This window comes from Eretmochelys imbricata, chromosome 2, assembly GCF_965152235.1.
Source record: "Eretmochelys imbricata isolate rEreImb1 chromosome 2, rEreImb1.hap1, whole genome shotgun sequence".
Classification (NCBI taxonomy): Eukaryota; Metazoa; Chordata; order Testudines; family Cheloniidae; genus Eretmochelys; species Eretmochelys imbricata.
The window spans coordinates 148,837,474-148,909,562 of record NC_135573.1 but is presented as its reverse complement, the minus strand read 5'-3'; the positions used below and the strand labels follow the sequence as shown (position 1 = coordinate 148,909,562).

Sequence of the window (72,089 nt, the reverse complement as noted above, 5' to 3'; positions counted from 1 at the left end):
TATTAGGATCCCCTCAATAACTTTTGAGCTCTTTTGGTTTTGGTTATTTTCGCTATCCAAAGTGACTATGAACACTTTGCTGTGGTAAGTCAGCACTTGATTTTAAATTTGAGTTCTGTTCATTGATTGTGATTGGTCAGATACGGTTCTGTTCCCTGAGGGGGTGAGCACAACTTATTCATATGCAATAACTTCCTTAACTCTATATTAGTTACCTTTTTCCATAACTGGTGTTCTTCGAGATGTGTTGCTCATGTCTATTCCACAGTAGGTGTGCATGCTCGCCGTGTGCACCAGTGCCGGAAATTTTTCCCCTAGCAGTACCCGTAGGGAGAGCACAGCTGCATCCCTTGAAGTGGTGCCTCCATGGCACAGTATAAGGGGAGCTGCATGCCCTCGGTTCCTTCTTGCTGGACAACTCCAACAGAGGGGCAGGATGTGGAATAGACATGAGCACATCTCGAAGAACACCAGTTATGGAAAAAGGTAACTGTCTTTTCTTCTTCACGTGATTGCTTATGCGTATTCCACAGTAGGTGATTCCAAGCTATATCTGTTGGAGGTGGGAAGGAGTTCACAGATTCCTGGGACGGAGTACAGCCCTACTAAACCCTGCGTCGTCTCTGGTTTGAGAGACAATCGCATAGTGCGAGGTGAACGTGTGAACACAGGACCAGGCAGCGGCCCTACAGATGTCCTGAATTGGGACGTGGGCCACGAAGGCAGCTGACAAGGCCTGTACTCGCGTTGAGTGTGCCTTCACGATCGGTGGCGGAGGAACTCCTGCCAGATCGTAACAGGTGCAGATGCACGAGGTGATCCAGAGAGAGAGGCGCTGGGTGGAGATCAACCGCCCCTTCATGTACTCAGCCGAAGCAATAAACAGTTGCGAAGACTGAACAGCTTAGTCCATTGCAGATAGAAAGCTAGTGCCCTATGCACATATGGAGGACGAGTTCCTCATTGGATGCATGAGGCTTGGGGAAGAGGACAGGCAGGAAGATGTCCTGGCCCATGTGAAAGGCAGAGACCACATTAGGGAGGAACGCGGGGTGTGGGCAGAGCTGGACCTTATCCTTGTGAAAAACCATGTATGGGGGTCCAGAGGTCAGAGCCCTGAGCTCCGATACTTGTCTGGTTGATGTGATGGCCACCAGGAAGACCACCTTCCGTGAAAGATGAGACCAGGAGCATGTGGCCAGAGGTTCAAAGGGGGGGTCCCGTGAGACGGGACAACACAAATTCAGATCCCACTGTGGGATATGGGACCTAGCATATGGGAAAAGATGGTCCAATCCCTTGAGGAACCGTCCGGTCAAAGTATGGGAGAACACCGTACAATCCTGCACCGGCAGATGGAAGGCCGATATGGCCGCCAGGTGCATCTTGACCGAGAAGGGGGCCAGGCCCTGGGTCCTTAGGTGGAGGAGGTAATCCAGGATAAGCTAAATCAGGGTGGCCACTGGGAAAACACCCTGCTCAACAGCCCACCTGGAGAACCTGGACCACTTTGCTAATTAGGCTCAGCGTGTAGACGGCCGCCGACTTTCCAGAAGGACATATTGGACCCCTTCTGAACATGCCCGCTCCTCCCCACCTAGCCATTGAGCAGCCACACCATGAGGCGGAGAGCCTCTAAGTTGGGGTGGAGGAGATGGCCTCGGTTCTGGAAGAGCAAGTCTGTGCGGAGAGGCAACGGCCGCGGCGGGGCCACCACTAGGCTCATGAAGGTCCTGTACCAATGCTGCCAAGGCCAAGCTGGGGTGATTAAAATGACCTGTGCCTTGTCTAACTTCACCTTCTCTTGCTGATCAGGGAGAATGGAGAGAAAGCATAGAGAAGCTGGCCTGACCATGGCAGGAGGAAGGCATCTGAGATAGCATCCCGTCCCAAACCCACCCTGGAGCAGAACCCGGGGCAACGCCTATTCTGCCTCATCGAGAACAGGTCCACCTGGGGAATTCCCCACGCTCAGAAGGTCTGGTGAGCCACCTCCAAGTGGAGAGACCACTCATGCTGGGAGGAGAAATCCCTGCTCAAACAATCGGCCCACGTGTTGCGGGCTCCCAGCAGGTGGAAGGCCCTCAGGGAGATGTCATGGGCTATACAGAAGTCCCACAGCCTGAGGGCTTCTTGGCAGAGGGCCAAGGACCGGGTCCCGCCTTGCCTGTTGATCAAGGCCGTAAAACATCAATGTAAAGCAAGGAAGCAAGTAAAGATGAGGATGTAAAACATCGAGGCCGTGAGGACCCTGATTATCTTGCCCTGTAAGCATGAGCAGAAAGCCACACATGCCAGGCGTACCAACTTGAGCTCCCTGACATTCATATGAAGGGACAACTCCATGGTCGACCACAGCCTTTGGGTCTGAATTGTCCCCATTTGGGCCCCCCAACCCAGGTCCAAAGCGTCTCACACTAGCTATAGTGATGAGGCTAAGTCCCGGAAGGGGACCCCTTGGAGCATGTTGCCTGGGGAGGCCCACCACCGTAGGGAGGCGATCACCGGGTCGGGGACAGAGAGGACTTTGTCCATACTGTCCCAGGCCAGGGAAAACTGTGAGGCCAATCAAAGTTGGAGGGGCCTCATCCAGAGTCTGGCGTAGCATACTATGTACGTGCACGCCAACATGTGACCCAGGAGCTGTAGACATGCCATGGCCATTGTCACAGGAAATTTCAAGACCGAGCCGATTAGCCCTTTCAGGGTCTCGAACCTGCCCGGAAGGAGGCTGTAGCAGTCGAGGCATCCAGGAACTCTATGCGCTGGACTGGAATTAATGTTGACGTGGCCTTGTTTACCAACAGATCCAAGTTGGCGCAAGTGGACAGAAGGAGTGCCACGTGGTCCTGCATCTTGACCAGCCAGTCATCCAGGTAGGGGAAGATCTGGGCCCCCTGGCGCCTGAGGTAGGTCGCCATCACTGACATACACTTCGTGAACACCCTGGGGGCAGTGGATAGGCCAAACGGGAAGAACTTGAACCGACAGTGGTTCTGCCCTACTAGGAACCAGAGGAAGCGCCTGTGCCCCTCGAATATATGAATATGCATCCTCCAGGTCCAGGGCCGCGTACCAATCCCCGGGGTCTAAAGAGGGTATGATAGAGGCCAGGGAGACCATGCGGAACTTGAGCTTGACCATGAACTCGTTCGGGTCCCGCAGATCCAGGATAGGCCTGAGACCCCCTTTCGCCTTGGGGATAAGGAAATAATGGGAGTAAAACCCCTTGCCCTTGAACTCCCCGGGCACCATTTCCACAGCTCCCAGACTGAGGAGCCAACCCACCCTATGCTCTAACAGGTCCACATGTGATGGGTCCCCCAGACCAGCGAGGGATGGGGGGCAGTTGGGCGGGGGTGAGACAAACTGCAGCGTGTTGAGGACCCATTGGTCCGAGGTTAGTAGTGACCATTTCAAGAGGAAAGCACACAAGCGATTGTGGAAGGGAAGTCCACTCGGGAGTTGCCTGGGTACCTCCCGGTGCCCCATCAAAAACACCTTTTTCCCGCCTGCTTGCTCTTAGCAGGCCCAGGTTGAGGGGCAGGACGCGACGCCATTGAGGGCGCCCCTTCCGGTCCTTAAACCTGTTATAGGCAGGCTTATATCTAGGCTGAGAAGCTTAGGCAGGGGCCTGCTGTGGCTTGAACTTGGCTTTGGCCAGCAGTACATAAAGGCCCAGGGTCTGCAAGGTTATGCGGGAATCCTTCATGCCCGGAATGATTGTGTCCCATTGATTGTCCTCACTCCATCAGGTTTCTGTGATGCCTATTATATCAATATCCTCCTTTAACATGAGGCACTCTAGTTCACCCATCTTATTATTTAGACTTAGCATTTATGTACAAGCCATTTAAAAACTTATCACTGTTTTATTTGTCTGCCCTTTTCTGATGTGTCAGATTCTTTGTGAATGTTTCTCGTCTGATCTGTCCCATAACTCTTCCATCCTCTCCTCCTGACTAAAACCTAGAGAATCTCTATCAATAGACTTTCCTCTAAGACAAATCTCTGTCCGACCCACGTGCGCCTCTGCAGCAATCGGCTTTCCCCCATCTTAGTTTAAAAACTGCTCTGTAAACTTTTTAATGTTAAGTGCCAGCAGTCTGGATCCACTTTGGTTTAGGTGGAACCCATCCTTCCTGTATAGGCTCCTCTTATCCCAAAAGTTTCCCCAGTTCCTAATAAATCTAAATCCCTATGAGACTAGAATTAAAGTTGTATGGTTATTCAATGGGGAAAGTAAAATTAATTCTGCATTTCCCAGGTTTCTCATGGTTTTTAAGCTTACTTTGGGGACTGATTCTCTGATCTTCAAGAAGGGCACAAGCAGCATGAGGAGCACTGTTGTGTAGCTACAACCTTGATATCCATGTACATTTTTTTTACTTGAATCTTTTTCATGCTTACATCATTTTTTCTCAGAACAAGAGAGATTAATTCTGTGGCCTCTGCAACCTTAATTCTGTGTATCTGCATTGCAATGCCAGAGAGTTCTTTCAAAAGTGTGTGACTTAGGAGCCTAAATACCATTTTCCTTAGACTTGGCCACTGAGAATTGTAGAGTCTCCGAGAAAGTCAATGGGATTTCGGCTTTCATGTCACACAGACACTTTTGAAAATGGGTCTTGAGCATCTAAGTCACTTAAATTTTAAAGGTATTTAGGCACCTAAAGGTGCAGATAGGTTCTGAGAAGCAGCTTTCAAAAGCACCTAGACATTCTGATACTCTGAGATACTATGGTGAACTACTGATTTCAGTATCTGGTGTGCACTCACCTTAAGACACCAAGGGCCTAATATTTGAAGTGTTGAGCACCCACAGATGCCATTGACTTCACTGGATGTGGTGAGCATTCACCACTTCTAAAAGTCAGGTTCTAGGTGTCACAAGACAAGCATCCATAAAATAAAGTCAGTGACCACCTCTGATTTCAATGCATTCCCAGCAGTACAAAGGAAGCCTGTCACAGAGCTTGGCACCAAACCCCAGTTCTCCTGAATTTTAGAAAACTGCCTTAAACACAGGACCATCCTTTCTCTTCCTGTAGACTCCTGCCTCATTTAATCCACAGAAATTGCACAATATGCAATTATTCATTAACCAGCAATAGAACACTGCATATAAAGATTTCTGGGTTCTCTTCTTGACTCTGGGAATAGCACGTGGTTTAGTAGAGAACTGACTGCCTGATGCTTGGGTGCTATTTTCTACTATGATTTACATAATATTCATCTGTAGGTCTCAAATGTTTTGTAAATGTGAGTAGATAGCAGTAGCCTCAGTCGGCAAACATAGTCAGACTGCCTCTCAAAAAGGATATATTACATCTAGGTGCTTGGCTAAGTGGATGAAACTTGGGTCTGCTATGTTAGAATTCAAAATAGAAATCGAGTCTCCGTCAGAAGTGTTCTTATGCAAACTTTTTGGGCCTGAGTTACTGAATGTGAGATAGGAATCTCAGAGCTGCCTCCATCTAGGGTAGGGATACGAAGTTTCATTCATTAATAGTTGTGAAATACAGAAGTATTAATGCCATTTAGTGAGAGGATGCATTGTCTCCTAGTTTCCAACCCACTGTTTCTTATCCTAGGCCAAATGGTGTATTGATGAAGAAAATCAGCAGTAGCTAGACAGTCATCTTACCTATGCCCTGAATTGCTGAAAGTCTGACACCTCCATCAGAACAAGGAGCATAGGCTCATCTATTAAATGACTTAGGAATTCAGTTTCCCCAGAAATGGACCTGCTATGAATGACAAGCAGGAAATGCTGGACTGGCAAGCCAGAGAAAACTAGTATGCAGGCAATCTGAAAGTGGCTTGCCAGAACTGCCATTCCAGAACAGAACCCCACAGCTACCGTAGCCTTGGGGGGATCCTAAATCTAATGGAATACTACTAGGTGCCCAGTGACTTGCATATCTGTATCCCTGAAGCTTGTGAATATCGAGACAACAAAAAGTCATTAGAATGTGTGAAGTAGAAGCATCCAACCAATTCTTAGAGATAAGTACTACCAGAATTCTATCAGAGAAATTCAGTCTTGGGCCCAGCTCTGCCATTGCACTTTTCAGACCTATTGTTTTTATTTGCACATGTCAAAGGAAGGTGAAAATTAGAGCTTATAATAGGAAAAGGGTTGCAACTTTGAAGTTGAGGTTGGGTGCTACCACCTCCATAATAATCAAGAGGAGAAAATGAAGATGCCGGTGGAACCTTAAAGCTGAATGAGGTAGATTATAGAGAGATGTAGCAGTTAAATAGGGAGTAGAAATTGCAAACCTTTTACTTGCTGCAGCTAAGATATTAGGCTAATGTAAGGTTTATTATCTGGGTATAGTGTTTAAATTATCTCTAATTACATTCACAAATTATTTCTGTATGTAGCTCAGTTGTGAAAAGTGATATCAGATTTCAGGCACTCTAATTGATTCTGAGTCAGGGTTGTAGTGGGAGGAGGGTGGTGTGATATCCTTTGTCAAACTGTATTCTACCCCAAATAAAATCACTGCAGGTGCATGCAAGTTTAAAATGCATTATCCATAAGTACTCTAAATCTGCAAGTTTGAAAGGTGCTGTCAGCACTCATTTATGCCCCTCAAGCACAGTCACTTAAATATTTGAGGAAAGCTAACACAAGGGACATACATGATTACAGCTGAAACAAGTTCATTTTTAAATTAGTGAATACTCAGATTTTGCAAAAAGAAAAGGCGTACCTGTGGCACCTTAGACTAACCAATTTATTTGAGCATAAGCTTTCGTGAGCTACAGCTCACTTCATCGGATGCATACTGTGGAAAGTGTAGAAGATCTTTTTATACACAAAGCATGAAAAAATACCTCCCCCCACCCAACTCTCCTGCTGGTAATAGTTTATCTAAAGTGATCACTCTCCTTACAATGTGTATGATAATCAAGTTGAGCCATTTCTAGCACAAATCCGGTTGGGGGAGGTATTTTTTCATGCTTTGTGTGTATAAAAAGATCTTCTACGCTTTCCACAGTATGCATCCAATGAAGTGAGCTGTAGCTCACGAAAGCTTATGCTCAAATAAATTGGTTAGTCTCTAAGGTGCCACAAGTACTCCTTTTCTTTTTGCGAATACAGACTAACACGGCTGTTACTCTGAAACCAGAGATTTTGCAGTATTTGCCCAGCTCACTTCACCAAAACTTCATTTTAGAGCTCTATTGACTAACGTCTTTCCTCCACATTTGTAATTTCTCTATTGATAAAAGGCCTTTCCCCCCTCAATTATATGAGAAAATACAGGTTTGACTTCTTATTGCACACAAGTTTTAACCATTCTAGCCACATATCTTGCTGCTTCAAAATCACTTTAAGTAGCCCATAAGAGGTCACTTTAATCTACGATAATAAAGTGAATTTTTAAAAGATGTAACTTCAGTAAAACCGGAGAACCACGAATAAAGAGTTGGTTTTTTTAAACACAGACATGCTGAGACATCAGAAGCCTTAGTCTTGCTCTTAAATTGGAAGTGTACTAGAAACAAATAATAAAATAGCCATCTAGAGCAGTGGTTCTCAAACTAGGGCCGCCGCTTGTTCAGGGAAAGCCCCCGGCGGTCCGGTTTGTTTACCTGCCGTGTCCGCAGGTTCAGCCAATCGTGGTTCCCACTGGCTGCAGTTCGCCGTTCCAGGCCAATAGTGGCTGCAGGAAGGGTGGATAGTATATCCCTCGGCCCATGCCGCTTCCCACAGCCCCTATTGGCCTGGAGCGGCGAACTGTGGCCAGTGGGAGCCACGGTCAGCTGAACCTGCGGACGCGGCAGATAAACAAACTGGCCCTCCAGGGGCTTTTCCTGAACAAGTGGTGGCCCTAGTTTGAGAACCACTGATCTAGAGGACATCAGTTTGAATACTGAGCAATATTTACTCAGGGTGATAAACTACACCCAATATATCACCATAACTACATAGTGTTTGAAGGGGGAGGAAAAAAGGCACTCATACAATTTTAGGGTTGGAAGAGACCTCAGGAGCTCATCTAGTCCAATCCCCTGCTCCAAGCAGGACCAATCCCAGCTAAATCATCCCATCCAGGACTTTGTCAAACCAGGCTTTAAAAGCCTCTAAGGATGGAAATTCCACCACCTCCCTAAGGTAACACATTCCAGTGCTTCACCACCCTCCTAGTGAAATAGTGTTTCCTGATATTCAACCCAGACCTCCCTCATTGCAACTTGAGACCATTGCTTCTTATTCTGTCAACAGCCACTTCCATCCTCTTTGGAACTCCCCTTCAGGTAGTTGAAAGTTGCTATCAAATCCCCCCTCACTCTTCTCTTCTGCAGACTAAATAACCCCCGTTCCCTCAGCCTCTCCTTGTAAGTCATGTGCCCCAGCATCCTAACCATTTTCGTTGCCCTTCGCTAGACTCCCTCCAATTTGTCTACATCCCTTCTGTAGTGGGGGAACCAAAACTGGACGCAATACTCCAGGTGTGGCCCCACCAATGCCAAATAGAGGGGAATAATCAATTCCCTCAATCTGCTGGCAATGCTCCTACTAATACAGCCCAATATGGCGTTGGCCTTCTTGGTAACAAGGGCACACTGCTGACTCATATCCAGCTTCTCATTCACTGTAATCCCCAGGTGCTTTTCTGCAGAACTGCTGCTGAGCCAGTCAGTCCCCAGCCTGTAGCGGTGCATGGGATTCTTCCTTCCGAAGTGCAGGACCGTGCACTGTCCTTATTGAACCTCATCAGATTTATTTTGGCCCAATCCTCCAATTTGTCTAGGTCACTCTGGAACCTATCCCTACCCTCCATCGTATCTACCTCTCCCCCCAGTTTAGTGTCACCTGCGAACTTGCTGAGGCTGCAATTCATCCCATCATCCAGATCATTAATAAAGAAGTTGAACAACACATATTAACAAAAAGAAAAGGAGTACTTGTGGCACCTTAGAGACTAACCAGTTTATTTGAGCATGCTCAAATAAACTGGTTAGTCTCTAAGGTGCCACAAGTACTCCTTTTCTTTTTGCGAATACAGACTAACACGGCTGTTACTCTGAAAACATATTAAGTGAACCTATAGCTGAAAGGAAGAGAGAACAGCTGTGTATATGAGATAACACTACAGGACACTTTCCACAAAGAAAACTGCTTCATAGAAGGTTATCCTGGCCCACATCCCCTTCCATTCTGGATTATGTTGATCATTCAGGAGATTAAACACCCTGTGGCAACAGCTCAATTGCTTACACAGAGAAGTGATATTGGGAAAGTACTTGATTTATTTTGCACCACCTTTGAATGCATTTTAGCAGTGCAGAGCAAGCACTACTCACCCAGCAATCTACAGGCCACTGTCAAGTGCTGCATAAACCCACAGTTTTAACACTGTGAGCCAGGGTGTCCATCCATACCAACAGGAAGAGGACACAACACAACTCACTTCGCGCATGACATACTCACTGTCATAATCTGTATCTAAAAGGTGTCGTATGCAAACTGGTAAGAGGCTTGCCTTTAATATTATTGCATGATGTATGCAGGGATGATGAATAAAGAATTATACATATGTGCTGGAAATGTTCCTAAAATGTTTGGCAGGCCCTCCCTAATTCTAGCCTGCTCTAGACAAAGGAATGTCATTTTCCAGGGTTGACTGTGTCTCTAAAGTAAATTAAGCAAGATGTGACCAAAGAGAATAAAAAGTACACTTACAAGTAAAGTAAACCAAAGCCAAAAGGTGAGTAAGTGGGGGAAGATGACCAGTTAATCTTGGCAAGGATTGGAGACTGCACCCTTGAGGAAGCCTTCCTACTGCTTGAAACAGTGTGAGTGAACTTTGAGAAGATATATGCAGAGGCAAAAAGCCATTTTGTCATCCATCACTGGATGGACACAAGGGGCCAGAGCTCTCACAAGCTGAGGTCACTGTATCCTTCAAGCAAAGGGAGCTGAAGTCTCTGGGAACTAATTATAGGGAAGAAATATGTCTAGACAAAGTAGCTTGCTGAAGTTAAGTTTTAGTCAATAGAAATCATATTATGTCTTGTTTTACTTAAAACCATACATTTTCTATTCTCTCATCTGTTCTTGGTTGTTAAACTTACTTTTGTTTTATTATGAAACCATCTCAGTACTACGTAAAATCCTCATCCAAATCAACAGGCTGGTATGTGCTCTGTCTCTTTGGAAGAAGCAAACTTTACAATTTCTGTGAGGGTGCAATGAGGACTGGACACAGCAGGGAAGATTGTTTTGGGGAGACTCAGGGCTGGAAAGACTATTGGTGTCCTGCTGCAAGGAGTAACCAAGCTGGGGGAAGCTAGGGGAAAGCCATTGTGCTGTGAGTAGGTGACTGGTGTTTGGGCTCTGAGCCAAAGCAGCACAGTCCAGAAACCCCAGGATTATAGGGGAGGTGCTGAAAACCCCTTGCTGGTCTAGGTGAACCATTTCCCCACCTCAAGTCTTAAATATTCACTGCACCAAGCTCTTCCATGGCGCCCAGAGCATAGTGAGATGTTCTGGTGCACGAGTAAGAATGGATATAAGATGATTAAGTACTTCTGAAAACTCAAGTCTTGTTTTGAGGACCTCTTCTAATGTCCCTGAGTGACTGACATAAAACAGTGCCTTATTCTAGGTTTTGGTTTTTTTGTTTTTTTTTTAAAACCCGCAGATTCTGGTCACCTGAAGAAATAAGACAATGAAGGGACAGGCTAGCTAACTGCACATGCCTGAAGGAACACTGCCAGCAGGCCTGTCCCCTACTGATACTTCCCTCTCTTCCATCACAAGGCATCTAAATGAGCCATGCAGGCTCTGCCAGAATCCACAAATAAAGGCGCAGACAAACATATGTTAAGTCACTCATCCTACTGCTAAAAAGTGTCACAGGTCAAGCTCTCAGGAAGCTGAACCACAACTGATCCAGTTTCAACAAGTGGCCATGTTTCTCCTCACATTCCCTCTGCATTTAGTTAAGTCAGTACAAACTGCTGCAAGGAGGCATTCATATTCACTTAAACTTGGTTATATTGGTTTAGTTTCCTCCATAACACTGGACTTTTTTCCTAAAGAATATGCTCTAGAAATTAGGCCACAGAACTTCACAGGTTTTAGTTGGGGACTGAAGGTGATGGCTAGTGGCATTCTGTTATTTTCTTTGTTGGGCCTGTCCTGTAGTAGGTAACTTCTGGGAACTCTTCTGGCTCTGTCAATCTGTTTCTTCACTTCCGCAGGTGGGTATTGTAGTTGTAAGAACACTTGATAGAGATCTTGTAGGTGTTTGTCTCTGTCTGAGGGGTTGGAGCAAATGCGGTTGTATCGTAGAGCTTGGCTGTAGACAATGGATCGCGTGGTGTGGTCTGGATGAAAGCTGGAGGCATGTAGGTAGGCATAGGGGTCAGTAGATTTCTGGTATAGGGTGGTGTTTATGTGACCATCGCTTATTAGCACTGTAGTGTCCAGGAAGTGGATCTCTTGTGTGGACTGGTCCAGGCTGAGGTTGATGGTGGGATGGAAATTGTTGAAATCATGGTGGAATTCCTCAAAGGCTTCTTTTCCATGGGTCCAGATGATGAAGATGTCATCAATGTAGCGCAAATAGAGTAGGGGCATTAGGCGTCCAGAATTTCCAGGTTTATGGATACAGACTAACACGGCTGCTACTCTGAAACCTGTCATTATGCAAGGCACTGAATTTAGCCGTACGGAGTGGAAATCTATCAACTTCATGAAAAAACTCGTATAGATACATACGGACATCATCTTCCTTTGCAAATGCAAACAGATGGACATCATACCAAAAGGACTGAAGGTAAAAAATCCATTACAATCGACATACCACACAGACTATGCTGAGAGCTCGTGCCACACACTCTCAAAGAAATTGCGGAACCACCTGATCAACATCCTCTATAGCAAACAGGAAAAGATTAAGAATGAGCTCTCAAAACTGGATACTCTCATAAAAAACCAACCTTCCAGACAAACTTCCCTGTGGCTGGACTTTACAAAAACTAGACAAGCCATTTACAACACACACTTTGCTTCTCTACAAAAGAAAAAGGACACTACACTATCTAAACTACTATATGCCACAAGGGGCCACAACAGTGGTTCCCTTAACCCACCCAACAAAACGTTCTTGTCTACTGCTGGAAATGGCCCACCTTGATTATCACTAAAAAAAGGTTCCCCCCGCCCCCACTCTCCTGCTGGTAATAGCTCACCTTACCTGATCACTCTTGTTACAGTGTGTATGGTAACACCCATTGTTTCATGTTCTCTGTGTATATAAATCTCCCCACTGTATTTTCCTCTGCATGCATCCGATGAAGTGAGCTGTAGCTCATGAAAGCTTATGCTCAAATAAATTGGTTAGTCTCTAAAGTGCCACAAGTACTCCTTTTCTTTCTACATTTGTAAGTTCAACTTTCATGATAAAGAGATTGAACTACAGTACTTGTATTAGGTGAATTGAAAAATACTATTATAAATTATATATAATTATAAAGTGAGCACTGTACACTTTTTATTCTGTGTTGTAATTGAAATCAATACATTAGAAAATGTAGAAAACATCCAAAAATAATTAAATGGTATTCTATTGTTGTTTAACAGTGCAATTAATCACGATTAACTTTTTAATCACTTGACAGCCCTAGAAGTTTGTCCAGGTTCCAGAGAAAATAAAGAAAAACACAACAATAATACTATTAATAGGTAAATAAAAAGATTTTGGGGTCTGTTAAAAAGCGTCTGGTGATCTAGCTTTGGTCTACAATCTACCCATGGTTTAGACTCTGCTGGTGCACACTAAAAGTTCTCTAGTGTGCCTTAACACAGTACTGTACACTACATTAAAGAACACTAGGGAAACTTTATTGTGCATCAGCAGAGTCTACATGGACCAATTAACGTGCAACATGTTAATGCTCTATAAAAATCACCCCCCAACCCTGCAAGGTACATTACCTCACCCTGTACAGAAGCCCTTAGTTTTTCAAATTTTAAGCTATGGAAACTCTATTCGTGCAAGATATTTTTTTAAACAAATAAAAAGGCTTTGAGCTTTTAAATTTCATTTATTGTTAATATTTTAACATTGAAATACTGACAGAATTCTGCAGGGCATGAAGGGATGATCTTTCAGTGGTGATGTTTCTGTTTAAACTGAAGTCCACAGTAACCACATGTTCCAGTTTTTGTATCTTTGTCCTGCAAAAAGAAGAGATCTCAATAAAAAATATAAGACTTGCCAAATATAATTTTATTTTACTATTGTAGATTTTAAAAATTGTACTTCACTAAATTACCTGCATATTTACCTATCTTTTTCCTAAAATGACTAACGTTCTGATTAAAATGTAGTTAACTTTACATATTTCAATTGTGGTATCTACACTGAAAATTGACTAGAAGTGGCATTGAAAGGGTCATGTTTGACTTCCATATCATGCCCAGTTTCCAAGTTATTTCTCTCCTCCTTTTAAAAATGGCAGCTCTATAAGCGCGAAGTGGGATCTGAAAATTAGTATAAGAACAGTAAAAACCAAACTGGACCCTCTGACACCTGTGCAACCCCACAAGTTGCAAAGTTACCTCAAAAAGTAACTTCACTGGGTTTGCACAGATGTCACTGATTGGAATTAACAAACATTATATGTTGATTATTCAAAATAGTAGAGAGTAATTCTCTTAAGACATGTCTACACTAGGAGTTCAGACAATTGAACAGTCCTATAGTGTAGCTGACAAAGAGAAGGAAAGTTCAGAGGCTGACTTCTGAGGGACATCCTAAAGGGGAACTCTGGAGGAAGAATAAGATTACTGTGAAAAGTCCAGGCAAATATAGCCAAGAGTTGTTAAGTAACAATTTAAAAAGCATTTGTAGAATCACAGAACTGGAAAGGACCTTGAGAGCTCATCTCAAAGTGCAGAAAATTTATTTGTTTGGTGTTTTAGATCCAAAGTACCATAGAATTAGTTTGTTTACTGAACTCAGACCATAGAACACAGAGTTTGACTGATTCTGCCAGCAAGACATTTTCATGCATTTCTCATCCTCAAACATAAGCTACCATAAGAGCTAAGCACTTGTCACTGGCATTCCAGCTGTTCTTCAACATCAGGTTCATTCAGGAGCAGTCTCCACTCATCTTTAACAGCCCCCACAAATGGCATAAATCCATTAGTGATTGTGCCACAAAAATAACTGACAAGCAAAGACTTCAGTTTGAGAAAAACATTCCAATCTTCTTTTATCCTAACTAGCAATTAAATAAAAGGGACTGAAGCATTTTGCCTTGGACATTTCCTCCAGATGGATTTAACTCTCAGATCCACTGTCAGATATTTCAAGTGAAGAAAAAAAGGAAAAATACAGAAACTAAAAGAATCTTCCACCATTAGAACCAAAGATCCAGATTACTACCCAAATACATATTTATAAAGGTGATTTGTTGCACTGAACTGAAACAAAAAGTGAGAAATTGTGAAAGTTAAGTCACAGAAGAAGAGACAACTTAATTCAGAACTGTGAATTAAAATATTTACACTTCTGTCCATTCAGCTCCACATCCATTTAACAAGTTTTCAGCATACTCACATTAGTTTTTTCAAAGCTACATAATGCGCTAGGAACTAAAATAGCAATTTAGCTGGTAAAAACATCTCAATCTTTCACACCAGATCTAAGAGATATGCCTTAGAGACTGTGGATTCCATTATTTTGTTTCATTTATAGAATCACAAACTTTTAAATTTTAGATATAATTGAGCCTTTCCATGTCTGAGTAATAAATATGCTTATAAAATGAATCACAGAATGTGTTTTCTTCATAAAATGTATGGGGTTTTTCCATATTGGGAAAAATCACAATGATGTTGACACCAAATAAAACCACCAATTTAAAAAAAAAAAAAGAAAAAGAAGGCATTCTTGATGGTTCTCTCAGCCAGAGGCCAAGAGGACATAGAGAATGACTATTTAAACTCAGATTGTGAACTCTTAATCAAGGACCATGTCTTGTGTGTGTGGCGAGCACCCAGCATGCTACCAGGTCATCAATAATCACATCCTACTTACACTTAGAGATGGTTCCTCTAAAATGATACGCTTTGGTAGGGCAGCATCCAGGAAACTGTCAGTACTTCTGAACAGCAAGATAGTGAGGGGAAGTTCATACTGCACACGCTCTCTTAGGATATATAACGGACTTTCATCCTCAAAATTGTTAAGCCAGCATTTTATACAAGCAGGAAACTAACAGAATTTTTTAAAAAAATTAAAGCATATCTAAGAAAACTCTTACTTGGAAAAATAGATCATCATGAATCTGCATAGATATTCAGAACAGAAATGTCTCAAAAAAAGTTCCTACTTTTTGTTTATAAGGCATTATTTATTCCTAGCTGATCTTTCCCTAGCTCACTTTCCACTATGCCTTTGCTTGGTCATGCCATTTCTTCCACTTCCTCGGATCTAATCTAAAACCTATTGATGTTAACAAAAAGAATCCTGTTGATTTCAATGGACTTGAGATGAGGGTCATGTTCAGTCATTTAAGACTGTAAAGTCTTCTGAGCAGAAAACCTTACCCTTATATGTTTAGAGTGCCATGCTCACCTATGTTATTATAGAAATAATAAGTGACAGTCACTTCCTCCTTTCCAACTCACTAAGCCAAAACATCAAAAGAGAGAGCGATTTTACCTACCATAAATAAATTAGTAAATAAAATATACTACATGTGATACAGGGAATAGCAAAAGAGGAGATTAAAAGTTCTGTTACCAAATTTATGTACACTTTAGGATGTCCCAGAGCTCCACCACCACCATCACATGATATCACTCGGCTTTCAACTTTATTCACAGGCTGCTCTGCTATTAAATCAATAGCAAAGGTCTCATTCACCTGCAATAACAGAACAAGAGAAAAGATTTTTCCTGAGGTTCACTGCACAAAGATACAACTCAGAAGATCACCATCTGAGTCCCTCAGAAACCAAATTCTGCATAGTAATTTTTAAAAGAAGCATTATTAAATATTGAACAGATAACAATAGGTATTGTTTAAGGGAACAAATCACATACTAAATATTAAGCAAAGCTTATCTAATTTCTACCAAACTATGGGTAAATTTCCTTCCTTTAGTAGAACAGCAGTTTAAACCTCTTCATGTTAGGCAAAACATTGGGATTTTTTAATATAGTGAACTCTGAAGTACACAGAAACTCCTTTAACAGAATATATCTGAAACAGAAATTTTGTATTTTATAAATAGCTCATAGACATTTAAAATAATAATTACCTCAACTTGAAGCAAACAGAGTTCAAAAATAACTTTAGATCTATTCAACTGCATTCAAATATGGTCTTGTCACAAACCTATCTGTCCAGGCTTTCCCAAATCCACTATGTACATAGTGGAGTCGCATCTTACGTGGGGGTTAGGTTCTAAAGTCAGCGCGTAAGGCGAAAATCGCATATAGTCAAAATTACCCTTGAAAATCCCTTAAATTGCCCATAAAGTACAGTATACTGTACATGGTTTTGTGTATAAAACCCTGTACAGTAATATATATAAATGTATAATGCATACAGTAATGTACAGTATATAATAAAGAGTACAGATGCAAAATATAATTTTACACTACTGTATTTTTAATTATAGGGGGTAATTACAGGGGGTCATCAGGGCTTGATGTTGATCCAGAGGACGGAGGTGACGGAGAGCAAGTCGTAGATGAAGTGGCTGGCTCTGGTTCAGCTTGAGAAGTTATTGCGTAGGCTCATCTCCTGCTGGTTGTTTTTCCTTGAAAAACATGGTGATCAGCAAATGTCGCTGTTGTCTCTTGAGCTGCTCAAACTTTTCTTGATACGGTCTCAAATTGTCTGTAATACTACATGTGATTTTGAGGCTCCGTTCCATAGAGGGATCGTATTCAGAAATTAAATCATTCAAGTGTTTTGCTGCTTGAAACACTTCAGCAAATTTTTGAAGATTCCAACTTGCTGGCTCTTCCTGTTCGTCGTCATCATCATCTTCGTCTTCTGTAGACAATTTTATCAGTTCCTCTAACTCTTCGTTAGTCCATGTTTCTCTATGGCCCTCAATTAATTCTTCAATTTCTTCCTCAAGGATGTCGACGAAGCAATCAACACCCACTTGCCTGGCCACCTGAACAATGTGTTTCACTTCTTTGTCAATGGTCGGGAAACCCTTAAAATCATTCACACATTCTTTCCATAGGTTTCGCCAACATGCATTGACTGTTTCAGGTTTGATTGACTCCATTGCCTGTTTATATAAGTGATGCAATCAGCAATGTTGAAGGACTTCCAACACTCCATCACATTAAGATTGGGATCAGCATCCATGAGAACGTAAGCCTCATGTACGTGGCCTTGAAACAGCGAATCACACCTTGGTCGAGAGGTTGGAGGCGGTATTGTGGGTGAGGAGAAAGACAACTTCAACATCGTTATGTGCAAACCGGAGTGCCGCAGGGTGCCTAGGAGCATTATTTACCCTAACCCTTTAAAAAAAACTTTAAAGTCAAGTCCTTTCTCTTCGAGTTACCGCTTGACCTCCGGAATGAAACACTTGTGGAACCAATCCAAAAATAATGCTGCCGTCACCCAAGCTTTTTTATTTGATTGCCAGAACATAGGCAGGAGATTTTTGTTCTTGCCTTTTAGGGCACAGGGCAGCCCTGTAGAGCAAGTCCAGCTTTATTAAATGCCCAGCCGCATTGCCACAAAACAACACAGTCACATGGTCTTTAGCTGCTTTGAAGCCAGGGACTGGTCTTTCTGATTTCGAAGTGTAAGTGCAGTTTGGCATTTTTTTTTTCAAAGAGCCCAGTCTCGTCAACATTAAAAACTTGTTCCGGAAGATAGCGCTTTTCTTCTATGATTTTCTTTAATTGTTCGGGGTAGGCTTTTGCTGCCTCTTCTTTGGCAGATGCAGCTTCACCTGTAGTTTGAATGTTTTTGAGGTTAAAGCGGTTCCTAAAACTGTTAAGCCAACCTTGGCTGGCTTTAATTCCTTCTCATCAGAAGGCTGTCCCTCTTCGGCGGGAGGTTTGAACAGTGCGTAGAGGCTAAGAGCCTTTTCTTGCAACATGTTGCCATTGATAGGCAGACGTTTACAGTTCATGTCTTCCCGCCATAAGTTTAATGCCTTTTCAGTCTTCACTAAAGTCTTAACATGCACTTGGCTCATCATCTTAGCAGTTATTGGAGCAGCTGATGCCACGGCTTGATGAATTTCTCTCTCTCTCTCTCTCTAATCTTGATGGCATGGATACAAGATTTGTTGTGGCCATATTTACGCACCATGTTGGACACCGACATAACATCTCTCAATAATCCAACACAGCCAGTTTTTCCTCCAGTGTTGGAACAGATCGCTGTTTCTTCGGTTGAGCACCAGATGAAGTAGTTGGCTTGCATTTACAGGCCACGTTGTATGAAAAATACGTACAGTATCTTTAAACACTAGACTCACACTCAGCGCGGCGAGATGCTCACACTATGAGAGGCACGTGGGAACTAAGACCAACTGAGGGAACAGCAGATTTAATTCTTCCATCCCATGCTCACTCCAGGGCATACGCTCATTGAGTGGAATGGTGGGCGGAATCACCCGCACTATTTACAGGTATCTTGTTTTTTTTTTATTTTATTTTTTTTTGCCAAGTGCAGATAGTTGAATTCACATAAGTTAAATGCGCGTATGATGCAACTCACCTGTACTCTTCAAAGACTCAGCCCACTTACCTTTGATTACACACACTTCTAACTAGGAGCGTGAACTCTGCTTTTATGCTAAGGAACAAATTCTGCCCTCAAATGTGAACACAACATTCACTAACTTTAATAAGTTCAAATGAGCAAATATAGAATTCAACACAATTAATTCATATTTTTATACACACAGTATCTCCTGAACAGCAAATAGGCTTTAACTTTGATCTCACAGACCAAATGGGAGAAAGTCTAGAAAAAATATCTGGAGAATATCTGTAAGTATTGAACACTAACTTTAACAGCTATTAAAGTACAGCTTATTGTATTCAATTAAAATACAAACATGTGGAGAAACACTTAAAGTTATTCTAGCAGTTTTAATTGATCCGTATTGTCAATGAAGAATATACACACCATTTTCCCTTTAGGGCTTGGACACACACTAAAATACCACTTTTCCCAAAAGAATAACTTTAGTTAATACATGCCTGTGTGACGCTGGCATCTACTTTACTAGAAAAGCTGGGTATTTTTTTAAAAAATCAGTTTTTTATACACAAGAGTATAAAATATTCTGCAATGTCAATCAAAAGAGGCAGTTTCTGCTATGTGCGTATCTTCGTAAGTTTTATACAAAACGTGCAATTTGATTGGTTTTGAAAAAGGCAGCTACTCATGGAGAATATAAGCATAAAGGTACGTATATTTATATTAGGTGAATCCTGAAGACCTACTTTACAGTTCTGGCATATGGCAACATATAACAGATTCCCTGCCCCCAAATTATGTCTTCCACCTAGGATTTAAATTCTTTAGCTACATTAATTTTCCAATCTTGCATTAATCAAATCAATTGTCCAGACTGAATTTTTGGTAGCTAAAGATGTTAATAATTTCCATTTTGAACCAAGTTTTAGCTATTTATCTACAAATACACATGTGCAAAAATTAGAGATTGTATTTCAAAATACGAAACTTTAAAATGATCAAATCACCATAAATACAGAATCTTTGCTGAGCCAGTGCCTCAGAATCTCATTGGCATTATGCATGTATTCACAAGTTGGGTGGAACTTCAGTTAATGTGGGAGAACTTAGGTAATTGTGAAAGTGTGCATGGAAGAAGTCCGCCTCCTTCCATATAATACGTGACAGGGAGCACAGAAGGAGATATGGCTCTGAAGTATAGCTGATGCAAAGGCAGGAATAGAACCCATCTCTCTCCCAAGATTTAGTCAATGCCCAAAAATTTCTTTTGCCAAGGGAACCTCTGCCTCATGCACTACACAACTATGCCTCATGTACTGTTCAACCTGCATGGAGCATATGGAAAAATAATAAGCAATCAAGTAATTAAGGACAGTAACATAATGCACATGCATGGGATGGGGAGAATTAAGGTTACAAGGCTACCTTGATTTCAGATTTACTACCAGTGGAGTTCCTCACTTTATAATTTTAATATTCTTTGGCTTGGACTATTGTGACGGGTTTTCCTGGGTGCCACCTGAAACTTGGAGCCCTCTGTCCCACCAACCTGGATTCCTTCTCACCCTGTGTAGCTGTGACAAGCTTGCAAACCTCTGATAGGTACTGCATTTAATAAAGACATTCACAGGCAGGGACACATCCAGTTGAGTTACATGAATCCTTCTCCCAGCCACTCATGAATTAACAATTCCCCCCAACTTTATTCCCCTGAGCTGTACCAGCCTGACCAGAATACATTTATCACCCGTCTGTCCCTTCTCAATGTGGAGAGGACATGCAGCACCAGTTTTTTTGTTCCTGAGCTGAGGTTTCCCAAGCACTTCAAACAAAATACAAAAAACATAAAACAGGTTTACTAACTACAGATAGATTTTAAGTGATTATAGGTGGTAAGCATAAAGGACAGTGATGGTTACCAAAAAATAAATAAATAAATAAAAATAAGCACACAGTTAAGTTTTATAAACTAAACAGGATTTGAATAAAGCAGTATCTCATCGTGATAGATAGTGCAAGCCAGTTAAAAGAGCTACAATACACAGGCTGGAATTCCCTTCCAGCTCGGGACCACCTTCCCCCTTTCAGTCTTTGTCCTCTAGATGTGTTTCTAGGTGTTCAGTTGTGGGGGGAGTGAGGCCAAGTGATGAGGTCACTTCCCCTCTTTTACAGATTCTTCCAGCTTGCTGGAAAGATCTTTGCTCCTGATATGGGGGGTCCACCCTCATTGGTCAAGCATTCTCCATTTTCTACGTGCTCTCTCTGAGGGCATGGCTACACTTGCAGATGTAGAGCGCCAAGAGTTAAACCGGCCCTCAGAGACCGCAGCAGGAAAAGCACTGCCGTGTGCTCACACTGTCAGCTACAAGCACAGTGGCGTGGCCACATTTGTGGCAGTTGCAGCAGCACTGGGAGCGGGGCATTATGGGCAGCTATCCCACAGAGCACATCTTCCCATTCTGGCACTGTGGCTTGTGGGAAGGGGGAGAGGGGTGCAGGGCATCCTGGGTCCTGTCCCAATGCCCCAAGATGCATCACTTTGCATCCCAGCGCTTCCATCCACATTTGGCGCCATCTTTCAATGGTTTTTGTATAGCGCGCTCTGGCTTCCCTTCCAGTCTGCAGGAATAGATCCTGAACTTGTGAGGAATATGCTGATGGGTCTCATCAGCACTCACGAATTGCAGTAGAATTACTCCTTAAGCTAAAAAACTGACAGTGAGGGCTCTGACTATGATGTTTACTCACATAACGCATACAACAAAAGATTGCTTGTAGCATTCACGGACATGCTTGCCACAGTGGAATACCACTTTTGGGCTCAGGAAACAAGCACTGAGTGGTGAGAGCACATCGTCATGTAAGTCTGGGATGATGAGCAGTGGCTGCAGAACTTTTGGATGAGGAAAGCCACTTTCAGGGGACTGTGTGCTGAGCTCGCCTCCACCCCGTCGTGCAAGGACACAAGATTGAGAGCTGCCCTGCCAGTGGAGAAGCGGGTGGCTATTGCAATCTGGAAGCTGGCAACTCGAGACAGCTACTGATCAGTTGGTAACCAGTTTGGAGTGGGAAAGTAGACCGCTGGAATCATGTTGATGCAAGTTTGCAGGGCCATTAATCGCATCGTGCTCAAAAGAACCATGACTCTGGACAACATGCATGACATTGTGGCTGGCTTTGAACAAATGGGTTTCCTTAACTGCAGAGGAGCAACAGATGGGACACATATTCCAATTCTGGCACCAGACCACCTGTACATAAATTGGAAGGGGTATTTCTCAATGGTTCTCCAGGTGCTTGTGGATCACCGTGGCCATTTCATGGACATTAATGCAGGCTGGTCTGGAAAGGTGCATGACACACACATCTTTTAGAACACAGGCCTGTTCAGGAAGCTGCAAGCCGGGACTTTCTTCCCAGATCAGAAGATCACCATAGGGGAAGTCAAAATGCCCACTGTGATCCTTGGAGACCCCGCTTACCCTTTAATGCTATGGCTCATGAAACCCTACACAGGGAGCCTTGACAGCAGCAAGGAGCGGTTCAACAACAGGCTGAGTCAGTGCAGAATGACTGTTGAGCGTGCTTTTCGCCGTTTAAAGGGCCGCTGGCACTGTCTGTATGGGAAGCTAGACCTGGCCGATGATGACATCCGCATGGTTATAGCCACGTGCTGTACCCTCCATAACATTTGCGAAGGGAAGGGTGAAAGCTTCACTCAGGCATGGACCACGGAGGTTCAACACCTGAAGGCTGAATCTGAACAGCCAGAGACCAGGGCTATTAGAGGGACCCTGCACAGGGCTGTAAGGATTAGGGATGCCTTGAGAGAGCAATTCGATGCTGAAAGCCACCACTAATGTTTGGTGCCCTGCACAGTAGTGAAGTGCAGTGGTTCCAGTGTTAGTAGGCATCTGTGTTTGCTACATATGATGCACTGACTTGCAGTGCTGTTGCTTTCCTGGACTATGGTATCCTTTACTTAATGCAATAAAGAATGTTTTCAAAGTCAAAAAATTCAATTATTAAAAAAACAACTGCTGGGGAAACAGAAAGGGTATGATATATCTGTGCTATGTGGAAGTAGGGAAGGGGGCAGGGTGGAGAACGGGACAATCACAGATTTGCATATGTCCTGTTATCATACTCAGCCTTCCTGTCTGGAGTGCTGTGCAATGAGTGCTGCACTTCAGGCTGGCTAAAATGCATGGCGATTGGGGTTGAGTGCAGTGGGTAAGCGTCATAGTTTGCAGGACTGGGTGGTGAAGCTACGGGTGTTGGAGACAGCTGGTGGGGATAAGAAACCGGATGTTGGGGGAAGTGGGTTAGCAGTGACATGGGGGTACAAGGGAAAGAGTTTTGGGACAAAGGCTGCGGGGGCGGGCGCGGATCTGCTCTATCTGCAGTGCTATGAGCGCCTGCATCGAGTCCGCTTGGCGCTCCATACTGCTTAGGAGCTGCTCCGTGCTTTGGTGCCGGCGATCTGCATTCTGCTGGTGGAGCCTCCTTTCAGTCTCCCGCCACTCCTATACTTTTTGATTTTCAATAAGGGACTACTGCATGACTTCATGCAGCAGGTCCTCTTTGGTTCTCTGCGGACACTTCCTGATTCTCTGCAGTCTTTCGGCCATTGATATCAAGGAGGCTGGAATCGGAAGGTTGCATCTGTAAAGCCAAAATGCAACACTTAACAGAGGCAGCATTGTTCACACTAGACAGAGCAATGATTCGGCCACACATAAAGACAAGTACAGTGTACACAATAGCAGAAAGTGCCCATCCCAAAGTGAGTACACATAACCCACAGGAGCCCCAAGGGTGAGTAACCACAGGAGCAAGGGGGACTGATTGTTACAGGGCCATACTGTCCTCTGGGGTTCTGTGCCTTGGGGAGAGCCAACAACTGCAGGGTGCCCCTATACTGAACACTGTCCCCACATTTTCCACAGGATGAGTTAGTCCTGGAAGATATCTTGCTGCTGAGGGTGACCTGGGAAGCAAGGGAGGGTCTTCTACTACAATGCGGCTTCCGCCCTGGCCTTTATGCCACTTGCCTGTGTGCAGCAAGGGTCCCCCCGCCCCTCATGGCACAGTGGCGTGAACATGTTAGCCTTACTGGGACAAGGAGCACAGTAGCTCTGTCAAGGAACCTGCGCAAGTGGATTGCCCAGCTTCTGCATGAGATCTTTGAAGAGATCACGGAGGCCGATTACCGCAATGTGAGAGAGCACATCAACGCCCTATTCCACATCTAGGCAGCCCTAACCCTTTTTTCTGCAACCCTCCTCGCCCCAAGAGACCGCACCGAACAACTACCTTCACAAAATAAAAGCCGCTTACCAGGCACTTCCTCTGATGTTTGTTCTTCCCCAAGCACTGTCCACTGCGACTGGCTACCTTCCTCCTGGCTTGAAAACAGCTCCTGGCTGCATGCATCTAGGGATGCCAGGCCATCCTTTGGCTCTGGGCCCCCCTCCTCCTCAGCACCCTTGCTCCCACTTTCCTCCTCCTGCCTTGTTGAACTCTGGGCTGCTACGGCCTCTGAAGCGTCCATGGTGTTCTTCAGAGTGAAGGTGGGGTTGCCCCCACGTATCATGTCCAGCTCTTTGTAGAAACAGCAGTTTGTGGGGGCAGCGCCAGAGCGGCCGTTTGCCTCCCACGCTTTGTGGTAGGCAGTCCACAGCTCCTTCCCTTTAACCCTGCACTGCACGGTGTCCTGGTCATGACCCCTTTCTATCATGGCCCTTGATATCTGCCCGTAGGTATCATAATTCCTATGGCTGGAGTGCAGCTGGGACTGGACAGTTTCCTTCCCCCAAACACTGATGAGGTCCAGCACCTCGCCATTGCTCCATACTGGGGATCGCCTGGCGCATGGAGGCATGGTCACCTGGAAATATGTGCTGAGAGCACTACACCCCTTGCTGAGCAAACAGGAAGGGAATTTCAAAATTCCCAGAGAATTTAAAGGGCAGGTCTGACGGTTGGTCACCTGAGGACAGGGCAGTAGATATGATGACCAGAGTGGCTAGAACAGGCATTGTGGAACAGAGTGATGACCAGAGTGGCTAGAATAGGCATTGTGTGGCTTCCAGAAGTGTCCATCAGAGCACATTAATAGACCAAGGTGTCCACACTGGTAACGCAGTGCTCCAGCTGAGGCACAGCAAGCTTTATGCTTCTCGTGGAGGTGGATTACCAGGGGCGCTTCAGCCACAGAGTCTGGGCGCTCTATGTGCCTTGCCAGTGTGGACACCTCAGGAGTTAGGACACTCGGGGCTGATTTAATGCGCTCTAACTTGCAAGTGTAGCCAAGGCCTGAGAAGTCTCCATTGTATACAGTTCCTATGATAGTCATTGTGAGTGTGGATTCCCTTTAAAGGGCCATTAGCACATCTGGCTGCTCCACTGTTGTACCTGAAAGGCTGGTTGTGGGTGTTCCCAACCTCACAACATATAGCAAAACTTCATAACTTCACATATCATGACAGCATATTATTGTCCTGTTGGACTGTATGTTCAACAGATCAAAACTTTTAAAATGATACCTCTCAAGGCATACTTTATCCAAAAATATACAATTCTATGACAGTGCTGAATATGGGGGTTTCAGGGTACTGTTCTGATGCACACAGTGCTACAACTATGAGTTAGGTTAGTATGTTGCTATGAATGACTTTTATTATAATTCCCTGTAATGATATTTTAAACCTGACAGACATGGAGAAGTAAAGCAACTGATCTCAGTTATACTTGCCCTTGCTGTATATTTCAATTTTTCCCACTTTCCTAGTTTAATTGCATTAATTAATTGCTTATTATGCTTACTAAATGAATTATATGTATCTCTTAATTTACAACATTCATACTGAAAAGCCAACCAGACACTCAGAAGGTGGGAAATGTAGAGTTCGGATTGAAACTCTGACCTCAATCTCTTTTCCTCCCTTAAGGCAACAGCAGAATAAGGATAATGCCCCCCCCCGCGCACACACACATTCTGTCCCTTGTGTGTTCAAGAAGCAGAATCTAATATAGTACAGCTCATGTTCTCTCACATATGCTTCCTACGTTACACTAGCACTACTCTTGGGCAACTTGAAGCTAGGATACATAGTTTGTTGTTTAAACAGTAAGACAGATATGACAATGTCCTGTAAAATACTGGACAAACCTTACTGAATTAAAGTGTAAGTATTTTAGCAGTCCATTGTATTCAAAATGCAAAGGTTTGTGTACTATTGTGGGAATTGCATGGAAATTCTTTAGCAGAAAAATAGGACTAATGCAATTTGTGGGAGATCTTAGGCACTTCAAAGGACTTTTGGGACAATACTTGCAAAATGCATTTCCTAGAAAATATTTAGGTGGTTGGGAGGGGGGAGAAAATGTAAATGACCCACCTCAAATCCATCCTACTGAAACTGTACTTTCAGCACGAACCCATTGCCTGGCTAATGACCTCTTCACTGTCTCTTCAAAGAGCCAAACTGGATAAATGAGTCACGGGTTATTCTTGTTCAGAGCAAAGGGTTTGATTAACTTAAAACCATGGTTGAAGTATTGCTCCTACCAGATCCCGTGTTGCAGCTGAGGTGATGTCTGGTAAGCTTATTAGTATGCATGGTGGTTCTTCTATGCTTTCTCTGTATTGCTTTTATCATAGAATAAAATATGTTTGCTTAAGAAAAGTGGTGAGGTAACATTACTGGGGCAATTATACTGGTTACCATCTGAGGAGAGAAGCAAGTAGACCTGCTTAGACAGAGACTGTCCTTTGCTATGAGTAACACAGTGAAGGCAGGGAACTATTCTGCCTGGAAACTCTTTTTGACCTGCCAGAGCTCTTCTTGACCAGCTGCTCACAAACCGGGAAAAATTAGTAGGGGAAGCAAAAGGGGATGGGAACCTGGGAGGCAGTTACCATGAGATGGTCGAGTTCAGGATCCTGACACAAGGAAGAAAGGTCAGCAGCAGAATATGGACCCTGGACTTCAGAAAAGCAGACTGACTCCCTCAGGGAACTGATGGACAGCATCTCCTGGGAGAATAACATGAGGGGGAAAGAAGTCCAGGAGAGCTGGCTGTATTTTAAAGAATCCTTATTGAGGTTACAGGAACAAACCATCCTGATGTGTAGAAAGAATAGTAAATATGGCGGGTGACCAGCTTGGCTTAACAGTCAAATCCTTGCTGATATTAAACACAAAAAAGAAGCTTACAAGCAGCAGCGGATTGGACAAATGATGAGGGAAGAGTACAAAGATATTGCTCGGGCATGCAGGAGTGAAATCAGGAAGGCCAAATCACACCTGGAGTTGCAGCTAGCAAGAGATGTTAAAAGTAACAAGAAAGGTTTCTGCAGGTATGTTTGCAACAAGAAGAAAGTCAAGGAAAGTGTGGGCCCCTTACTGAATGAGGGAGGCAACCTAGTGACAGAGGATGTGGAAAAAGCTAATGTATTCAATGCTTTTTTTGCCTCTGTCTTCACGAACAAGGTCAGCTCCCAGATTACTGCACTGGGCAGCACAGCATGGGGAGGAGGTGACCAACCCTCTGTGGAGAAAGAAGTGGTTCGGGACTATTTAGAAAAGCTGGATGAGCACAAGTCCATGGGGCTGGATGCGCTGCATCCAAGAGTGCTAAAGGAGTTGGCGGATGTGATTGCAGAGCCATTGGCCATTATCTTTGAAAACTCATGGCGATCAGGAGAGGTCCCAGACGACTGGAAAAAGGCTAATGTAGTGCCCATCTTTAAAAAAGGGAAGAAGAAGGATCCAGGGAACCACAGGCCAGTCAGCCTCACCTCAGACCCTGGAAAAATCATGGAGCAGGTCCTCAAGGAATCAATTCTGAAGCACTTAGAGGAAAGGAAAGTGATCAGGAACAGTCAGCATGGATTCACCAAGGGCAAGTCATGCCTGACTAATCTAATTGCCTTCTAGGATGAGATAATTGGCTCTGTGGATGAGGGGAAAGCAGTGGACATGTTATTCCTTGACTTTAGCAAAGCTTTTGACACGGTCTCCCACAGTATTCTTGCCAGCGAGTTAAAGAAGTATGGGCTTGATGAATGGACTATAAGGTGGAGAGAAAGCTGGCTAGATCGTTGGGCTGAATGGGTAGTGATCAATGGCTCCATGTCTAGTTGGCAGCCGATATCAAGCGGAGTGCCCAAGGGGTGAGTCTTTGGGCTGGTTTTGTTCAATATCTTCATTAATGATCTAGAGGATGGCGTGGATTTCACCCTCAATATGGTTTCAAATGACACTAAACTGGGAGGAGTGGTAGATACACTGGAGGGTAGGGACAGGATACAGAGGGACCTAGACAAATTGGAGGATTGGGCCAAAAGAAATCTGATGAGGTTCAACAAGGAAAAGTGCAGAGTCCTGAAGTGAAGAATCCCATGCACCGCTACAGACTAGGGACCGAATGGCTAGGCAGCAGTTCTGCAGAAAAGGACCTAGGGGTAACAGTCGACGAGAATCATAGAATCATAGAATATCAGGGTTGGAAGGGACCTCAGGAGGTCATCTAGTCCAACCCCCTGCTCAAAGCAGGACCAATCCCCAATTAAATCATCCCAGCCAGGGCTTTGTCAAGCCTGACCTTAAAAACTTCTAAGGAAGGAGATTCTACCACCTCCCTAGGTAACGCATTCCAGTGTTTCACCACCCTCCTAGTGAAAAAGTTTTTCCTAATATCCAACCTAAACCTCCCCCACTGCAACTTGAGACCATTACTCCTTGTCCTGTCCTCTTCTACCACTGAGAATAGTCTAGAACCATCCTCTCTGGTAGCTGAAAGCAGCTATCAAATCCCCCCTCATTCTTCTCTTCTGCAGACTAAACAATCCCAGTTCCCTCAGCCTCTCCTCATAAGTCATGTGTTCCAGACCCCTAATCATTTTTGTTGCCCTTCACTGGACTCTCTCCAATTTATCCACATCCTTCTTGTAGTGTGGGGCCCAAAACTGGACACAGTACTCCAGATGAGGCCTCACCAATGTCGAATAGAGGGGAATGATCACGTCCCTCGATCTGCTCGCTATGCCCCTACTTATACATCCCAAAATGCCATTGGCCTTCTTGGCAACAAGGGCACACTGCTGACTCATATCCAGCTTCTCGTCCACTGTCACCCCTAGGTCCTTTTCCGCAGAACTGCTGCCTAGCCATTCGGTCCCTAGTCTGTAGCTGTGCATTGGGTTCTTCCGTCCTAAGTGCAGGACCCTGCACTTATCCTTATTGAACCTCATCAGATTTCTTTTGGCCCAATCCTCCAATTTGTCCAGATCCCTCTGTATCCTATCCCTCCAGCGTATCTACCACTCCTCCCAGTTTAGTATCATCCGCAAATTTGCTGAGAGCGCAATCCACACCATCCTCCAGATCATTTATGAAGATATTGAACAAAACCGGCCCCAGGACCGACCCTTGGGGCACTCCACTTGACACCGGCTGCCAACTAGACATGGAGCCATTGATCACTACCCGTTGAGCCCGACAATCTAGTCAACTTTCTACCCACCTTATAGTGCATTCATCCAGCCCATACTTCTTTAACTTGCTGACAAGAATACTGTGGGAGACCGTGTCAAAAGCTTTGCTAAAGTCAAGAAACAATACATCCACTGCTTTCCCTTCATCCAAAAGCTGGATGAAGCTGGATATGAGTCAACCGTGTGCCCTTGTTGCCAAGAAGGCCAATGGCATTTTGGGATGTATAAGTAGGGGCATTGCCAGCAGACTGAGGGACATGATCATTCCCCTCTATTCGACATTGGTGAGGCCTCATCTGGAGTACTGTGTCCAGTTTTGGGCCTCACACTACGAGAATGATGTGAAAAAATTGGAAAGCATCCAGCGGAGGGTAACAAAAATGATTAGGGGACTGGAACACGACTTATGAGGAGAGGCTGAGGGAACTGGGATTGTTTAGTCTGCTGAAGAGAAGAATGAGGGGCGATTTGATAGCTCCTTTCAACTACCTAAAAGGGGGTCACAAAGAGAATGGATCTATACTGTTCTCAGTGGTAGCAGATGACAAAAAAAGGAGTAATGGTCTCAAGTTGTAGTGGGGGAAGTGTAGGTTGGACATTGGGAAAAACTTTTTCACTAGGAGGGTGGTGAAGCACTGGAATGCGTTATCTTGGGAGGTGGTGGAACGTCCTTTCTTTGAGGTTTTTAAAATCAGGCTTGACAAATCCCTGGCTGAGATGATTTAGTTGGGGATTGGTCCTGCTTTGAGCAGGGGGTTGGATTAGATGACCTCCTGAGGTCCCTTCCAACCCTGATATTCTACGAAATATCCCAGTCAAAAGGGAGCAGGACACTTGTTTCCACCCAAGAGAGGTGTTGGCTGGGGAGCCTGAATCATAGAATGGGTGTCCTTGCTGAACCACAGAGGGGGAATACAGGGGCAGTTGACCTGAACTGTGACAGTCTTTCAACAAAATATGTTTTTAATTTGTATTAACAATTTGTCATTTTTTAAAAGAATGTTGCCCAACCTTTGGGTGATACTCTATCTTCCTAAGAAACTGCTAAATACTTTGGACTGAAAGCCCAAGATTTTTTAAAATAGCGGCCTACAATTAGGCTTCTAAATCCATATTCATACATATAAATAAAGCCCTGATTCAGCAAACCCTTTAAATACATAGTTCTCTGAACAGGGATGGACTTAAGTGGCCTGATTTTCAAAGTGTTGAGCATTCAGCAGCTCCCACTAAAAATCAGGCCACTTAAGTACATAAAATATTGATTCAGATGTCTAAAGTTAGGCTATTTTTAATTTTTAAATTCACTCTCCTGCTGGTGATAGCCCATCCAAAGTGACAACTCTTTACACAATGTGCATGATAATGAAGTTAGGCCATTTTCTGCACAAATCCAGGTTCTCTCACTCCCTCACCCCCCTCCAAAAACCCACCCCCATACACACACAGACTCACTCTCCTGCTGGTAATAGCTCATCCAAACTGACCACTCTCCAAGTTTAAAACCAAGTTAAACCAGAACATCGGGGGGGGGGGGGGGGGGCAGGAAAAAACAAGAGGAAATAGGCTACTTTGCATAATGGCTATTTCCTCTTGTTTTTTCCTACCCCCCCAGATGTTCTGGTTTAACTTGGTTTTAAACTTGGAGAGTGGTCAGTTTGGATGAGCTATTACCAGCAGGAGAGTGAGTCTGTGTGTGTATGGGGGTGGGTTTTTGGAGGGGGGTGAGGGAGTGAGAGAACCTGGATTTGTGCAGGAAATGGCCTAACTTCATTATCATGCACATTGTGTAAAGAGTTGTCACTTTGGATGGGCTATCACCAGCAGGAGAGTGAATTTGTGTGGGGGGGTGGAGGGTGAGAAAACCTGGATTTGTGCTGGAAATGGCCTAACCTGTTGCTCACTTTAGATAAGCTATTACCAGCAGGACAGTGGGGTGGGAGGAGGTATTGTTTCATATTCTCTGTGTATATATAAAGTCTGCTGCAGTTTCCACGGTATGCATCTGATGAAGTGAGCTGTAGCTCACGAAAGCTCATGCTCAAATAAATTGGTTAGTCTCTAAGGTGCCACAAGGACTCCTTTTCTTTTTGCGAATACAGACTAACACGGCTGTTACTCTGAAAGTTGATATTTATGATCAATTAGATGTGCAGTTGTTTGAGAGAAATCAGATTTACCTTTCTGACTGATGAGGGGGAAAAAGAGGCTTAAAAATATTTTAATAGGTTTTAAAAGGTAAGTAGTAGTTTTACAATTCCCTATCTTGTTTTCAATTAAGAGATACAATGAATTATCTTACAGTATTACAGATTGCAGTAAATGATTAAGTTAGTTACTTGTTCACGTAGGTGATTTGAATTCATGGATGTTACTTGTTCATCTGATTACTAAACCCCTTTTCCTTTTCTTGTATTTTCAATTGCTTATTATTTCAATAAACCTAGTGGAGTAAGCAGATTTGTTGGCATCTATACGAAACATCCTAGCTAAAAATCTAGATAAAATGAACCATTAAAACTACTTCATATTTAACCATATTTTAATCAATAGTTCTGAAACACTCAGTGAACCATCATGTTGCCTTAAAATTTTGGGGAAAGAAATAGATATGGGTAGTTTAGCACTCCAAGGGCTGAATTTCCAAGTTCCAGAATTTCCAGCCACTCATGGATTAACTAAAAGCACAGGTGCTGTACCTCAAGGAGGTTATTAACAGATACTATCAGGTTGCGAGGATTAATTTGACCTTATGACCTATCAGTTTATGATGATGGAAAAACTTCAACTCCATTCCTGCTGTATCAAAGTATATCCAACTCTTGACTTGCCCACATCAAAACAAGTGCACCAGGAAGTTATGTTAAATATTTATAGCCCACAACAAAACATTAGCAGTTTGCTTCTCTTCAGAAGTGGTAGCTCAGATCTGAGTAAAATGGCTGCTGTGATGTTAGGGATAGCTCCCCACAAAGAAAAATCAGTCTTCCTCATTCAGCAGTTGATCAGTCATTCCTTTTCAACCCAGGTCCACAGTATTGACTCATTCCACCCACACACTGAGTGGGTTCTGTTCCAAGCGCTGTGTTCCACCTGGTCACAGGGCAAGAACATAACTAAGGCTGCCCAGACCTTCCAATTTTGCTCGTTGGAAAACGGTTGCCCTGGTTAAGAATCCCCTCTTGAACCATCATCTTGGTTTCTACCTTTGAACAGTCCTGTATGCTTCTATTTGAATCCATCAGGCAACAACAGTGACAAACACCAAAATACCTCCTCAGTGGAAACAGGAATGCTAGAAAATAGTTACAGTATTACCTGGAATATTGCAGGATCTCAAACTTCAAGAATGCCATGCATATTCTAGAGTACTTCCCCAACAAGAGCTCCCCAATACTGGCCAATTTCCATAATTCACTGTCCCAGTAGTTAGACACCAAAGTACCAGGGGATATATGCATAATCAAGAATATGTAGATACAATCATGCGGTAAGAGTACTAAACATGAAGGTCCCAGAAAACAGAGACTCTGAATGGATTTGGTTAAATCCACAAAAGACCCACGACTTCCGTTTTCAGAAAGCACAACCGGCATGCTTACTAAATGCAGTGTAGAAAATCTGGGCTTGAAAGTCACAAACTGATTCTGCCATTTTGGATTCTTCTCCAGTACAGTATTCTGCCACTTACGCCAGAAGGGTAAGCATGAATTCAAGCAAAGAGAAACTGTATGTCATTATAGTAGAACATACTTATCTTGAAGATTCAGAAGGAAAAAAAAAAGAGAGGGAGAGACCATTTACATATTTTAGTGCCCATACAAAAGTGGAGATTTTAAGAAAAATTTTAATATAAGTGGGCTAAAAAAGATTTATTTTAAATGGCGTCAGATTTCACCCTTCGCCCAAAGAACATTTACGTTCTCATTTTCATAATTAAGAGGTAGACTGGGAAAGTTAAAGGTGATCCTGCTAAGATTTATTTTAAAATGGGCTTGTGTCTAATTTTGTTTTTCTAATATGTATAAAGAAGGCCCCCAAATCTTTTTTTCTTTACCCATAAAAATATTAAGAATGTCAAGTCTGGTGTTCCCTAGTTTTACCAAAAGAAATTCTGGGAAGTCTGAGGGACTTGTTTTGTAAACTCCAACGCCTACCTCAATGGGCAAGGGTGTTTAACACAGGCAACATAGTCATGTAATCCTGTTCATAAACTTAACAAGATCCATCTTAAAACTAGTTGTTGTTTCCCCCCACTACTATTAGAAGGCTGTTTCAGAACCTCACGCCTGTAGTAACACTATACTTACTGTAAGATATATTGATAAACTAAGGCCCCATTCTGCAAACATTCACACACACAAGTAGTCCCACTGATTTCACTTTGTGTACAGGATCAGGACCCAATACTGTAGTAGTCTAGCAAATAAGTACTTAACCTTGGCAAATAAATAATCCCATTGGCCTTCAATAGGACTCCTCATGGAGTTAATGTGTTTAACTGTTTTGCTGAACTGAGGCCCGACTTAATGCTGTAATTAAATGTTAAAACCCAATAAATGGCAGCACATTTTCCCTATTATTCTCAGTTATACTTAACCTGTAATATATTGTCTAAATTAGTGTCCTGAGTACTTTTCATATAAATAATGTTCATGGACTCTAGCACACACAATACTACAGATACTTTACCCATGCAACTAAGGTTGTAGAAAAAATGTGATTATGTAATTAAGGACTATTGTAATACATCCTCACATGGAACAGAATGAAGGTTGCACGTGCATACTTTGCTGCGGTATTTCATGAACGTTTAGTGCTTTACCATGCAGCCTTAATGGTCTCAACTTATTTTTGGTATTGAATTACTAGGAGAGAAGGGGGCAGATATTTGTTTTTAAAAAGATGTTCTACAGAAGCTTCATCGAAGTGTTCTGTAATATATAATCTTTTTTTATTCCCATATGCTAGCTCAACAGCAACAGGGCCTAATGAAGACTATCCACCATCATACATAATATTAAAAAGCTGTTCTATAGAAGCTTCAGGCTGTATGACTTCCAAGTTTTGCTGGTTTCCAACGAATTGCAAACATTGCGCTGAATTACCACCATCCAACACCCACATAACAATCTTGTGCACCATACAGGATCCAGGGGAGCTCGTTTCCACTGTGCACTTTTCAAAATCAGTTGGAACCCTTTCTCAGCCCCTAAATTACCATACACAGTGTATGAAAGTTCTTGCTTCAGCCCTGACTCTAAGACCCCAATCCTGCATATATCTGCACACATACTTAAAGTTAAGTGCATGCTTAAGTGTCTGTAGGATCAGAGCCTAAAATTGATTGGACTGTTCATTGTGAATCTAATTTAGTACACAAGCACATGCCACCAACCTTCTTTAGTGCACACTTAACAAAAAGTTAATGCACATGGTCAGAACCCAGTTCCAATTACCTAGAAAACAGTGAAATAAAAAGTCTATATCTGCTGAAATAAGGCTGAGACTGCTCTTCAGTGGAAACTAATTTCATGCCAAATTTCAGCTTCCAGCCTAATGCATTTAGGTAGTAGGATTGCCCAAAACATGTATTCCTTTCACACTCCTGTTTTACCCAGAGATTATAAGGCCAGAAGGAATCACTGTGATCAACAGGGCTGACCACCACCACCCCACCAGCCAATATAAACACACCACAGGATTTCCCTAAATTAATTCCTGTTTGAACTAGAGCATCTCTTTTAGAAAAAGACACAGTCTTGATTTAAAGATTTCCAGTAACTGCAAATCCACCACAACAATTATAAATTGTTCAAATGGTTACTCTTACTGTAATAAATATGCACCATATTTTGTAGTCAGAATTTGTCTAGCCTCACTTTCAATCATTGGATCTTGTTATACCTTTGTCTGCCAGAACTGAGAGCCCTTTGTCAAATATCTTCCCCTCATGTAGGTACTTACAGACAGTGATAAAGTCATCCCTTAACCTTCTCTTTGCTCAATTAAACAGATTGAGTATTGTTACATTAATTTAGATGGAATATACGAGCCCAAGCAGTTAAAGGTGTCAATATGACCCAATTACTGTCCGACATTAAGCAGTTTTAAACAAGCTTTGGTATACAGAGACATAAGCCTGCTTAGAATCATGGCAAACAGACCATTAAAAATCCTAACTGTTTATTAAAGATACAGAAAAGAAGGAAAACAGTCAAAGTATCTGAAATATAAAGCATTAAAGAAGATTTTCATTTTAACATGCCCCCCTTGTTCCCTTTAGCCGGAGACTTTTTAAGAAGGAAAAAAATCCTTGTTTGACAATCTTTTAAGTGATATTAAAGATAGTAATAACTGTCCTTTTGGGGAAATAAGAATTTAGTAGAGATGAGCTAGAGCTCTTGTTCTTGCTGTTGTTGTTAAAGTCCAATCCTGTTTCCTAAGATGACAAAACAAGAAACACACACACAAAAAGAGAGAAAAAGAACAGCAAAGACGGAAGCTGCAGTTGTGTCTCTGGTATTGACTTTCACTTGCAACCTTACTGCTGGAGAAACACAGGCACAGTACAGTCTTATCATGCACTCTCAGGCCTGGCAAACTCATACAAGCGTCAGGTTATTTAAGGCATCGGTTTTAGCTGCCTCTTGCTAGTCACAGCCTTATAGCAGTGTTGCAAAATATAAAGTCTTAGCAGACTAAGCCAGACTCTTTTTAGAGAGATGGAAAAAGAACAGTAAAAGAGAAGAAATCAGGTAGGGAAGGAAAAAGAACACGCAAGTGGGGGAAGGGTGAGAAAAAGTCTCACATCTCAGGTGGTATTTGGGATTTAGCCAAAGCCAGTGGAGGTAGCAATGTTATTTGGCTCCTTCTTCCTTGCCTGGTCTGGTCTGCTCAGGACATCTCTCTGAACCTTCTTCATCCTCATCGTGAGTCCAAGGAGACCAGAGGGAGGGAGGATAGCAGCCATGATAACGAAGCTCATTCCAGTAACCAATTTTTCTCCCAAATGCTTTCTTTAAGGACCCCAAAAGGGAATGATGGGTGGAATAGCCCATCCCCTCATTATTTTGTCCACCAATTACACCTAGTTTCATACACACCAATTTTGATTCACTGATTTCTGGTTCTACACTTCTCTTGTTACCAAGCATGATCTTAACACAGTCCTTGAGTCTTATCTTTTTTGTTTGGACTAATTCAGTCTGTCTCGCTTTTGCACCTTTTCCCGTCAATATTTGTTACAGGTTATTGTGACATCTCATGAACTTACACTGCTTATTACAGTTGAGCTAACAAATAAAGTAAATTTGTAGGTCCAATTATCATAACAGTTCTTTGAGTAATAAGGTACGTTTTCCAATTCTTTCATCAACCTTGTCATGCTCAGAAAAACAGATGAAACATTCTTGCTCAACTTTACAAAACAACTCAGCCTCTAGACTAAGACAAAACATAGAAAGTTTTCAACCAACTGTAACAACTGAAAAGTCAGTTATAATGGAAAATGTTATGTGATTTTAACTAAGCAAATCGTGATCAGTACTCTGCTATAATTGAGCACTATTATTGCTCTATTTGAAACTGCAGCTGGAAAGATCAAGACAAAATAAGCTTCCACAGAAAGATCATTCATTATTATAAGGACAGTCAAACAGTAATATAGTACTAAAATTCTGTATGAAATGTGGTTCCTCTCTCACTATGTGTTATTACAGCACCTAGAACAATAGGGGCTTCATGTCATTGGGGACTCTAAGTGCTACCACAATTCAAATAATAAATATGTATCAAATATCTAATCGCTATCATTTTCCTTGAATACTTTTACATTAATCTATGGATTTAATCCAGTTTCGGAGAATTTGATTTTCATTGAGTAGATGGAATAAAATATATTGTTATTACCTAAAATTTAATGACCAATATATAAAAGTTTTAAAAAGTGTAAGAGGAAATTCTCCAGAGTAACAATATTTGAGGGAGTAGGAGTTAGTAAATACACATTTAAGGCTTGTCTACTCATGGTGCTATTCCGGATAACTACATATGTAGACACACTTATTCCAGAATAAGGGCATGGCTACACTGGAAACTCCGAAGCACTGTCGCGGGAGCACTCCCGCAGCATGGTTTTGAAGTGTGAGTGTGGGTGCACGCGAATCTCCCAGTGCTCCTGGTAATCCACCTTCACGAGGGGATTAGCTCCGAGCGCTGGGAGCAAGGCTTCCAGCACTCGGAGCCTGTCCACATTAGCGTTTTAAAGTGCTCAGACTTGCTGTGCTCAGAGGGGTGATTTTTCGCACCCCTGAGCCAGCAAGTTAGAGCGCTATAAAATGTAAGTGTAGACAAGCCCTTAGAGTGCCTTGTTCCTGTTTATCTTAGCCCAGTGGGTTAATAGCTGTTCCTGAATAACACCATCCTGGCCCCTATGGATGTAGAAGCCCTCTACACCAACATTCCACAGAGAGATGGACTACAAGCCGTCAAGAACACTATCCCCGATAATGTCACGGCTAACTTGGTGGCTGAACTTTGTGACTTTGTCCTTACCCATAACTATTTTACATTTGGGGACAATGTATATCTTCAAATCAGCGGCACTGCTATGGGTACCCGCATGGCCCCACAGTATGCCAAAATTTTTATGGCTGACTTAGAACAACGCTTCCTCAGCTCTTGTCCCCTAACGCCCCTACTCTACTTGCTCTATATTGATGACATCTTCATCATCTGGACCCTTGGAAAAGAAGCCCTTGAGGAATTCCACCATGATTTCAACAATTTCCATCCCACCATCAACCTCAGCCTTGACCAGTCCACACAAGAGATCCACTTCCTGGACACTACAGTGCTAATAAATGATGGTCACATAAACACCACCCTATACCGGAAAACCACTGACCGCTATTCCTACCTACATGCCTCCAGCTTTCACCCTGACCACACCACACGATCTATTGTCTACAGCCAAGCTCTGCAATACAACCGCATTTGCTCCAACCCCTCAGACAGAGACAAACACCTACAAGATCTCTATCAAGCATTCTTACAACTACAATACCCACCTGCGGAAGTGAAGAAACAGATTGATAGAGCCAGAAGAGTTCCCAGAAGTCACCTACTACAGGACAGGCCTAACAAAGAAAATAACAGAATGCCACTAGCCGTCACCTTCAGCCCCCAACTAAAACCCCTCCAACGCATTATTAAGGATCTACAACCTATCCTGAAGGATGACCCAACACTCTCACAAATCTTGGGAGACAGGCCAGTCCTTGCCTACAGACAGCCCCCGAACCTGAACCAAATACTCACCACATACCATACAACAGAACCACTAACCCAGGAACCTATCCTTGCAACAAAGCCCGTTGCCAACTGTGCCCACATATCTATTCAGGGGACACCATCAAAGGGCCTAATTACATCAGCCATGCTATCAGAGGCTCGTTCACCTGCACATCCACCAATGTGATATATGCCATCATGTGCAAGCAATGCCCCTCTGCCATGTACATTGGTCAAACTGGACAGTCTCTACGTAAAAGAATAAATGGACACAAATCAGATGTCAAGAATTATAACATTCATAAACCAGTCTGAGAACACTTCAATCTCTCTGGTCACGCGATTACAGACATGAAAGTTGCGATATTACAACAGAAAAACTTCAAAACCAGACTCCAGCGAGAGACTGTTGAATTGGAATTCATTTGCAAATTGGATACAATTAATTTAGGCTTGAATAGAGACTGGGAGTGGCTAAGTCATTATGCAAGGTATTTCCCCTTGTTTTTTCCTACCCCCCCCCCCTCCGACGTTCTTGTTAAACCCTGGATTTGTGCTGGAAATGGCCCACCTTGATTATCATACACATTGTAAGGAGAGTGATCACTTTACATAAGCTATTACCAGCAGGAGAGTGGGATGGGGGGAGAGAAAACCTTTTGTAGTGGTAAACACCCATTTTTTCATGGTTTGTGTGTATAAAAAGATCTTCTCTGCTTTCCACAGTATGCATCCGATGAAGTGAGCTGTAGCTCACGAAAGCTTATGCTCAAATAAATTGGTTAGTCTCTAAGGTGTCACAAATACTCCTTTTCTTTTTGCGAATACAGACTAACATGGCTGTTACTCTGAATCCACATGTAGACAATTCCCTAGATCAAAGCTGTGGAACAGAGGAGTATATAAGCAGTCTGACATCAAAGCAAAGCAGTACACATCAGCGAGAGTCTGGAGGAGCAACTGGTTCGAAGACAGCGTAAAACAGATCCGTCATTTCTACTTTGTAACAAATTTTTAAAATTGTGGACATTAAAAATATTTATTTTAATAAACCTGAATATTTAAGGCATCATTACCCAAGAAAATTAAAATCATATCCTGAGGAGTCTAGATACAATGTGTTTTACCTCCTTCTGTCGTGCAACAAATCGAACCTTCCTGTAGTCATTTTCTTCATAAACCTGAAATACAAAATAAGTTGCATCTTAATTAGAAAGCAGTTACCATGACTAAGGGATACGAATATTTAAAATACAATAAAAATCTGCTGGCAGTTCAAAACAAAAGTGAAATTGGCTTTCTGGGCTTCAAGTTCATTGTCATCTCAAGGATGGGGATTGAGGATGGAGTTATCACTTCCCACAAAATATTTCAAATGGGCAAATGATACCATTTAGAACATAAGAACGGCCATACTGAGTCAGACTAATGGTCCATCTAGCCTTTCTATCGTCTGAAAGTGGACAATGGCAGGTGCTTCAGTGGGAATGAATGGAATAGGCAATCATCATCATCCACTCTGGCGATCAGAGGCTAGGGTCACCCAGAGTATGCGGTTGCATCCCTTACCACCTTAGCTAAAAAGACATTGATGGAACTATCATCCATCAATCTATCTAGTTCTTTTTTTAACCCCATTATAGTTTGGCCTTTACAACATACCCCTGGCAATGAGTTCCACAGGTCCTCCTTTACTTTCTCCACACCAGTCATGATTATAGACCACTATCAGATCCCCTCTTATAATCATGTCTTTTCCAAACTGAAAACTCCAAGTCTTTTTAATCTCTCCTCATATGGATGCTGTTCCATACCCTTAATCATTTTTGTTGCCTTTTTCTGTACTTTTTCTAATTCTAATATATCTTTTTTGAGAAGGTGGCAAAACTGCATGCAGTATTCAAGTTGTGGTTATATCATGGATTTATATAGTGACATTATGATATCTTCTGTCTTAATAGATCCCTGCTCTGATACAAAATTTATATCTGCATCCAATCCATAAACATGGTCCATTCCAAGATCTCTTTTGGGAGTGGTAACTGGTAATTCAGACCCCATAATTTTGTATATATATATAGTTGGGGTTATGTTTTCCAATATGCATTTCTTTGCATTTATCAACATTGAATACCATCTGCCATTTTGTTTCCCAGTCACCCAATTTTGTGAAATCCCTTTGGAACTCTTTGTAGTCTGCTTTGGACTTAACTATCTTGAGTCTCATCTGCAAATTTTGCCTCCTCACTGTCTGCCCCCTTTTCCAGATCATTTATTAATATATTGAACAGTACTGGTCCTAGTACAGATCCCTGGGAGACATCACTACTTACCTCTCTCCACTGTTACAACTGACCATTTATTCCTACCCTTTGTTTTCTATCTTTCAACCAGTTCCTGATCCATGAGAGGACCTTCCCTCTTATCCCATGACTGCCTACTTTGCTTAAGAGTCTTTGGTGAGGGACTCTATCAACAACTTTCTAAATGTCCTAGTACACGATATCTACTGGATCACCCTTGTCCGCATGTTTGTTGACACCCTCAAAGAATTTTAATAGATTGGTGAGGCATGATTTCCTCTTACAAAAACCCTGTTGACTCTTCCCCAAAACAAGTTGATCTATGTGTCTGATAATTTTGTTCTTTATTATAGCGTCAACCAATTTGCCTGGTACTGAAGCTAGGCTTACTGGCCTGTAATTGCCAAGATCACCTCTGGAGCCTCTCTTAAACATTGGTGTCACATTAGCTATCCTTCAATCATTTGGTACAGAAGCTGATTTAAATGACAAGTTACATAACACAGTTAGTAGTTCTGCAGTTTCATATTTCCTTCAGAACTCTTGGGTGAACATCACCTGGTCCTGGTAACTTACTGTTGTTTCAGGGTTTCAGCTAGCTAACGGCAGGTGTTCAGAGCAGGATCCACTGCCCACCCCCTTCACTGTACTCTTTTTAAAAAAAAATATCTCAGTCCTCAGAAACATCAGGGATGGCCACAGCTGGAGATGAGACACTGGTGGGCTGGGCCAGGGCTTTGAGGTGGCACAGAGCATTTTCTCTCTCAGGTGCTCACATGTTCAGGATCTAACCATATGTGAGGTCAGGAAGGAATTTTACCCCCAAGTCACACTCGCAATGACTCTAGGGGTTTCTGCCTCCTCTGCAGCACATGGGTGTGGGTCACTTGTCAGGATTATCAGATCATCACTTTCCTACTATTCTGTAGGCCTTGGGTCCTGGTATGCCTTGGTACCTCCTATTCTCTGTCTCTGGCACATAATAGCCTAGTCTCCTGTGAGCTGTAATACTTTAAACCCAACAACCAAAATTAGACCAGTGTGCTGGATGGTGTTGGTAGCCTGCAACTTACAGGTCAGATTAGGATGATCTAATGGTCCCTTCTGGCCTTAAACTCTATAACTATGACATTCCCCAAATAATCAACTCCTATTTTAAAATTAACTAGTTTGTTTCTATAATTAATACTACTCTCCAACTCTTTACTCTTCCCTACAAAAGTACCTGTGAAGTACTGTATGTATCTCACTTTATCATCACCTGGAGATACTAGATAAATTCTGCTTTGCAAGTACATTTTGAGGGACAACCAAAGCACTCAATTCTGCCTTTCTCTGACACTGCCCCAGTGAGTGGAAGGAAATGGAAACACTAAGCACAAGCCTTAGTTCTGACCAATCATTCTGGCAGAAGGGGCTCTGGGGATAACAAGCAGCTGTGACACTGCTGTCTGCTCTCAGAACGCTCATTGTCAAATTGACTACAGTCTGAGCAGGGTTAAAAACTAAATCTCCCATTAAGCAGGCTCCTCCTACACAGAGGACAGAGAGAAAAAGTGGCACAAATGTTACGCCTGTAGGATGCTTGTGATCATCATGACAATTTTAGCCTTCCTCTTCCCCTTCAAATTCAGTTTTCATTTAAATCTACACTATAATGAAAATTAATCTTAAAAAGTCTTCAAACCAGGGACTGGTCTCTTAGATTTGCTGTCAGAGTAGACAACTCCTTCAGTCAGTGAACCTCCTGTGTTTGCCACTAGAGAATCTCCTCTCTGCCCCACAGCCATACCCAGTACAGGGTTTACAATGGCGCCATCGTGCCGGGCCCAAACTTGGAAGGGGCCCATAACGACTACATGGGTACCCACAAAAGGTTAATCCAGCCCTAACCACAGCCTGGCAATGTGAAGAGTCAGCAACTTCCCAGCACCTGCTGAAAATGCTCAGCAGTCCAGGAAGCAGAGCATGCAGGCGCAACAGGGACTTGGTATTACAGAGTATGCTGGGAGTTGTAGTTCGCACACTGCTGCGTTCCACCAGGGCCCTTGGACCTGCGCCGCCAGCTGCACGACTACTCCCAAAATGCCCCATGCCACACTGCCCCAGTTTAACTGCAGGTGGCAGTGGAGCAGACCAAAAAAAAAAAAATCCAAACCAAGGAAATGGCGCAGGGAGAAGGTTCCTGGTGCTGGGGGTGCTGATCCCCCCCATGCTCCCCACCCACATGGGGCACAGGGTGGAGGCTCCTGGCTCGGCCCTTCCCACTCCTGAGTCTCCCCTGCTTTGATGGGGCAGTGGGTAGCAGCAATGCTGTGACTCCCAGTGTGTGCCCCCCAGCACCCTCGCCCAGGTGACCCTGATGCCTGGCTAAGGGCTTCTGGGCACTGTCTCAACCCTGCAGCTTTGCGATGGGGGGGGAGGAGAAGGGGGAGCCCTTGGGCACCATTGGGGGTGCTGGCTGCCACGCCCCCTGCCAGTGGGAATGCCCAGAAACATTTCCCTGCACTCCACGGAGGGGAGGTGGTAGAGCACGGTTTGGGGGAAAGAAACGAGTCCGGGTGCAATGGAGGACCTGGCGGTGACTGGCGGGAGGGAGAGGGGGCAGAGAAGAGAGTCTGGGTTGAAGGTGGGGGTTGGCTCGGGAACGACAGTAGGAGGGAGGGAGTGAGGCGACAGCCCTGTGGGTGAAAGTGGGGGATGAGCCTAGGGGAATTCTGCCCCCCAAAATTAAACATTCTGTGTACAATATTTTAAAATTCCGCAAAATTCTGCATATTTTATTTGTCAAAACACCACTACGTAATCACACCAGTTTCAATTATTTGGTAATTCATTTTGAAATACCTGTCAGCAACTATGTCTAACAATACAGACAAAAAAATTCCCGCAGGAGCAGAGAAAGAAACCCCTGTTTCTTTGCCCCCTCACTCAGCCCAGCTGGGGGTGGGGAGGGTCAGACATCCACACCCCCTACCACCCACAGAGCCCAGCCGCGGTACCCCCCCAGCCCAGACACTCATACCCCCCTCCTCCTCCACAGCCCAGCTATGGGGTGCCCCCCCAAACAGCCACACCCCCTGCTCCCCCAGAGCCCAGCTGCAGAGCTCCCCATGCCCAGACACTCACACTCTATTCCTCAGAACCTAGCGTGGGGCCCCCCCAGCCCAGATACCCGCACCCCCTACCCCTCAGAGCCCAGTCACAGGGGTCCCCCCAGTCCAGACACACACACTCCCTCCTCACCCAGAGCCCAGATGTGGAGCCTTCCTAGCCCAGGGACCCCCTACTGCCCAGAGCCCAACTGCAAGCACCCCTCCCCCTGCACCCTCCCCACTACCACCCTCCAGAGCCCAGGGATCCAGAGGAAGAAATAGCCTGATACTGGGTCCCAGGCTTCTGTGGAATTTCCTGCATGCTGCCTCCTTCCTCCAGGAGGCCCCCTGCTGCTCCTCTCTCCTTCCTCCCCCCACAGTGTATAGTCCAGAAGCCCCTCGTGGCCACCAACAGCTCTGCAGCCCATTTCTGTGGGAGAAAAAGGAAATTCTGTGCACACAACATTAATTTCTGTGCAAATTCTGCATGTGCAGTGGTGCAGAATTACCACAGGAGTATACTGGCAGTATAAAGGAGATTGAGGAGAGCCCTTGTGTGAAGTGGGATTTAGTTGGGGGCAGGGATGGGAGAACAGTATGATGGACAAGGGGGAGAGCCCAGGTGTGAAGGATGGGGGACTGGCTTGAGGCTGGATTGTGGTAGCCTTGGTGGTAAAGCATGTCTCTCTCAGTGGCCCTTTCTCCCTGCAAAAGATGGGCACCAACAATTTTCCTCCCCACACTCCACCCCAGTAACTTAACAGTTTCACTTGAAGTCATAAGAGATGGTGAGTCAAAGGGAGAAACAGGCTAAAGAAACTAACATTTAAAAAGATTTTGTAAATATTATTGTACCAAAGTAGAAAATACAGCTTTCAAAAAATGTATTCATAAAACATAATTTTGGGTGGAGGAGGTGGGGAGATGCAGGTGCAATTCCACTGACTGGGCTTAATATGGCTCAAAAATGTGCTAATTAAACTTGTGTGCTCAGGCCCCAAGCAGGCCCTGAGTGTTTTAACAAAAAAAGAAAAAACAAACGAACAACCACTCCCACATAAATAAACCAAATTCAAGAGTACCCTGAGTATATTGATGTTAGCCCAATTTGTTCTCAACAGGCTGAGTGGAGGTATCAATACAGTGTGGCTTCAAATATCTTATTTTCTTTTTGAATAAATGTTTTCATCCGCATCCCAGCAGTACAGGGTTTACTATAGGGCCAATGATGCCGGGGTCACATTCAGAAGGGGCCCATAACGACTACATGGGGGCCCACAAATATGTTTGGTGCCAGACCCACAAAAGGTTAATAGAGCCCTGGCCATTCCCCATTCTACTCACCCCCACACAGTATTCTACTCTCCCCAGAAGTGTCCCCTTCCATCCATTTTCCAGTTACCTCCCCAAAATCTGCCCCTAGGTCCTTAGCAAACAATCCAGCTGGGGATCATCAGATGAGACTGCACTCTCATCACGTAATCCTCACATAATAATCCACTCAGCCACGCCTACCGTATATGTCCACGTACCAAACACTTGCAGTAGTTATCTTTAGTTCTGTGACACTCCTCAGTTGGTGAGCCAGAGACTGGAGACAATTACTAGAGTTAAGGGGAAATCATACAGAGAGGGAGAGACATACTGTGAGGGCTGTAGTCTCAGTCACCAATCCACAACTGAATTATTATCCAGGGCCTGTAGAGAAAGTAAGGGAGGAATATAGAGAGGACCCATGGGGGCATTGCTGGGGAGGAGAAATACTGTGAGGGGCCGTAAAGAGCATGGCAGTGAAAGTGCAATCTCACGTCTGGTCTACGCTACTATGGTAAATCGATCTAATTTGTGCAATTTCAGTTACGTGGCTACACTGCGCTGTGTCGACAGCAGAGCATCTCCCATCCAGGCTATGTCTACGCTATGGGGAGAGACTGATCTAAGTTATGCAAATTCAGCAAAGTGAGTAACATAGCTGAAGCTGACATACTTAGATCTACCTGCTGCGTTGTCCACACTACATTACGCTCTCCTGTTGACTCCCCTTGCGCTTCTTGTTCAGGTAGAGAACAGAAGTCGAGGGGATCTTCACTAGACCTGCTAATTGATCGCTGATGCATCGATCACCCAGTAAGCATAGACAAGCCCTTGGGAAGGTGGAGTACACAAATCGATTGGAGAGTGCTCTCTCATTGATTTGGGGTGTCTTCACCAGACCCACTAAATCGACACTCACTGCAATGACTGCAGCACAGCTGATCCACCAGTAAGTGTAGACATGCCCTCAGCTGGTGAATTACATACATCAGCTGAGGGGCCTGCTAAAGAGAACAACACACAGTTCCATTGATAAAAGCTAATTCTAGCGCAGGTGCAAGTATTATAGCAACAGGGAATCGCTAGCGTGGATGCCCTTAATCAAAAGCACAAACCGATTTGAACACTCCAACAAAGTAGACCTGATCACATATTTGTATTGTGCACAAACGCAGCAGCGCCCTGATCTGACTGGGGATTCTGGCTACCACAACACACCAGGTTAAAAGGGAGCGGAAGGGGCAGCGGAGCGACACCCTACCCCCAGGACATGCAAAGCACTAAAGACACAGGAAACCCAAATAGGAGAGCGGCGCAGGAGCCGCGCGCCCCGGAGCCGGCAAAAAGTTCCCAACGCCGGGAAGCCCCCTGGCTTTTGTGCTGTGGCCGGGACCGCGTCCCTTGGGGCCACTCAGCGACCCCACCCGGGGCGGCACAGCTCGGGGGAAGCCAGCAGCCCCAGCCCGGCACAGTAACGTTACCTGTCCCGTGTGCGTCACGCTCTCGCCACTCGCAGACACGCGCGCGCCTTGGCCTCTCTGCGGGGGAGCGGCCGCCACCCGAAGTGGAGTGAGGCGCCTTAGCAACAACACTCCGCGGAAGGTCGAGCACGACGCTGCCATTTTGACTCCACCACGTGATCGAGCAGCCTGGTGCTGCCGCTGCACATGCGCAGCACGCTTTGCCCCGGAGGAGGTGCAGTTCAGCACGTGACACCGCAGTATGAGGCGCGCCCTCCCTGTGGGCCGCGCTGGGGTGGCGCAGGCGCGGACTCGCTTTGGTTGTGGCGCGAGGGCTCGGCTCGGGGCAGCTGGCAGCGCCGCTCTCTTCACGTGACCCCGCCGATCCCGAGCCGCGCTCCTTGGTCCCCGCCGCCTCAGTCCCCGCTGCAACTGCTTCGGCGCTGGCGAGCGAAGGTCGGTGGCTCGGACGGGGGGCGATGCCGTTGCGGGGGCCTGGCCCGGGTTCGCCAGTTCCCTATCGGCGAGCGGGGCCCGCCTCGCACGGGCCGGGCTGTGTCCTGCTCATGGCAGCGCCGGGGTCAAGGGGCTTCCCTGCCCCGCTGTGAGCCGGGACAGCCCGGGTGCCTGCTTGGGCCCGTTCCCCGCGGCCGGCGGGGCGCGGTCTGTTGGTGGCTGCGCTGGTGGCCAGTGGGGTGGGGTCGCTAGGGCCCTGCCTGTGCGCGCCTGGGGCTCACTTGTTTCTTCTGCCGCAGGTGTGACAACATGGCGGCTCTGCTCGTGAAGACCCTACTGGCGGCTGCCGCCACCCCGCTGCGTTACCTGCGGCACGGCGCGCCCCCGCGCCTGCCCTTTTCTTCCCTGGGCTTCGGACACTTCCTAGCGGCCGCGCCAGCGTTGGTCGCCAAGAAGCGCAGCCTGGCTGGTCAGCCACTGCTTGCAAGCAGCCAGCTTCCAGTCGTACAGACGGTTATGGGGATGAAAACAAAAGGTGTAATCAAAAGGCGTTGTAAGGACTGTTTTATTGTTCGTAGACGTGGACGACTGTTTGTGTACTGTAAAACTCATCCCAGACACAAGCAACGACAGGCATAATTTCAGTTTTTTAATGCAAGCAAAACGCCTGTTCTTTGAAAATGTCCCTCAAAAGACTAGTAAGCTTCCGGAGGAAAATACTAAGTTAATTCTGCATATGAAATGGTGATCGCTGTAAAGATTGCATATAGTACCAGGATACACGTGAATGGCTACTGAGCTGTGGATTTCTCACTAGCTGGTAGATTGATCTGTTTCTATAATAGCTATGGCCTGTAATCAGAAAAAGTGGTGTAAATGACTGTCATTATAGTAACTAGACTCTCAAAATAATATTTGTGTTTAGAACTTAAATTTACTTTGAGTTCCATGTATTTTTAATTCTTATTTTTGGTATGATGCTATTTCGAACTAACATTTCATATATGATGCTCAATAATAAAATAGAAAAACAAATCCTCCAATGATAATGTTTTCTTACTTTCTCTAGTAAGCGTGGAGGTAATCATTAAAATGTTTGTAAATGAATATAATTTTTCCACCACTTAAGGGAATAGGCAATAGTGGAGCTACGTTTTCATTGTCTGTAAAGTTGTAAGGTATTTAATGCTAGTTACAGTTCAGAATCAAGATAAAATAATTATAGTAATTTGAAGTGGAATAGCCTGTAGTAAGTAGTGCAATAACAATGATAATTGTGCTACAACTACTTGTTGGTATATCATAAATGCTATCAATCAAAAGCCTAATTAAAAAAATTAAACAGGTATAAACGCAGTGTTTTACTTGGTTGTGTGATTTTTGTCAATCCCTGTAACTGATATACAGACAGTATTGGCATAACTTTCAGAGGTTTGACTTATTTTTTTACTAATACATTTATGCTGGTGTAACCCTTAGTGTGAAGACATCTTTAGCAATATAAATGTGCTTTGCAGTGGGGCAGCATTTTACTACTATAACTACAAGTGGTATTGTTAGAGCAGTAAAACTTTTGTGCATGGACAAAGCCTTAGTTTACTACTGCTAGTCAAGTTTACGTATGAGTATGCAGATCTTCATCCACCAAAGATGGCAGTTGCTCACCATTAATAGCTAATGGTAAGTTCGTTTTTCTAAAAATCAGTATTAATTATATACTGTGTATACTCGTTCATTGGCCCGTTTGTTTATAAGCCGACCCCCCCAGATAGATAGGTAAAAATACTAAAAACTGTCTGACCCTTTCATAAGCCGACCCTATATTTCAGGGGTGGCAAACTTTGGATCCCAGCCCATCAAGGTAAGCCGCTGATGGGGCAGGATGTTTTGTTTACCTGGAGCGTTCACAGGCACAGAACCCCTCAGCTCCCAGTGGCCGTGGTTTGTTGTTCCCAGCCAATGGGAGCTGCGGGAAGTGGTGCTGCTTCCTGCAGCTCCCATTGGTTAGGAACGGCAGACCGCGGCCACTGGGAGCTGAGGGGCTCTGTGCCTGTGAACACTCCAGGTAAACAAAACGTCCCGACCCGCCAGTAGCTTACCCTGACTGAACAAATACGTATTCACTTTCAAAATTACAGTCACTGCGCGCCACTTCCTACAGTTCTCATTGGCCACAGGGAACTGAGGGGCTCCATGCCTGCAGATGCTCCAGGTAAACAAAACAACAATGTATTAGATATTCAATTCAATGATTTCATATTAGAGTTTAAAATCATCAAATTTTGGTGTAGACCTGTTTATAAGCCGACCCCCGCTCTTTGATGCGTCACTTTTTTATCAAAAATATTCGGCTTATGAAAGAGCATATACGGTATGCATCCATATAGTGAATATGAACTTTATGAATATAGGAATGGCCATACTGGTTCAGACCAATGGTCCATCTAGCCCAGTGTCCTGTCTTCCAACAGTGGCCAGTACCAGGTGCTTCAGAGGGAATGAGCAGAACAGGTAATTATCAAGCGATCCATCCCCTGTCACCAATTCCCAGCTTCTGGCAAACAGAGGCTATGGACATCATCCCTGCCCATCCTGGCTAATAGCCATTGATGGCCCTATTCTCTATGAACTTATCTAGTTCTTTTTTGAACTCCGTTATAGACTTAGCCTTCACAACATCTTCTGGCAAGGAGTTCCACAGGTTGACTGTGCGTTCTGTGGAAAAAATAATTCCTTTTATTTGGTTTAAACCTGCTCCCTATTAATTTCATTTGGTGACTCCTAGTTCTTGTGTTATGAGAAGGAGTAAATAACACTTCCTTATTTACTTTCTCCACACCAGTCATGATTTTATTTATCATATCTCCCCATAGTCATCTCTTTCCAAGCTGAAAAGTTCCAGTCTTACTAATCTCTTCTCATACGGAAGCCGTTTCATACTCCTAATAATTTTTGTTGCCCTATTCTGAACCTTTTTTGCTTCCAATATATCTTTTTTGAGATGGGGTGATCACATGGGCATGCATTATTCAAGTTGTGGGCGTACCATGGGTTTATATAGAGGCAATACGATTATTTTCGGTCTTATTTTCTATCCCTTTCTTAATGGTTCCCAACATTCTGTTCACTTTTTTGACTGATGCTACACATTGAGAGGATGTTTCCAGAGAACGATCCACAGTCGCTCCAAGATCTTTCTTTAGTGGTAACAACTAATTTCGACCGCATCATTTTATATGTATAGTTGGGATGTTTTCCAATGTGCATTACTTTGTTTTTATCAACATTGAATTTCATCTACCATTGTTGCCCAGGCAACCAGTTTTGAGAGAGCCTTTTGTAGCTCTTCACGGTCTGCCTGGGATTTAACTATCTTGAGTCGTTTTGTGTCATCTGTCTGCAAATTTTGCCACCTCACTGTTTACCCCTTTTTCCAGATCATTTATGAATATGTTGAATAGCACTGGTCCCAGTACAGACCCCTGGGGACACCATTATTTACATCTCTCCATTCTGAAAACTGACCATTTATTCCTACTATTTGTTTCCTATCTCTTAACCAGTTACCAATCCATGAGAGGACCTTCCCTCTTAAGCAAAGTAAGCTATTATGGGGTAAGAGCCTTAGATGTCCAGACTTTGACAAGGTCCCTCACCATAGTACACTATATCCACTGGATCCCCCTTTGTCCACATGCTTGTTGACCCCGTCAAAGAATTCTAATAGATTGGTGAGGCATGATTTCTCTTTACAAAAACCATCTTTCCCCAACAAATTGCGTTCATCTATGTGTCTGACAATTTTGGTTTTTTACTATAGTTTCAACCAGTTTGCCCGGTACGGAAGTCAGGCTTACCAGCCTGTAATTGCCGGGATCACCTCTGGATCCCTTTTTAAAAATTGGCATCACGTTAGCTGTCGTCCAGTCACTTGGTACAGAAGCTGATTTAAATGACAGTTAGTAGTCCTGCAATTTCACATTTGATTTCCTTCAGAACTCTTGGGTCAATACAGTCTGGTCCTGGTGACTTATTACTGTTTAGTTTATCAATTTGCTCCAAAACCTCCTCTAATGACATCTCCAGCTGGGACAGTTCCTCAGATTTGTCACCTAAAAAGAATGGCTCAGGTTTGAGACTCTCCCTCAGCCGGGAAGACTGTTGCAAAGAATTAATTTAGTTTCTCCACAACGGCCTTATCGTCCTTGAGTGCTCCTTTAGCATCTTGATCGTCCAGTGGCCCCACTAGTTGTTTAGCAAGCTTCCTGCTTGTGATGTACCTCAAAAAAAAAAAAAAAAGCTATTTTTGAGTCTTTGGTTAGCTGTTCTTAAAATTTTTTTTTGGCCTTCCTAACTATATTTTCACACTTCATTTGCCAAAGGTTATGCTCCTTTCTATTTTCCTCAGTAGGATTTAACTTCCACTTTTTAAAGGATGCCTTTTTGCCTCACTGCTTCTTTTACTTTGTTGTTTAGCTATGGTGGCACTTTTGGTTCGCTTACTATGTTTTTTAATTTGAGATACACATTTAAGTTGAGCGTCCATTATGGTGTCTTCAGAAAGTTTCCATGCCACTTTTAAGGGTTTCACTTTTGGCACTGGACCTTTTAATTTCTGTTTAACTAACTTCCTCATTTTTGTGTAGTCCTTCTTTCTGAAATTAAATGCTACAGTGTTGGACTGCTGTGGTGTTTTCCCTGCCACAGGGATGTTAAATTTAATTATATTCTGGTCACTATTACCAAGCAGTCCAGCTATATTCACCTCTTGGACCAGATCCTGTGCTCCACTTAGGACTAAATCAAGAGTTGCCTTTCCTCTTGTGTGTTCAGGACTAGCTGCTGATTGGAATAACAGAGACTTGGTGGGATAACACTCATTACTAGAGTACTGTCATGGATGGATATAAACTGTTCAGGCAGGGCAGAAAAGGAGGAGGAGTTGCATTGTATGTAAGAGAGCAGTATGACTGCTCAGAGCTCAGATATGAAATTGCAGAAAAACCTGAGTCTCTGGATGAAGTTTAGAAGTGTGAGCAACAAGGCTGATGTCGTGGTAGGAGTCTGATATAGACCACCGGACCAGGGGGATGAGGTGGACGAGGCTTTCTTCTGGCAACTAACGGAAGTTACTAGATAACAGGCCCTGGTTCTCATGGGAGACTTCAATCACCCTGATATCTGCTGGGAGAGCAATACAGCTGTGCACAGACAATCCAGGAAGTTTTTGGAAAGTGTAGGGGACAATTTCCTGGTGCAAATGCTGGAGGAACCAACTAGGGGCAGAGCTCTTCTTGATCTGCTGCTCACAAACCGGGAAAAATTAGTAGGGGAAGCAAAAGGGGATGGGAACCTGGGAGGCAGTGACCATGAGATGGTTGAGTTCAGGATCCTGACACAAGGAAGAAAGGACAGCAGCAGAATATGGACCCTGGACTTCAGAAAAGCAGATTTTGACTCCCTCAGGGAACTGATGGGCAGGATCTCCTGGGAGAATAACATGAGGGGGAAAGGAGTCCAGGAGAGCTGGCTGTATTTTAAAGAATCCTTATTGAGGTTGCAGGAACAAACCATCCCGATGTGGAGAAAGAATAGTAAATATGGTGGGTGACCACCTTGGCTTAACAGTGAAATCCTTGCTGATTGTAAACACAAAAAAGAAGCTCACAAGAAGTGGCAGATTGGACAAGTGACCAGGAAGGAGTATAAAAATATTGCTCAGGCATGCAGGAGTGAAATCAGGAAGGCCAAATCGCACCTGGAGTTGCAGCTAGCAAGGGATGTTAAGAGTAACAAGAAGGGTTTCTTAAGGTATGTTTGCAACAAGAAGAAAGCCAAGGAAAGTGTGGGCCCCTTACTGAATGAGGGAGGCAACCTAGTGACAGAGGATGTGGAAAAAGCTAATGTACTCAATACTTTTTTTGCCTCTGTCTTCACGAACAAGGTCAGCTCCCAGACTACTGCACTGGGCAGCACAGCATGGGGAGGAGGTGACCAGCCCTCTGTGGAGAAAGAAGTGGTTTGGGACTATTTAGAAAAGCTGGACGAGCATAAGTCCATGGGGCCAGATGCGCTGCATCCGAGGGTGCTAAAGGAGTTGGCGGATGTGATTGCAGAGCCATTGGCCATTATCTTTGAAAACTCATGGCGATCGGGAGAGGTCCCGGACAACTGGAAAAAGGCTAATGTAGTGCCCATCTTTAAAAAAGGGGAAGTATCTCGGGGAACTACAAGCCAGTCAGCCTCACCTCAGTCCCTGGAAAAATCATGGAGCAGGTCCTCAAGGAATCAATTCTGAAGTACTCAGAGGAGAGGAAAGTGATCAGGAACAGTCAGCATGGATTCACCAAGGGCAAGTCATGCCTGACTAATTTAATTGCCTTCTGTGACGAGATAACTGGCTGTGGATGAGCGGAAAGCAGTGGATGTGTTGTGCCTTGACTTTAGCAAAGCTTTTGACACAGTATCCCACAGTATTCTTGCCAGCAAGTTAAAGAAGTATGGGCTGGATGAATGGACTATAAGGTGGAGAGAAAGCTGGCTAGATCATCGGGCTCAACGGGTAGTGGGTCAATGGCTCCATGACTAGTTGGCAGCCGATATCAAGCAGAGTGCCCAAGGGGTCGGTCCTCGGGCCGGTGTTGTTCAGTATCTTCATTAATGATCTGGGGGATGGCGTGGATTGCACCCTCAGCAAGTTTTCAGATGACACTAAACTGGGAGGAGTGGTAGATATGCTGGAGGATAGGGATAGGATACAGAGGGACCTAGACAAATGATAGGATTGGGCCAAAAGAAATTTGATGAGGTTCAACAAGGACAAGTGCAGAGTCCTGCACTTAGGATGGAAAAATCCCATGCACCGTTACAGATTAGGGACCGAATGGCTAGGCAGCAGTTCTGCAGAAAAGGACCTAGGGGTTATAGTGGACGAGAAGCTGGATATGAGTCAACAGTGTGCCCTTTTGGGCTATATAAGTAGGGGCATTGGCAGCAGATCAAGGGATGTGATCATTCCCCTCTATTCAACATTGGTGAGGCCTTATCTGGAGTACTGTGTCCAGTTTTGGGCCCCACACTACAAGAAGGATGTGAAGAAATTGGAATGCGTCCAGCGGAGGGTAACTAAAAATGATGAGGGTACTGGAACACAACTTATGAGACGAGGCTGAGGGAAGTGGGATTGTTTAGTCTGCAGAAGAGAAGAATGAGGGGCGATTTGTTAGCTGCTTTCAACTACCTGAAAGGGCTTTCCAAAGAGGATGGATCTAGACCGTTCTCAGTGGTAGCAGATGACAGAACGAGCAGTAATGGTCTCAAGTTGCAGTGGGGGAAGTTTAGGTTGGATATTAGGAAAAACTTTTTCATGAGGAGGGTTGTGAAGCACTGGAATGCGTTACCTAGGCAGGTGGTGGAATCTCCTTCCTTTTAAGTTTTTAATATCGGGCTTGCCAAAGCCCTGGCTGGGATGATTTAGGTGGGGATTGATCCTGCTTTGAGCAGAGAGTTGGACTAGATGACCTCCTGAGGTCCCTTCCAACTCTGATAGTCTATGATTCAATTTTAATCTCCCTGAGCATTTCACAATCACTATCACCATCCTGGTCAGGTGGTCGGTAATATAGCTCTACTGCTATATTCTGATTATTAAAGCATGGAATTACTATCTATTGAAATTCTGTGGTATAGTTTGGCTCATTTAAGATTTTTACTTCCTTTGATTCTACGCTTTTTTTCATATATAGTGCCACTCCCCCACCAGCGTGACCTGTTCTGTCCTTCGATATATTTTGTACCCTGGTAGTACTGTGTCCCATTGATTATTCTCATTCCATCAAGTTTCTGTTATCCCTATTCTATCAATATCCTCATTTAATATGAGGCACATCTTATTCGATCTTATTTTTTAGTATTTGTATTTAATCACTTGTCAGTTTTTTCCTGTCTGCCATTACATGATGTAATTGAATGGGACTCTCTTTTTGTTTGACTGTTTCTCATCAGATCCTACCCCTATTTTATCATCTTCCATCCTCTCCTCCTTACTAGGACATAGAGAATCTCCATTAATAGATCCTCGCATAAAAACAATGTTCCCTCTTTTTTTTTTTTTTTTTTACATCCATGTACGGAATGAATTTTACATGCACCACTATGGAGCTGATGTGGGACGGGGATAGGGTCGAGGGGATTTGAGTGTGGGAGGGGGCTCAGGGCTGGGGGAGAGGGTTGGGGATGCGGGCTCTGGGGTGGGGTGGGAATGAGAGGGTTGGGGGCTGCAAAGAGGACTCCCCTCAACCCTCTTCCTACGTCAGCGCTGGGGCCGGAGAGAGGCACCTTTCCCCACCTGCACAGCCCTTGATAGCCTGCCATGCAGCTTAGAGAGCACTTACCCCTCAGGGATGTCTCTGTCTGAACCACATGCTCCTCTGCACTCGTTGGCTTCCGCCCAGCCCTTAGTTTAAAAACTACTGTACGACCTTTTTAATTTTAAGTGCCAGCAATTTGGTTCCATTTTGGTTTAGGTGGAGCCCATCCTCCCTGTATAGGTTCTCCCTTTCTCAAAAGTTTCCCCAGTTCCTAATAAATCTAAACTCCCTCCTCCCTACATCATCCTCTCATCCACACATTGAGAGCCTGCATTTCTGCTTGTCTCAGTGGCCATGTGCGTGGAACTGAAGCATTTCAGGAATGCTACTATGGAGTTCCTGGACTTCAGTCTCTTACCTGGCAGCCTAAATTTGGCCTCCAGGATGTCTCTCCTATCTTTCCCTGTGTCATTAGTACCTACAAATACCACAACGATTGGATCCTTCCTGGCACTTTTACACATACATTTATCTAGATGTCTCAAGAGATCTGCAACCTTTGCACAAGGCAGGCAAGTCAGCATACGGTTCTTCCGATAATCATAAAGCTAGCTATATATGTCTCTAATGATTGGACCCCCATAACTATTACCTGTCTCTTCCTAATAACTGGAGTTCCCTTCCGCAGAAAGGTATCCTCAGTGCAAGAGGATACCACAACATCATCTGGAAGAAAAGTCCAAACTAGGGGATCATTTCCTTAAGCTCCAGTTGCATGTTCTCCTTCCCTGAGACTTTCATTCTCCTCAACAACAGAGAGGCTGTCAGACCGGGGGTTGGACCGTTCTAGTGTATCCCAGAAGGTCTCATTTATGTACACCTCTCTCTTCCTTAGCTCCTCCAGTTCAGACACCCTGGTCTCCAAAGCCTGTACACAGTCTCTGAGAGCCAGGACCTCCTTGCACACACATGTCACCTGCCCATATTAGGATCCACATTATTTTCAGTGTGTTTCTATAACGATGTGATCCCTTATACATAGTGTATGGGGAAAGTGGCTATGAGCTCTCTTTTCAAGTTTTTTTAATACTCTCCATTATAAAAGGTTATTGACTGTTTTTTTGTTGTTGTTGTTGTTTGGTTTTTTTGAATAGCTGAACACCAGTGTGTCCAGCAATCCTTTGAAATTTGGCAGTATTGATAACTTTGGAGCCCAGGGTATGCATTTTGCTGGTTGCCTGTAAATCTATTCAAATTTAGCCCAGTTATATGGTGAAAATTGCTATTACCTGACTGGTCTCACAAAACATACTTTTTTTGCATGCCCAAACTGAAGTTCTTAAAGGATTTTTTTGCATGCAACTTTTTCCATTGCCTCATAAGTGCTCCACAGAGAGCTGAACCTCAGTCAGGACCGATAAAATTGAAACAGCAGTGGATGTGGGGGCCACACAAAATGGAGTGGGGTGACTGTGAAATATCTCTATTGAGTTATGAATTTCATTTTGTTTTCTGAACACTACTTGTACTTATTGTGAATTAGATCATTTTGTAGCAGGAACTTGACATGTAGAAAAGTTGTGACCAAGCAAGCAAGGGGCCTACCATATTAAATGATCCTGATCTGCTTGAACAATGAGGTTTCTTCCAGCATTGTCTTTGCATTTGAATAGCTTACCTCTAACAGTCTGTTTTTGGGAGTAGGAGGGAAGGCCTGGAATTCCTACACAGAAATCTTGGGTGGGAGAGCTTTCTCCATCTGAAAAAAGAGGGACAAGAGACTGTTTAAAAAGTGTGCTTCTCCAAGCCAATGAAACTTTCATTGCCAGAACCAGACAATCCAGAAGAAGCTGGACCAAACCAGAGACTCATAAAAAGGGCTGAGATCAGACTGAGGGAGATTGCTTTCAGGACCAAATTGTAACTCCTGCTTTTTAAGAGTAAAGGATGGGTTTAAGAAATTCCTTTAAGCCTGTAGCTGTTCTATGATATGATCCCTGAAGGGTATTACCAGGAAAAACAGCTCACACAGCCAGATGACCTCTGGGAGAAATGTGCTGAAGCAACTGGGGAGTTCAGGATGGCTGAGGCACTGGTCTTGGGCTCTAGGTGCCTGGCTTTGGGGTCCCACTGCCAAGAGGGGTGCCAGGCATGGGGTCTGCACCTGTGGAATACACCTGTGTCCCAGAGCTAGGAACAGTGATCAATTGCTACCCAGACCCATAGGACTTAACAGCATATGGAATTCAGTGGTTGGCTTGCCTCAGAACAGGCTGGGTACTGTTCAGACAGTGGGACTGGACCAGCTTGTGATGGGAAACAGAACCTTGGGATTAGGTATGATGTGTGGGACAGAGTTTGTAACCCACCACCATCACTGCGCTGGTCCACAGAGGATGACCACCTCCAGCTGCTAAAGTCAATCCTTTAGCTTAAGTGATACAAATCTACTGTGCGGAAGGTGAAAGATTTAAACCTTGCTGCTGCTGTGTGATTGGGGTTGTTGCAGCTGTACATAGAAAATTTTTGTCTTTTTTTCCCTTTAAAAAGAAGTGCTAGGAAATTACAGAAACAAAAGAAAATGTGGGTTGCAAAAGTTAGGAAATGCCAGCTTTGATGTTGCCCCTGCATCCTTAATTCTGCCACTTCTGCATATGCTTCATGATGGTTTTCAATTATGTGAACACATACTATTTTTTCCACAGAACTCCTGCCACTGAATGTAATGAGCAAAGTGGGTGGTGCTTTGGAAGTAGATTAAGGTTGCACAGTGACTTAAACTGTTGTCTGTAGGATCCCTGTCTCATTTGCTGTAAAAGTTGGAATATGTATACAGAATGAGAGAGGGGATGACAGAATTGCTTTCTGATTAAAGCAGTTGAATGCCACCCAGGAGGACTCAGTTTTATCTCTGTCTCTGCCACAATTTCTTGTGTGATGCTGAGCAGTTCACATAAAATAAAATGTTTGTAGGTGGCTACTAATTGTGTATTCCTTATTTTCTGGGTGACCAATGTGAGATATTAGGACCTGAAGTGCAGAACTCTAAAAAACATAATTGAAGTAAATAGCTATGGATGCTCAACTGTTTTGGTAGTAAAATAATGTATTCTGGAGGATTGAGTATAGGCTTGGAAAACAGGAGGTTCTGGGTTCTAATTCTAGTTCTGTCATTGTGTGACCTTGAAAATCACTTTGTCTTTCTGTCTCAATTTTTCCATCTGTGAAATGGGGGTACTAATACTGGTCTCCCCAGGGAGGTGATATAATCCACCTCTGTACAGTGTTTGAATATAAATAGCTAAGTGCTCTGAAAAATCAGACTCTAGCTGTGTCTCATTTTAGTGCAATCATTAAGGTGCCCAAAATTAGTGGGGACTGTTGCATATATTGGCCTTAATCTCACGATGCTTCAGTTCCCATCCTTAAAATGGGGAGGTGGAAAGATAGAGTAGTCATTAGTGTACTAGCCTGGGTCCTGGGAGCTTTGGATTCAAGTCCCTGCTCTACCACAGATTGTGAGACCTTGGGCAAGTCACTTAGGCCCAGATCCTCAAAGGTAAATCAATGGAATTTAGGAACCTAAATATCTCAGGGCCTTAGTCTCTCTGTGTCTCAGGTCCCCATCTGTAGAATGGGGATAACAGTACTTCAGTACCACTCAGGGATGGTGACAGCCGCTGAGAACTTGCATGTGCTTACTTTCTTTTTACTGTTGCCTTTAAGCAATATTTTTTTTTATGTTTAGTTATTTAATTTTTGGTCACAGGCTTTGTGTATTTGTCCATAGTGGTACCTTCCACTTGCAATGGAAATAATATTTTATTTTCGAATGACTAATGTTAAAAACTAAAAGGATTAGCGTTGGCAGTGGCAAACTTTGTTCTGTACTCTTGTGAAATTTCAAAGGAGCGGATTACAGATCACTGAAGAAAATTATCAAAACACTTATTAATTATTATTCATTGCATGATAGTACCAACTCAGCTGAGATTGGGGCCTTTGGCACTGCACAAACAATAAAAGATAGTCCCAGCCCTAAAGAGCTGACAGTCTAAATAAACAATTCAGTCAAAGTGCTAACAGGGAAGAGGGAGACAAGCTGAGTGAAAAGAATGATGGTCAGTAAACATAGTTCCATGATTTTTGTTGGTTTTGTGTTGGTGGGCTTTTTTCTCATTTTGGGGGGGTGCGGCGGGAGGTGGGCTTTTGTTCAGAGAAGATCAGCTAAAAGACACAAAGGAAGGGATAAAGGTTGAGAGAGTGGGAAAGGAAAAAGCATGGAGGGTAAACGGAGTGAGGCTGAAATGAAGAGACTACAGGAGAGAACTGGAGCATACGTCCAGTCATCATAGGGGATAGACTGTCCAGAATAAAAACTGAAAAAAAGCAATCAGGCTCTGATAATGGTATCAGCAACTGAGGTCCTTGCTGTGGCTGCTTGTCTGCTCCTCCTGAACTGAGTTTCTCGGTGCCCCCTTCCCACAGTTTTTCTTTTAACCAAAGCTCACATGGCTGGACGTGCCCCTTGGAGGTGGTGTGTCTCCCCTTCACAATTAAAAACGTAAAAATGGCCATACTGGTTCAGACAAATGCTCCACCTAGCCCAGTATCCTGTCTTCGACAGTGGCCAGTACCAGGTGCTTCAGAGGGAATTAACAGAACAGGTAATCATCAAGTGATCCATCCCATCACCCATTCCCAGCTTCTGGCAAACAGAGGCTAGGGACGCTTCAGATCATGGTTTTGCACCCTTCTCCATCCTTGCTAATAGCCATTGATGGACCTATCCTCCATGAACTTATCTAGTTCTTTTTTGAATGCTGTTATAGTCTTGGCCTTCACAACGTCCTCTGGCAAAGAGTTCCACAGGTTAACTGTGTGTTCTGTGAAGAAATACTTCCTTTTGCTTATTTTAAACCTGCTGCCTTTTAATTTATTTGGTGACCACTCATTCTTGTTTCAGAGTAACAGCCGTGTTAGTCTGTATTCGCAAAAAGAAAAGGAGTACTTGTGGCACCTTAGAGACTAACCAATTTATTTGAGCATGAGCTTTCGTGAGCTACAGCTCACTGCATCAGATGCATACCGTGGAAACTGCAGCAGATATTATATACACACAGAGATCATGAAACAATACCTCCTCCCACACGCTCAGTTCATCGGATGCATACCGTGGAAACTGCAGCAGATATTATATACACACAGAGATCATGAAACAATACCTCCGGAGGTATTGTATATAATATCTGCTGCAGTTTCCACGGTATGCATCCGATGAAGTGAGCTGTAGCTCACGAAAGCTCATGCTCAAATAAATTGGTTAGTCTCTAAGGTGCCACAAGTACTCCTTTTCTTTTTACTCATTCTTGTGTTATGAGAAGCAGTGAATAACACTTCCTTATTTACTTTCTCATCACCAGTCAAGTTCTGAAAATAATTTACATTTATCAATGAAGGAAGATTTATTTATGTTTACACTACAGTTTTAGAGGAAGATTCTTTTTTTTTAAGGTTCTGATACACAACAGGTGGATATGTAACTAGGTCAACTAGAGGGAGAATCTTGGAGCTCATGTATACTAATGAATGTCCGGCTTAGACTGTGGTAAAGTGTATAGGAGTCATGGCACTGGTTGCTGAAATAAGGACAATGGTTCTTTAATGACAGCTGAGGGGAAAAATCTTTATAAACTCTACTAGTTGGGGAGCCATGTCTGACTGGATCAATGAGGTATATACTAAGGTTAGCTAAACAACAGATGGCTGTTTCAGATGCTGACCTAGCCAGAGTAAATTTCTCATGCGTTGCTAAAATAACAACTTTCTTTGTTCTTGTTTTTCCAGTGTTTTACCATATTACTAACATTGTCAAAAGGGAAAGCATAGACATCAGAGAAAACAAACATTAATATGAATTACATATGCATTATAAAATATGTAATTCCTGTATTTTCAGACAGATACACTGGATGATTTTAAAGGATTTTTCCATCTCTAATTTCTTTGATTCTGTCACTATTGCAAAGAAAATTAGAAATTGAAGCACTTGTTTTACAAATAAGAAAAGTTTAAAAAAAAAACCCTCAAACAAAATTCAAAAATAAAATCTTTACTCTTTGAAAGACAGAAAAAGAGTGCTTCAGTGTGCTAATAGAATCATACTGACTCCAATCAATGGTTCATCTAGCCCACTACCCTGTCTTCTGACATTGGCCTATGTCAGGTGGTTCAAAGGGACTGAACAGAACAGGGCCATTATCAAGTGATCCATCCCCTGTCGTAACTCTTCACAGTCTGCTTTGGACTGACCTATCTTGAGTAATTTTGTATCATCTGCAAACTTTGCCACCTCATTCTTCACCCCTTTCTCCAGATCATTTATGAATATGTAATCCCATGTACTGCTACAGACTAGGAACCAAGTGGCTAGGCAGCAGTTCTGCAGAAAAGGACCTAGGGGTTACAGTGAATGAGAAGCTGAATATGAGTCAACAGTGTGCCCTTGTTGCCCAGAAGGCTAATGGCATTTTGGGCTGTATAAGTAGGAGCATTGCCAGCAGATCGAGGGACGTGATCATTTCCCTCTATTCGGCATTGAGGTCTCATCTGGAGTACTGTGTCCAGTTTTGGGCCCCCCGTTACAGAAAGGATGTGGACAAATTGGAGAGAGTCCAGCGGAGGCAACAAAAATCATTAGGGGGCTGGCGTACATGACTTATGAGGAGAGGTTGAGGGAACTGGGATTATTTAGTCTGCAGAAGACTACTTGAAAGGGGGTTCCAAAGAGGATGGATCTAGACCGTTCTCAGTGGTAGCAGATGACAGAACAAGGAGTAATGGTCTCAAGTTGCAATGGGGGAGATTTAGGTTGGATATTAGGAAAAACTTTTTCACTAGGAGGGTGGTGAAGCACTGGAATGGGTTACCTAGGGAGGTGGTGGAATCTCCTTCCTTAGAGGTTTTTAACTTCAGGCTTGACAAAGCCCTGGCTGGAATGATTTAGTTGGGGATTGGTCCTGCTTTGAGCAGGGGGTTGAACTAGATGACCTCCTGCGGTCCCTTCCAATCCTGATATTCTATGATTCTATGGGTATGTCTACACTACGGAATAAGGTCGAATTTATAGAAGTCGTTTTTTTGAAATCGGTTTTATATATTCGAGTGTGTGTGTCCCCACAGAAAATGCTCTAAGTGCATTAAGTGCATTAACTTGGCGGAGTGCTTCCACAGTACCGAGGCTAGAGTCGACTTCCGGAGCGTTGCACTGTGGATAGCTATCCCACAGTTCCCGCAGTCTCCGCTGCCCATTGGAATTCTGGGTTGAGATCCCAATGCCTGATGGGGCTAAAACATTGTCGCGGGTGGTTCTGGGTACATATCGTCAGGCCCCCCTTCCCTCCCTCCCTCCGTGAAAACAAGGGCAGACAATCGTTTTGCGCCTTTTTTCCTGAGTTACCTGTGCAGATGCCATACCACGGCAAGCATGGAGCCCGCTCAGGTAACCGTCACCATATGTCTCCTGAGTGCTGGCAGACGCGGTACAGCATTGCTACACAGTAGCAGCAACCCATTGCCTTCTGGCAGCAGACGGTGCAATACGACTGGTAGCCGTCCTCGTCGTGTCCGAGGTGCTCCTGGCCACGTCAGCTGGGAGCGCCTGGGCAGACATGGGCGCAGGGACTAAATTTGGAGTGACTTGATCAGGTCATTCTCTTTAGTCCTGCAGTCTGTCCTATTGAACCGTCTTATGGTGAGCGGGCAGGCGATACGGATTGCTAGCAGTCGTACTGTACCATCTTCTGCCGGGCAGGCAAGAGATGAGGATGGCTAGCAGTCGTATTGTACCATCTTCTGCCGGGCAGGCAAGAGATGAGGATGGCTAGCAGTCCTACTGCACCATCTTCTGCTGAGCAGCCATGAGATGTGGATGGCATGCAGTCCTTCTGCACCGTCTGCTGCCAGCCAAAGATGTAAAAGATAGATGGAGTGGATCAAAACAAGAAATAGACCAGATTTGTTTTGTACTCATTTGCCTCCTCCCCCGTCTAGGGGACTCATTCCTCTAGGTCACATTGCAGTCACTCACAGAGAAGGTGCAGCGAGTAAATCTAGCCATGTATCAATCAGAGGCCAGGCTAACCTCCTTGTTCCAATAAGAACAATAACTTAGGTGCACTATTTCTTAATGGAACCCTCCGTGAAGTGCTGCCTGAAATACTCCTTGATGTAAAGCCACCCCCTTTGTTGATTTTAGCTCCCTGAAGCCAACCCTGTAAGCCATGTCGTCAGTCGCCCCTCCCTCCATCAGAGCAACGGCAGATAATCGTTCCGCGCCTTTTTTCTGTGCGGACGCCATACCAAGGCAAGCATGGAGGCTGCTCAGCTCACTTTGGCAATTAAGAGCACATTAAACACCACACGCATTATCCAGCAGTATATGCAGCACCAGAACCTGGCAAAGCAATACCGGGCGAGGAGGCGATGTCAGCGCAGTCACGTGAGTGATCAGGACATGGACACAGATTTCTCTGAAAGCATGGGCCCTGCCAGTGCATGCATCATGGTGCAAATGGGGCAGGTTCATGCTGTGGAACGCCGATTCTGGGCTCGGGAAACAAGCACAGACTGGTGGGACCGCATAGTGTTGCAGGTCTGGGATGATTCCCAGTGGCTGCGAAACTTTCGCATGCGTAAGGGCACTTTCATGGAACTTTGTGACTTGCTTTCCCCTGAGGCGCATGAATACCAAGATGAGAGCAGCCCTCACAGTTGAGAAGTGAGTGGCGATAGCCCTGTGGAAGCTTGCAATGCCAGACAGCTACCGGTCAATTGGGAATCAATTTGGAGTGGGCAAATCTACTGTTGGGGCTGCTGTGATGCAAGTAGCCCACGCAATCAAAGATCTGCTGATATCAAGGGTAGTGACCCTGGGAAATGTGCAGGTCATAGTGGATGGCTTTGCTGCAATGGGATTCCCTAACTGTGATGGGGCCATAGACGGAACCCATATTCCTATCTTGGCACCGGAGCACCAAGCCGCCGAGTACATAAACCGCAAGGGGTACTTTTCAGTACTACTGCAAGCTCTGGTGGATCACAAGGGACGTTTCACCAACATCAACGTGGGATGGCCGGGAAAGGTACATGACGCTCGCATCTTCAGGAACTCTGGTCTGTTTCAAAAGCTGCAGGAAGGGACTTTATTCCCAGACCAGAAAATAACTGTTGGGGATGTTGAAATGCCTATATGTATCCTTGGGGACCCAGCCTACCCGTTAATGCCCTGGCTCATGAAGCCGTACACAGGCAGCCTGGACAGTAGTCAGGAGCTGTTCAACTACAGGCTGAGCAAGTGCAGAATGGTGGTAGAATGTGCATTTGGATGTTTAAAGGCGCGCTGGTGCAGTTTACTGACTCGCTTAGACCTCAGCGAAACCAATATTCCCACTGTTATTACTGCTTGCTGTGTGCTCCACAATATCTGTGAGAGTAAGGGGGAGACGTTTATGGTGGGGTGGGAGGTTGAGGCAAATCGCCTGGCTGCTGGTTACGCGCAGCCAGACACAAGGGCGGTTAGAAGAGCACAGGAGTGCGCGGTATGCATCAGAGAAGCTTTGAAAACCAGTTTCATGACTGGCCAGGCTACGGTGTGAAAGTTCTGTTTGTTTCTCCTTGATGAAACCCCCCGCCCCTTGGTTCACTCTACTTCCCTGTAAGCTAACCACCCTCCCCTCCTCCTTTCAATCACCGCTTGCAGAGGCAATAAAGTCATTGTTGCTTCACACTCATGCATTCTTTATTCATTCATCACACAAATAGGGGGATGACTACCAACGTAGCCCAGGAGGGGTGGTGGAGGAGGGAAGGAAAATGCCACACAGCACTTTAAAAGTTTACAACTTTAAAATTTATTGAATGCCAGCCTTCTTTTTTTTGGGCAATCCTCTGTGGCGGAGTGGCTGGTTGGCCGGTGGCCCCCCCCCCACCGCGTTCTTGGGCGTCTGGGTGTGGAGGCTGTGGAACTTGGGGAGGAGGGCGGTTGGTTACACAGGGGCTGTAGTGGCAGTCTGTGCTCCAGCTGCCTTTGCTGCAGCTCAACCATACACTGGAGCATACTGGTTTGGTCCTCCAGCAGCCTCAGCATTGAATCCTGCCTCCTCTCATCACGCTGCCGCCATATTTGAGCTTCAGCCCTCCACTTACTCTCTTCAGCCCGCCACTTACTCTCTTCAGCCCGCCGCCTCTCCTCCCAGTCATTTTGTGCTTTCCTGCACTCTGACGTTATTTGCCTCCACGCATTCGTCTGTGCTCTGTCAGTGTGGGAGGACAGCATGAGCTTGGAGAACATTTCATCTCGAGTGCGTTTTTTTTTCTTTCTAAGCTTTACTAGCCTCTGGGAAGGAGAAGATCCTGTGATCATTGAAACACATGCAGCTGGTGGAGAAAAAAAAAGGGACAGCGGTATTTAAAAAGACACATTTTATAAAACAGTGGCTACACTCTTTCAGGGTAAACCTTGCTGTTAACATTACATACATAGCACATGTGCTTTCGTTACAAGGTCGCATTTTGCCTCCCCCCACCACGTGGCTACCCCCTCAACCCTCCCCCCTCCCTGTGGCTAACAGCGGGGAACATTTCTGTTTAGCCACAGGCAAACAGCCCAGCAGGAATGGGCTCCTCTGAGTGTCCCCTGAAGAAAAGCACTCTATTTCAACCAGGTGACCATGAATGACATCTCACTCTCCTGAGGATAACACAGAGAGATAAAGAACGGATGTTGTTTGAACGCCAGCAAACATACACTGCAATGCTTTGTTGTACAATGATTCCCGAGTACGTGTTACTGGCCTGGAGTGGTAAAATGTCCTACCATGAAGGACGCAATAAGGCTGCCCTCCCCAGAAACCTTTTGCAAAGGCTTTGGGAGTACATCCAGGAGAGCCGCGAATGCCAGGGCAAAGTAATCCTTTCACATGCTTGCTTTTAAACCATGTATAGTATTTTAAAAGGTACACTCACCGGAGGTCCCTTCTCCGCCTGCTGGGTCCAGGAGGCAGCCTTGGGTGGGTTCGGGGGGTACTGGCTCCAGGTCCAGGGTGAGAAACAGTTCCTGGCTGTCGGGAAAACCGGTTTCTCCGCTTGCTTGCTGTGAGCTATCTACAACCTCATCATCATCATCATCTTCTTCATCCCAAAACCTGCTTCTGTATTGCCTCCATCTCCATTGAAGGAGTCAAACAACACGGCTGGGGTAGTGGTGGCTGAACCCCCTAAAATGGCATGCAGCTCATCATAGAAGTGGCGTGTTTGGGGCTCTGACCCGGAGCGGCCGTTCGCCTCTCTGGTTTTCTGGTAGGCTTGCCTCAGCTCCTTCAGTTTCACGTGGCACTGCTTCGGGTCCCTGTTATGGCCTCTGTCCTTCATGCCCTGGGAGATTTTGACAAAGGTTTTGGCATTTTGAAAACTGGAACGGAGTTCTGATAGCACAGATTCCTCTCCCCATACAGCGATCAGATCCCGTACCTCCCGTTCGGTCCATGCTGGAGCTCTTTTGCGATTCTGGGACTCCATCATGGTCACCTCTGCTGATGAGCTCTGCATGGTCACCTGCAGCTTGCCACGCTGGCCAAACAGGAAATGAGATTCAAAAGTTCGCGGTTCTTTTCCTGTCTACCTGGCCAGTGCATCTGAGTTGAGAGTGCTGTCCAGAGCGGTCACAATGGAGCACTCTGGGATAGCTCCTGGAGGCCAATACCGTCAAATTGTGTCCACAGTACCCCAAATTCGAGCCGGCAAGGCCGATTTAAGCACTAATCCACTTGTCAGGAGTGGAGTAAGGAAATCGATTTTAAGAGCCCTTTAAGTCAAAATAAAGGGCTTTATCGTGTGGACGGGTGCAGGTTTACATCGATTTAATGCTGCTAAATTTGACCTAAAGTCCTAGTGTAGACCAGGGCTATGTTGAACAGCACTGGTCCCAATATAGATCCTTGGGTGACATCGCTATTTATTTCTCTCCATTCTGCAAACTAGCCATTTATTCCTACCCTTTGTTTGCTATCTTCTAACCAGTTACTGATCCGGGAGAGGACTCTTCCTTTGCATCAGAGCCTTTGTTGGGGGGCTTTCTGAATGTCCAAGTACACTATATCTGCTGAATCACCCTTGTCCACTTGTTTGTTGATCCACTCAAAGAATTCTAACAGATTGAGCCATGATTTCCCTTTACAAAAGCTGTGCTGACTCTTCCGCAACAACTCATGTTCATTTGTGTGTCTGATACTGTAATTCTGTTCTTTACTATAGTTTCAACCAATTTGCCTGGTATTGAAGGCTTACTGACCTGTTATTGCCAGGGTCATCTCTGGAATCTCTCTTTTTATTTTTTTTAATTGGCATCACATTAGCTATTCTCCCAATAAAAGGTGAGCATGGCATCTTGCCTGGCCAATGGGAGCTGGAATTTGCCAGCCTTTTCCAGGTTGAGATAAGAGGGCTGAAACTGAAGGGGAAAGAGATGAGTAAGTCTGGGGGTGGTCCTGACCCCCTGCCCCAGCTCCCAGTGGGCCCCTTCCTGTACTCCCAGGTCCCCACCCCCCTCCATGCCCACCCAGCTCCCAACCTCCCCAGTTCTGAATGTCCCCCAGGTCTTTGAGGTCCCCCATACCACACTCTGACCCCTCAGTTCCCTATGCTCCCCAGCTTTTTTTGCTCATCCCAAAGGGAGGTGTCTGTGCAGGGGGTCGGGGATATTTCAGGAGCAAACCTTCCACCATAACCACGCACCCTAGCTACCTCCAGTACACTGGAGTGTTTTCATTTTAACCTCCTCCCACCCCACAATAACCTACCTTCCCTGGAACCGAGAAGGGGCACTTGAATATTGGGTGTGTGGAGAAATCTGCTCTTCTGGAGCCCCCAGTCTCTGCCCCGCATCCATACACAAGTGAGACTCTATCTGTACTCCTCTGGGTTCCCTCTCCCTTTTCTTGGGCTCTCAGGTCACCATGATCCCCTGCCACCACACGACTCTGGTGCCCTGCTGTTGCTGTGCTTTCTCTTGGGCTGCTGACCAGTCATGGGGAGCCCAAGTAGGCAGCTGGGGCGATGAGGGGGTGGATGGGGAGCCAGGGAATCAGTGGGGGTTGGGGTGCCAAAATACAAGTTCGCCCAGAGCATTATTTTCCCTAAGGCAAGCCCTGACTGTCAGCATCAATACACTCAACTGAGGTGCCTTCTACTCCTCAGCCTTCCTGGCCGCAAGGGGCCCTCTTTGTTTTTCCCTACCTGACTTTCCTCTACTGCAGCCAGCTCCAGTATTTACTCAACTGATACAGATTCCTTTAAAGTATTAAACTATGGCTACACTAGCTGTTAAGGGGCATTTCAAACTACATTAGCTAACTCAATTTCAAAAAGTACTTTTTCTTGTCATCTGGATGGACTTTTTGTTTGTGTTTTAAGGTTTACTTCACAACTGTAACAGCTAGAGATTTTAGTGGTTTTTAAATGAAAGCTGAAATTCTGGAGAACGAGAAGGTTTGCAAGAGGTGCCATATACCATCCCAGTTCAAGTTCTGAGCATGTCGGTGTCCTTATCAATGACCAAGTCATTGTCCCATAGGGGTATGATGATATCTGCAAAGGTCAGGGAAGAGAATGCTGTCATTGGAACTCATAAATCAGAGACCAAATAACTACAGTCATATCCTACTCCAAGCAAAGCAATACCTGATAATGTATCACAACTCTCTTTTGAACCCAGTGCATGATGTTTTGGTGTATAATCCAGATTAAGCGCCTGAAGGTGGAATCCTGTCATGCTTATGTGAAAAACTATAACAACAAAAGAGTTGAACCTGGGTCTATAAATGAAAGGTCAATAGAAATAGTTATGGAGAGGACATTGGTGCGTTGAGGGTATGTCATGGGACAATACAATATACAGCTAATTATATCATTTAATTTTAATGTGACAAAATTGTGGCAAAGACTGCTATCAGAGAGAAAAAGTCACATTCTTCTTGCCAGGCACAAATCAAAAAACCCTCTTTACTAAAGCTCCTACCAGTGTATCCAGAAGTACCCTAGGCTCTAACAACACACCCAAATTTCACACCTGCATTACAAATGGCAGTCACATTCCTGCAGTCAGAGACGCTGATATAAATTCCACCAAATCTCCCAACTGCTTCCAAACCCCGCCCCCATTCTCTGTTTTTTCTGGATTATTGCTGGGTGAAATGTTTTTGGAGAATAGTTTATTCATTTGGCATAATTTTTATTCACTGGAAAATGCAGTTTCAGTCAATCCAAAACTATTTGCAAATTTGTGTTGAGTACACTGAATAGTTTTGACCAAACCCAAAACACTGAAATGTTTTGGTAGTGTCAAAACTAAACGTTTCATTTTGATCAAAACCTCAACATTTTTCATTTCAATTTTGGGCCATTTGCCAAAAGCAAAGGAGGACTAGATTCACAAAATGATGGGGTGGGGTAGGGGCCTCCCTTATAACCTTTAGCCTAGCACTTAGGGCACTCACACTGTATGCGGGAAACCCAAGTTCAGTTTTTTCTCTGCCTGATGCACAGAAGGGATTTGAATTAGGGTCACTCACATTGTAAAAGAGTGCCCTAGCCCCTCAAGCTGTGGGTTATTTTGGTATGGGTCTTTCTCAATCATTCCTGTTGCAGCTGTTCCACCTTATTTATAAATAATTAAATAGCCATTGCAGCACGGAGAACTTGTCTGCTGTGATAATTAGGCCTACAAATTTACCCCAATTGTAAGCTCAACTGTAAAAAGTGAGTATAAATACATAAGATATCACAATAACCTATAAAGGATGGGAAAAGGTGCGAAAATGAGACAGACTGAGTTAGACCAAACAAAAGGACCTCTGATAAAACTCAAGATCTGTATTAAGATCATGCTTGGTCAACAAGAAATCTATGGATCCGGAAATTAAAGAATCAAAATTGTGTCAGAAATTAGGCAAAATAATGAGGTAAAAATAATTGGACAAAATAATGAGGGGATGGGCTATTCTAACCACCATTCCCTTTTAGGATCCTTAAAGAAAGAAACTTTGGGAAATAAAAATGGCTACTGGAGTGAGCTTTGCCATCATGGCTGCTGGTCCCACAGGCCTTCATCTTAATCCTAATCATTGTCCTGATCAGACCAGGCCAAAGAGAGAGACCCAGGTGACACTGCCATTTCCACCTCCTCTGACTAAATTCCAAATGCCACCTGGGATGTGAGACTTTGTCTTCTCTTTCATGCCTTGTTTGTTCTTTTCCTTCCCTACCTTATTTATTCTCTTTCCTATCCACTTCCGTTTTCATTCTGTCCAATTAGAGTTTGGTTTAGCTGCTCAAGACTGCATATTTTGCAACACTGCTGTAAGCCTGTGACCAGAAAGGCAACTAAAAGCCGTGCCCTAAACAGCCTGATGCTCATACAAGTTTGCCAGGTCTTGAGTGGCTCATTAGACCATGTGTTGTGCCTGTGTTTTTCCAGCAGTAAGGATGCAAGTGACAGTCAATACCCGAGACCCAGCAAAGAGAGAGGGTCTCAGAGCCCAAGCTCCAGCTGGAGACCATATGTCTACACTGCTATTTTTAGCCCGGCAGCCTGAGCACCAGGAGCCCCAAGTCAATTGTCCTGGGCTCTGAGACTCAGTGATGTGGGTTTTTCTTTGCAGTTTAGATATACCCTTAGTCGAACCCTGCCCCCACCCCATGCTGAGGTAGGATTATGTATACATAGACCATCCCAAACAGAAATCTGTCTAACCTGTTCTTAAAAAATCCAATGACAGGGATTCCACAACCTCCCCAGGTAAGCTGGTCTAGTGCTTAACTATTCTTGTTCTTAACTTTCCCAACATCTAACCATGCTGCAAACTAAATCAATTAATACTTCTTCTGTTCTCATTGAACATAGAGAACAATTGATCACTGTCCTTCTTATAACAACCTTTTACATATTTGAAGACTTATCATGTCCTCTTCTCTTCTCTAGCCTAAACATGCCCGTTTTTCCAACCTTTCCTCAAAGGTCATGTTTTCTAAACCTGTTATTTTTGTCACTTTCCTCTAGACTTTCTGCAATTTGTTCACATCTTTTGTAATCAAAATACCAAATGAATTGTAGCCTGTGTCTTCTCATCAGCCCTTCTATCAGTGTCATATACATACTGAGCAAGACAGATCACAATATTGACCCTTATAGTACCCCACGGGACACAGCACTTTGGAGCAATTGCACATAAATACCCTTTTGGTTTTCTCAGAAAGCTAACTCAGCCATTCAAGAGCAGGTCCATATATGAGTTAACAATCTCATTATTAAGACTAAGATTATGTCATGGAGGTCATGTAATCTTTGATTTCCAGACACCCCGATGAGATTTTCCACTTCAGCCTGGGAGTGGCAGGACTGGAGCTCCCAGCCATCAGACCCGGAGCTCCAAGCCACAGTCAGAGGACTCTGCAGCTCCCAGGCACCGCGGCGGGGGGCCCCTGCAGCTCCCACTTGCCGTGCGTGGTGAAAGGATCCTGCAGCTCACAGGAGCCAGCCCCGGAGCTGCAAGCCACAGTAGG

At 44.3% G+C, this 72,089-nt stretch overlaps 2 protein-coding genes across 2 annotated transcripts; one reads left to right on the top strand and one right to left on the bottom strand.

Annotated features, from left to right (window-relative positions):
* Positions 1 to 13,054: 13,054 nt before the first annotated feature.
* On the bottom strand, positions 13,055 to 46,925 carry NDUFS6 (NADH:ubiquinone oxidoreductase subunit S6). Its single transcript, XM_077810839.1, has 4 exons — positions 46,729 to 46,925; positions 39,663 to 39,716; positions 15,786 to 15,908; positions 13,055 to 13,207 (listed from the first exon to the last, which is right to left on the bottom strand). Exons 1-4 carry the CDS (start codon positions 46,867 to 46,869, stop codon positions 13,139 to 13,141), a joined length of 387 nt encoding a protein of 128 aa, XP_077666965.1. The 5' UTR covers positions 46,870 to 46,925; the 3' UTR covers positions 13,055 to 13,138.
* Positions 46,926 to 47,472: 547 nt separating this feature from the next.
* MRPL36 (mitochondrial ribosomal protein L36) lies at positions 47,473 to 47,802 on the top strand. The gene has a single exon (XM_077808713.1). The coding sequence runs from the start codon at positions 47,473 to 47,475 to the stop codon at positions 47,800 to 47,802; it is 330 nt and encodes a 109-aa protein (XP_077664839.1).
* The last annotated feature ends 24,287 nt before the right edge of the window (positions 47,803 to 72,089 follow it).

Coding starts and splice junctions, on each gene's coding strand:
- MRPL36 (XM_077808713.1), top strand. CDS start 47,473: ATGGCGGCTCTGCTCGTGAAGACCCTACTGGCGGCTGCCGCCACCCCG.
- NDUFS6 (XM_077810839.1), bottom strand. CDS start 46,869: ATGGCAGCGTCGTGCTCGACCTTCCGCGGAGTGTTGTTGCTAAGGCGC. Junction 39,717..46,728: donor GCGTGACGCACACGGGACAG/GTAACGTTACTG, acceptor TTTGTATTTCAG/GTTTATGAAGAAAATGACTA. Junction 13,208..15,785: donor CTAAAGTGTACATAAATTTG/GTAACAGAACTT, acceptor TTCTTTTTGCAG/GACAAAGATACAAAAACTGG.